The sequence below is a fragment of the Panthera onca genome, chromosome B4 (assembly GCF_046562875.1).
Source record: "Panthera onca isolate mPanOnc1 chromosome B4, mPanOnc1 haplotype 2, whole genome shotgun sequence".
Taxonomy (NCBI): domain Eukaryota; kingdom Metazoa; phylum Chordata; class Mammalia; order Carnivora; family Felidae; genus Panthera; species Panthera onca.
This window is the reverse complement of record NC_138345.1, coordinates 99,248,499-99,320,587: the sequence shown is the minus strand read 5'-3', so window position 1 is coordinate 99,320,587 and position 72,089 is coordinate 99,248,499. Positions and strand designations below refer to the sequence as shown.

The following is a 72,089-nucleotide window of genomic DNA, read 5'->3' as shown; positions in this document are numbered from 1 at the left end:
CAAAATCAAAAGTCAGACACCCAACCAACTGAGCCACCCAGGTGCCCCGAGAGAAAATAATTTTAAACTGTATGCTAAATATAACTTTTCCTGTAGTCTAGACTAGAGGCTGGAGAACTTTTTCTGTAAATGGCCGGGTAGTAAGTAGTTTAGGCTTTGAATAGTTTGTTTCTTTTACAACAATTCAACTCTGCTATTTCAAAGAAAACAGCCATAAATGATATGCAAACAAATAGACTTGGCTGTGTTCCAATAAAACTTTATTGACAAAAACAGGCTTTGGGCTGGGTTTGGCCTGTGAGCTAACATTTGCTGACCCCCAGTCTAGTGCAATACTGTCCAATAGAAATGCAATGCAAACCACAAATGGGATTTTAAAGTTTCTAATAGTCACATTTAAAAAAGTAAAAAGAAACAGGAGAAATTAATTTTAATAATGTATTTTATTCAACCCGATATAGCCAAAACATTATCATTTCAACAGATAATTAGCATGAAAAATATTAATAACATATCTTCAATTCTTTCTTCGTGTTGTCTTTGGAATCTGATGTGTATTTTCACATCTACAGCACATCTTAGTTCGGACTAGCCAAATTTTGGTGCTCAGTAACATGTAAATAGTAGCTACTGCATTGGATGGGGCAGTTCTAGACTCTACACGTATCTCTAATTTCTCATCTGATTTCCCTCTTCTGAGCTTTATCTATCTGCATACACATTCCTTTTAATGTTTATTTATTTATTTAGAGAGAGAGAGGGAGAGAGAGAACGAGCGGGAAGGGTAGAGAGAAAGGGAGAGAGAGAATCCCAAGCAGGCTCTGTGCTATCGGTGCAGAGCCTGACTCAGGGCTCGATCCCATGAACCAGGAGATCATGACCTGAGCCAAGATCAAGAGTCCAAGCTCGACGGTTCAACTGACTGCCCCACCCCCACCCCACCGCCCAAGTGCCCCACTGCATACTCATTCTTTATCCACACAGCCTGCCCCAGGGTTATCCTTTAATCCTTCTCCTGAGTCATTTGAGTTATTTACTATAGAGTAGCATTTGCCAATGGTAAATTTGCTCACTGCAAGTCCCACAGAACTGTTGTATGTCTGTAGGGCGAGGTTGGTGTCTGTCTTAGTCTGTTTAGGCTACTATGACAAAAATATCATATGCCATGGGACCTAAGTAGCAAACAGTCATGTCTCACAGTTCTGGAGACTGAGAAGTCCAAGACAAGGTGCCAACAGATTTAATGCCTGATGAGGACTAGCTTCCTGATTGATAGACTGCCATTTTGCTTCTGTGTTCTAACAGGGCAGAGGGGGTGAGGGATCTCTCTGAGGTCTCTTTTCTAAGGGCATTAATCTCCTTCTTGAGAGCTCCACCCTCATGACCTAATCACCTCCCAAAAGCCCCACCTCCAAACATCATCACAGTAGGGGTTAGGTTTCAACACCTAAATTTCAGAGGGACGCAAACAGCCTTCAGTGGTATCCCCAGAGAATCACCCAGCAATCCAAGTTCTGTAGGACAGCCAGAATATGTGTGTATGCTTCAAATCTGATACCTTGTGAGGTTTCCCACCGGAATGAGTTCTAGATCCTCCTCTTTACTTTTTTGTCTAATAATCTAGAAAGTAACTATTGGATCCGGAGTCCCTCTGTCTCTCTGTCTCTCCTCTCTTTTTCTATCTTTTTTTTCTCCCTCTCTTTCTGTCTTGGTCTTACTGTGTCTCTGTGCCTCTGTGTTTCTGTTTCTGTCTGTCTCTCTCATATACATGTGCATGCACAAACACACGCAAATCACAAATACTGCTGCCCTGCCCCCGTATATACACACAAATACACGAAGGGAATATATTAGCAAATTAGTTACCAGACTGTAACATCCGATAAATTTGTAAGGAGGAATAGAAACATTTTTTTCTTAATTGTCCCATAATTTGCAATGCTGCCTTCCTTACTTTGGAATGAATGCTTCATGATAGCTTAAAGAGTTGTATTAATTTCTTTGGGGCATCCTTTTACCTCTCAGCTTCCCATTTTATCTGCTTAGGCCTGCCAGAAATAAGAAGCAGATTCAATACTGAGCCATTTACTTCTTATGGCCGTACTCTTAGTTATACAAAAACACATCTGAGAATTTCTAGGGGCTCAGCTGTAACCTTAGACCAGGTTGTACTGGTTCAGATGATGCCAAACTGCGGTGATAGAGACCCCATGCTGCAGCAGCTTGGAGAACGAGTTTATTTCTTTGTCACATGACCCTTGTGAAGAGGGTGGTCCAAGTCAGCAAGGTGGCTGTTAGGTTTTTCCATCGCCCCCTGGGGCAAGTCCTCAGCTACATTCTTGAAGACCCTTAGCCACCAAACCAGGCTCTCTAACCGGAAGTACCATGTGAACCCAGAGAAGGCATATCATTCACAGCCCAGTCGTAGCACGTTAGTCTTGCTTATGTGCTACTGACAAGAACTTAGTAACACAGTCACACCTCAAGGTGCAGAAGGCTAAGGAATTTAGTCTAGGAAGGCAGCCATCTACCTCGGAAGGAAAGAAGAATGGATTTTAGTGGGTAAATAATAGTCTCCACCAAGGGATATTCTCCTTCCCAGGCTGACTGGGCTGTGAATGTGGGGATCACTCTTCTAATTTCAACTTATATAATGATTTTAACAGTCCTGTGGGATCAAAATTGTTATTTCTGTTCTACAGATTAGAAAATTAAGGCATGAGGTTATATAACTTTCATGGGTTATTGTTCCTTGTTATACTACATTCTTCCTTTTATTATGTTTATTTGGGATATATCCTGAACTACTCCAACTAGATCACAAAATCATGTTCCCAACATTACAAAATTTGACATCTAGATCCAGCAATTGCTTAACAGAACTTTGCTAATTGAGTGACTAAATTAATGATGAACATTATATTTATGTGCTGATGCTAGAAAGTAACAGAAGCAGACTTCTTAATACGCAAATTATTTTGGTAAGAGCTAGTGTTTTAGGGGTGCCTGGGGACTCAGTCAGTTAAGCATCTGACTTTGGCTCAGGTCATGATCTCATGGTTCTTGGGTTCAACCCCCACATGGGCTCGGTGCTGACACCTCAGAGCTTGCAGCCTGCTTCAGATTCTGTGTCTCCCTCTTCTTTCCGCCCCTCCCCACTCATGCTCTGTCTTTCTCTCTCTCAAAAATAAATAAACAGTAAAAAAATAAAAAAAAAAACTAGTGTTTTAAAATTCGGGTACTAAGGACAGCTACTAAGGGGTATCAACGATGGTCGCTAATTTCTTCGACAAGGCTGAGTCATGGAATCGTGTTTATTTAATTAGTCATCAGTCCAACAATAAAAAAAAGGCTACTCAAAAAACTACCTTTTTAATGGTTCAGTTAAATGGTTTATACACATAAAATTCACTCGATAAAAAGGCAAATTCTGTTGTAGATAAGGTCAATCTTAGAGTAGAACAAGAAAAAGGAAGAAAACTGACACTTATTGAGAAAATTGTGTGACAGGCCCTTTATATAATCTGCACAAAACCCTATTAGGTAAAAAAGATATAAGCATTCACATATTCAGAAGAAGAGGAAAAACTTTTGTTGGGGATGAAAAACTTTTCCTCTGCTCTCGTAGATTCAGTGCATGATGGCCTGTGAATTAAACTAACAAAAGACAGATTAACAGGTGAAAGGCAGACAATTTTTATTAATACTACATGCACAGGAGCTTACAGAAAACAAGCAAAACTCAAACAGTTATACTCAGGAACTTTTATACCCTTCTTAACTAAGGAAAGAGAATTTGGACTTCAAGGGATGACAAACTGCGGGGAAGTGACCAGGGAATATATGGGGGAAATAATGGAGATAGAGGCTATTTTAGGAAGGTCTGTTTATGCAAGCTCATCTTGGTATTGACTCCCCATCTCTGATACCTTTGATGGTAGGAGTCACTCCTCTTTCCTTGGTACAGGAGGGGGACCTTCCTCAAAGGGAAAGTTATGTCCTGGTATATGAGGCAACAAGGGAAGGGCAGATAGTTCTTCTGATATCTGTTGGCTTTCAGTTGTCTTTGGTTCAAAATAATCCTTATGCCAAAGTGGAATATGATGGGGTAATATATTCTGATCCCCTTCAAGATTCAGAAAGATTAAATTAGTTCTCCAGGTTACTCAGATAGCATATGGAGGACTCTGGCATTTAAATCTACTGCTGCCTGACTCTATAGCATCTGCTTTTCATTTTTTTATGATTTATTTATTTATTTATTTATTTATTAAAGGTTATTTATTTAATGGCGGAAAGAGGGAAAGAGAGAGAGGGAGACAGAGAATCCCGAGGCCGGGCTTGCTCCCACAACCTTGAGATCATGACCTGAGCTAAAATCAAGAGTCAGATGCTTAACCAACTGAGCCACCCAGGTGCCCCTAGCATTTGCTTTTTAAATGTAAACATTCAGAAAAAGAGTCTGGTTTCCTATTTTACTTAATATTATTGAAATAGTAGCTTTATCCGAAGCAACTACTGTATCTTTTAATATAGCATGATGCTGTTCAAAGGACTCTTATGAAATATCTTATTTGCTCCTCTACATTGGTAGAAAGGCAGGACTTGCCGAACTGGTTTTACAGATGAAAAATCTAGGCTATAAAGAACTTAAGTGACTTGACCATGGCCAAGCAACCAGTTGGTAACTTTGTTGCAATCATATTCCAGGTCTCCTGGATCCCCATACACTGCCTTTTTTGGCTATTTCATTATTGCCTCTTTCCTAACTGCCCATTCAATGAATTTAAATGGGATTATTAAATGGAATAATATTTAACCACAGACCCTGGGGACATAGTCTCCCAAGGGTATATGAAGGTCACTGTTCTGAAATCATACGATCTGGGTCTGAGTTCAGGTTTAGTCATTTGCTAGCTATGTGAGAATAGGAGATGCCTTGTAGGCTGAACTTGAAAGGACATAAGGCAGTAAGGAGTATTACAAGGGCCTCCATTTCTCTGGCCTCAGGCTTCAGTGTGGAAGAACCTCCACCAGGAAAACCTGCTTTACTCTTTCTTTTGGGTTGTTTATCCCAGGGCAGAAGGAGTGATGTATCTGACTGAGGAGTTTGGGAGGAAGAACTGGGCAAGCAGAGCCCAGTCTCCTCTCGGGCTCCCTGTTCTTCAGACCTTGTCTGTCCAGGTCTGAGTTCTGCCTCGCTAAGGGTACAGAGGGCCTTCAAGGCCAGTGAGGCCTGTGGGAGTCACAGGTGAAGTGTGAGCAAAGCCTGTCCACTGCAGGTAGAAAACTATGTTCTCCAGCCTACCTTCTCGTAAGAAGGGAACTATTTTCATCCCACTTGCATGCCTCCTCCATTTCTCTTTCAGTTGGTTCTAACTCAGGCAGGGAAAATAGGTTTTATTTATTGGCTCCCTGGAAACCCAACAGGTCGATAGGTTCCTTTACTTTCCTTGTTCATAGACAAAGCGGTCCTAAATTCACTGTAAAATCATGCCTGAGCAAAGTTATAAATAATTCGTGACGTGTGAACCAAGTTTTAACTTGTAGGTGTGAAAAATGCTTTTATGTAATTGTTGAATCTAAATGGGTGTCGCTTTCCCACAAAAATCACAGTTTTTTGTTATTGGTGGTTCCGGTGAAATTTGGTAAGCATTTCAGAAGTCTCCGAATGTCTTAAGAGCAAACCAGATAAAGGAAAGAACCCCTGAAGACACGGAACTGTAATGATTGCTCTAATAAAATATCACAGAAATTGGAGAACATGAAAGCAAAATACTTCTGCCTTTTAAATTAGAGTTTTTTTAAAGTTATGCTTTGACCTTGGTAATCATATCTCTTCTGACCGGTGTCTGAGATCCCTCTCCCCAGGGAAATCAGTACACGGACCCTTAACAAGATTAGACTGGGAGATATTGCCTGATTCACCTTCTTCTCTTCCTTTGGCATCTCAGATACTAGTCTCCTCTGCCTCATCTTCTGCCAACTTTTTTAAATGCTGGAGTTCCTGGCTCCCTTATTTTCTTCCTACCTTTTCCACGGCCATCCTCATCTGCACTTTGTGTTGAAGATTTCTAAATCCATACTTGCCCCCGAAATTGTTCTCCTGAACTGCACATTCAGGGCTCTGGCTGCTGGAGTCATCTCACAACCATCTCAAAGACAGCACGTCCAGAACTGAACTCACTTCATGCCGTGCTCCACCCAAATTGGAAGATTTCATGTAAAGTCAGTTTCTCTTGAAAAACTGGAAAATCTGATAATACCGAAGTCACGTGACAACAACTGGCTAGAGCTGAGGAGTAGCTGCCTGCTTTAAACAAAGCCTACGGTCTCCTGTTGTCCACAGTCCCTACCACTCCTTTCTGTCCTGCACCTGGCTGACTTCACACAATCCACTCCTGGCCTGGCAGCGGGGTTGAAGACCATTTGTTGAATCGAGAAATGAATTACAGAAATAGCATCACTCTTTTCTGTTCAGGTTGGGATTACCTGAGTTTATTGAATGCTGGCTCCACCAGTTACTAAACTAATTGCAACTTTGTGTAAGTTACTTAACCTCTCTGTATCTCAGTGACCTCATCTATAAAATAGTGATAATAAGTAGCCACTTCACAGGGTTGTCGTGAGAGGTAAATGAGCTGAAACATGGAGGCAACTGAGAACAATGCCCAACACATATAAGTCATAGTGCTTGCTGCCTCAGCCCCTACTGTTTGTTACTCTCTCTTGGATTTTTGTGACATATTTTTTTGAAATTGTTTAAAAAAATAGGTTGTTGTTTTTTTTTACATTTATTTATTTTTTAAATTTTTTTTTCAACGTTTTTTATTTATTTTTGGGACAGAGAGAGACAGAGCATGAACGGGGGAGGGGCAGAGAGAGAGGGAGACACAGAATCGGAAACAGGCTCCAGGCTCCGAGCCATCAGCCCAGAGCCTGACGCGGGGCTCGAACTCACGGACCGCGAGATCGTGACCTGGCTGAAGTCGGACGCTCAACCGACTGCGCCACCCAGGCGCCCCTACATTTATTTATTTTTGAGAGAAAGAGTGAGACAGAGCACGAGCAGGGGAGGGGCAGAGAGAGAAGGAGACACAGACTCTGAAGCAGGCTCCAGGCTCTGAGCTGTCAACACAGAGCCCGATGCAGGGCTTAAACCCAAGAACCATGAGATCATGATCTGAGCCAAAGTCGGATGCTCAACTGACTGAGTCACCCAGGTGTCCCTTTTTGAAATTGTTTTTAAAAGAGATTGTTTGATAAGATTTTGGAAAATAGATTTAATCTGGCTCATGACCAATAAAGAATACAATCTTGGGGTGCCTGCGTGGCTCAATCAGTTGAGCATCGGACTCTTGTTTTTGGCTCAGGTCGTGATCTCACAATCCATAGGTTTGAGCCCCATGTTGGGCTCTGTGCTGGCATGGAGCCCACTTGGGATTCTCTCTCTCTCTCTCTCTCTCTCTCTCCCTTTCTCTCTGTTCCTCCCCTGCTCACGCTCTTTCTCTTTCCCTCTTCAAATAGATAAATAAACATTAAAAAAAAAAAAAGAATACAACCTTGATCATGTGAAACTATGTAAATGTACCTTCTTCATTACTAAGATGTCATGTTTCTGGAATAATAGAGGTTTGGTTTGACGCCTGACATATGTGAGAGTGATACACCCAAACTGAACTGACAAATACTTGGTACCAACACATGACAAGATTTGGCTAGAATTTTTCTGTATATGAAACCCATGCTCAAAGGTGGAAGTCATTGAGTGGTTTTGTATTCCCCACTGTATTTCTCACATGACCTTGAACAACTAGACCAAAACTTTTTCGATATATTTTTTCTCTAGCCAGAAATGCTGTCCTGCTCTTATCACACAGCAAATCCTTACTCCTCTTCAAGATTTGGTTTCAGTGTCACTTCTGTGATGTCTTCTCTAATACCTACTTCTCCATTATTAGCACTTACATTGAGTTGTAACTGCTTGTTTACATGTCTGTTTCTCTTGGAGTGAATTCCTTGAATTCTGGGACATCTTATTCATTTAACTAGAAAAGAGATCGTTACAGGCTCAGCTTTGGTGCCAGGTTCCACAAATGTAAATCCAGACTCTGCCATTGATGGGCTGTGTGGGCTAGGGGCAGGACCCAGATCTCTCTGGACCTCAATTTCCTCACCTACAATGTGGGGATAATCATAGTAGTATCTCATAGTGTTGTTGTGACGATTAAGTGAGCTAGTATTTGTAAAACGTTATAGGACAGTGTGTGACACAAAGAAGGTATTTAATAAATATTAGTGATTACTATTATTGTTACTGTTGACTTTAAATTTATTTCAATACTTTATCTCTAGTATCCTGTAATTGCTCAAATTTACTCTGCTACAACTGACGACAAATCTAATTTCACTGCTCGTTGCTTCTTCTAGCTTTAAGAACTAACTTTTCAAAATATGAATCACAATCTGATTTTGCAGAGATAGAATATTGAGAAATGAAAGATGCTGAATGTCCAGTATTGGCAAAAGATGCATAACCACATTCCACTTCTTCTTTTCTTCTTTTTTAAACTTATCTTGCAACTCCTCCTAAGTCCCTGATACGACCTTTCTAGATCAAGAAATTGATCCCCTTTTACTTCTATACTTCATTCTCATTCCCTTCTACCCCTCCCCCACCCCACCCCCTACAATGTGTTTAATACTAATTCCTGCTTCATCCCATCAGGGAGTTCTTGATATTAACACGACTTATAACTGATGATGTTAACCTTGATCGTTTTAGTTAAGGTGATATTTGTCATGTTTCTCTACTATAAAGTTAAAATTTTTCCCTTTCTTTATTCTTCTTTGGAAGTGAGTCATTAAATCCAATCCATAACCAAGGGGGAGAGAATTAATCTTCACCTCCTGGAGTGGGAAGTATCTACATGGATTCTTTGGAATTCTTCTGTAAGGAAGATTTGTCCCTTCTCCACTATTTACTTTTCTTTCATTCAATAGTTTCTGTATCATTATGGACTCATGGATGTTTATTTTATTCTTTGAGTTATAATCCAATACTATCATTAATTTGGTGCTGAATTGTTCCAGCTAGGCCATTGGGAACTCTTTCAAATTGACTCCTGTGTCCTTCTGATATGCCCCCATCACTTTTATTTTATGTTTATTCAAACTTATAATGGTGTAAGGATGTTCCAGACTTATCTTGTATTTTCCCTCCCTGGTCCTAGAATCAGCTATATCTCCTTCTCTTGGAAAAATGGTATTTAGAAATCAAAATCTGGGTGATGGGCATGTTTATTGTTACTAGAATGCTTCTAGGCCCTCTAAATGGACAGAGCTAGGAAATACATGCATATATACTAAACCTATTATGCACATGTCTTTTTGTCTGTCTATGTATGTATGTATGTATGTATGTATCTGTCTATAAACATGAACTCATACTGATATCTCTGGCCCCAGTCCACCACCACAGGGCTCATATTAGCCTTCTGTACTTGCTTATTTATGATCTTTTTCTCTGATAATGACAGACCTAACTGCCATCATCTACGATTATTTACATATTTGTTTGACCCTAATAAGTACAAGTTGAGTTGTGTCCTCCTAAAGTTTATATGTTGAAGTCCTAGCCCCCAGTACCTCACGCTGGGAGGTAATCTTTATAGAGGTTAAGAGAAGGCAAGGTAAAATGAGGTCATTAGGATGAGCCCTAATCCAATATGACTGGCGTCCTTATAAAAAAGGGGGAATTTGGACCCAAACATATGCATAGAGGGAACACAATGTGGAGCTCCTGGTAGAAAAAGGCCATCTATGAGCCAAAGAGAAAGGCCTGGAACAGATCAGATCCTTCCCTCACGGCACTCAGAAGGGACCAACTCTGTCAAACCCTTGGTTTCAGACGTCTAGTCTCCAAAACTGTAAGACAGTAAAATTTCTGTTGCTTTGGCACCCGGTTTTGTACTTGGTTACCGCACCCCTGGCAAATGAATACAAACACCTCATATACAGATAAATTAGTTTTGCAATTTCTAATAATTAGCTCTATAAGAAACACATTTATCAAACAGAATACAGTGTTTATGTACAGCTGTTTTTGCCTTTATTTAGCCTTATTTAGTCAAAATTCTGTTTTTTCAAAGTCAGTTCCTTTTTTACCTGTACTGTTAATGGTACTATATTATGTATTTGTAATACAGTTAGATTTAGTCAGTCTGAATACCATCCTAGGATTCATCACCCTCAACATCTTGGTTGATTTTTTAAAATTTGAACCCAGTAAATAGATTTTGAGAAATGTGTAAAGTCTGTAAGTATTCACGACTAAAAGAGTACCGAGCAGTTCCATTCCCGTAAAAAAATCTCCTCCTGCGTGGCACCTTCGGAATCAATTCTTCATGCCTCCTCAACCCCCGGCAACCACTTATATGTTTTCGATCCCTGTAATGTCACCTCTCCCGTGTGTCATATAAATGGAATCATATCCTATGTAACCTTTTAAATATGGCTTCTTTCACTTAGCAAAAATGTATTTGAGATTCATCCATGTTGTCGAGTAAATTACTAGCTTGTTCCTTCTTATTTCTGAGTGGTATTCCATTGTACATTGTTTGTTTATTTGTTCATCTGTGGAAAATACCTTCATTGCTTCCAGTTTTGGGCAGTTAGGAATAAAGTTGCTATAAATATTCACCTCCATGTGCGTGTGTGTGTGTGTGTGTGTGTGTACATAAGTTTTCAATTCACTTGGGTAAATCCCCAGGAGTGAAATTGCTGGATCAAATGGTAACTGTATATCTAACTTTATACGGAATTTCCAACCTGTCTTCCAAGATGACTGTACCATTTCTTTTTAATGTTTATTTATTTTTGAGAGAGAGAGAGAGAGAGAGAGAGAGAGAGAGAACATGAGCAGGAGAGGAGCAGAGAGAAAGGGAGACACAGAATCCGAAGGTTCTGAGCTGTCAGCACAGAGCCCAAAACGGGACTGGAACCCATGAGCTGTGAGATCATGACCTGAGCTGAATCTAGACATTTAACTGACTGAGCCATGCTGGTACCCTTGCCTGTACCATTTTGTATGCACCCCAGCAATGATTGAGAGTTTTTATTATTCCACATCTTTACTGGCATTTTGTACCATTTGTTTTAATTTGAGCAATTCTAAGAGGTGTGTAATAGTACCTAATTGTAGTTTCATTCTGCAAGCGCTGCATTTCACAGATCTATCCCTGTTGCCATATTACATTTGACATTTTGCTGCCTAATATTCTATGATATGCATCCACCACATTTCACTAGTCTCCCAATAATGGACACCACCATTATCTCCAAACAATACCGTATAATTTATTTTCTTTATTCATTATGATCTCAAAAATTTCAATATTTCCTATTTTTACTAACAAGTTGTTTTATAGATAAGGAAAAATAGTATCTCAACAAATATCCACACAACACCTAAACCATATCCAAAAATCTTCTTGCATAGACTAGATTCAAATTTTCTTACATGGACCCTATCATAAATGTAGAATTGATACAATTTTCTTCAAAAAAAGATCACTTAATAAAGTATTATGATTTCCAGTTTGATTTCAATGACTTTTTTCTTTCCTTTCTCCCTCCTTCACGTGCTTTCTTCTTTGCTTCTTTCCTTTCTTTCACTTCATTCTATCAAACAAATATTTATTGAAGGCCTTTGTCCTTCTAGTCATTATACACAAACAAGGACACTGCCCTATAGAAACTAATTATCTAGTATAGTGTGTGTTGGGGAAGAAGGTAACATGGGAACATACATACAAAAAAGCTGTCTGAAAACAAACGAGAATGTGCAACCAGATCTGCCTTGGTGAGTTAGGGAAGGTTCCCCAAGATAAACACTTGGGCTTGATTTTGAAAGAAAAGTTGAAGAGAAGAGCAGAAGGTATAAAAACACTTGGCATGTTGAGGGTCTTGTGAGTAGTTCAAAGTCATCATGTATGGAGTTCATGACAGTGGGTAGTGGGAGGTATGGCTAGAAAAATAGGATGGATTCAGATTAAGTTGGGCTTTGTTGGCATTATTTTGTCATGTAGACATCAAAGAGCCATTGCAGGGTTTATGACAAAGTAGATTAGATTGGACTTGTATTTGGAACCATAACTTGGGCAATGTGAATCAGAGAAGAATGAGAGGTCAGTATTAGGGAGCCCAATTGCAAAGCTATTGCAAATAGTTAAGGTAAAAACTATTGAAGACCCACACAAAGGAATGGCCTATTTTCTGCCTAATTTGTCTATTTGTGAAGCAGGTGGGGGAAAAAAGTAAAATCTGGGAAGGTAGAACCATATTTGTCACATAAATTAGGAAAAAAACTATCATCAAAGGGCAACATAAGAGATCCATGTTTGTGGTGACTGAGCTATTCTGTATCTTGCCTGTGATAATAGATACACATACTTACACACTGTAACATTGTATAGAGCTAAGGGCAGAAACACACACAAGTGGATCCAGGTGAAACTGGGGAAATCTGAGTAAGATTGTGAATTGTTGTTACCATTGTGGTAAACGGGATGAAATTTACATAAATCTTTCTGTGTTATTTTGTACAATTGCATGTGAATTTACAGTCATTTTTATACAATCTTCAATTAGAAATGATAGCAAAATACATTTTCAAATGAAAATTTATTCATCTTTTTTTGGAAGGAGATAGAAAAATTTAAAACAACTTGTCCAAAATTCTCCACTGGAATTTTGATCGATTTTATGTTGCATTTACAGAATAATTTGGGGGAAAAAATGAAAAACGACCCAGATTCAAAACTAAAATAAGTTATTTATATATATCTTGTGCAGTTTTTACATGCTAATTATTATTGGTGCCATTAGACACTTTACATACTGATTAATTGGTGACAATAAATGTTCATTGAGTACTTAAAGTACAAGTTGTTGCTCTGGGGACTTACATATATTTCTCTATCTCATGCTAATGAAGAGGCTGATTTTGTTAGAATTATTATTTTTTTAAATATTTATTTTTGAGAGAGAGAGAGAGAGAGAGACAAAGCATGAGCAGGGGAGGGGCAGAAAGAGAGAGACACACAGCATCTGACGCAGGCTCCAGGCTCTGAGCTGGCAGCACAGAGCCTGATGTGGGGCTTGAACTCATGGACCGTGACATCATGACCCGAGCCAACGTTAGACGCTTAACTGACTGAGCCACCCAGACGCCCCTGATTTTATTAGAATTATTATTGCACTTTATGGGGTGTCTGGATGGCTTAGTCGGTTAAGCATCTGACTATTGATTTCAGCTCAGGTCATGATCTCACAGTTTGTGAGTTCTAGCCCTGCATCGGGCTCTGCACTGGAGGTACAGAGCCTGTTTGGGATTCTCTGCCTCTGTCTCTGCCCTTCCTCTGCTTGTTCTCTCTCTCTCTCAAAAATAAATAAACTTAAAAAAATAGAATTATTAATGCATTTTACAGACGGAGAAGCCTAGGGGTCAGAAAGTGTAAATACTTTTGCAAGGTCACAGAATGTTGGGTTGAACCTATGCCTGTCTTTCAAGCTTGTGCACTTTTCCATTATTTAGGGTTGAAATACAGACATAAGCACATTTAAGAAATTATCTCTGTCATCTGTTTTTCAGGTTGATTTCTATAGTGTCTGTATCCAGTATTTTAAAATGTGGAGTATAGTACTTTTGTGGTAATTCGTGTGGACTATTTCAGTTCAGGAAAACATGTTTTAAGATTTGTGACAAGATAGCTTTTGATAAAATATTTCACAGAAATAGTGTCAGATATTATTAGAGGGAGCTTCAGGGGAGTTCTCTCAACCTTTAAATAAAATAAAAACAAAACAAAAGCTCAGTAAGAAGTTTATGATGGTTAACTTTTATTGGGTGTTAACTCTGTCAAATATCATGTTAAGCAACTTACATGTTGTTTCAACTTTCACAACAAAATCGAGATGAAAATTGGGCTATTTGACTCCAAAGCCGCACTTCTTCTAAACCACTGGGCTACAATGATGTAAAAATCTACCAAATGAGAATAATGAGGGATAAAGCAAAAAGGAACTTTATTATTTTTTTAAATGTTTATTTATTTTTGACAGAGAGAGACAGAGCATGAGTGGGGGAGGGGCAGAGAGAGAGGGACCACACAACCTGAAGCAAGCTCCAGGTTCTGAGCTGTCAGCACAGAGCCCGAAGTGGGGCTCGAACTCACAGACTGCAAGACCATGACCCAATCCAAAGTTAAATGCTCAACCAAATGAGCCACCCAGGCACCCCATAACAAGGAACTTTAAATGAAAGATTAAGCATGGTTCAAGATCAGTGACCAGGGCCACCATTTATTGTGATTAAATTAGATGAGTTAACTGCATTATGTGTTTTGGGAGTCTAAGAGGAGTCAATGTGAAAAGTTCAACGGTATCTATAAGTCAGTCACCTTGTACCCCTTTGTCTCATTTTATTTTCTTCATAGCTCTTTTACTTACTTATATCAAAAATTATTTCATTTCTTGTCTGTTACTTGCCCTACCTCACTCGAACATAAGTTCAGTAAAACCAAGAACCTTGTCTTTCTTCTGCAATGCTGTATTTCCAGTCTCAAGTTGTTTCTAACATATTTGTTGAATGAATGTATAAATGATTGACCTTCACTTGACTTAAATGGTAGAGTTTTAGATTTACAAACGATGGTGCAAAAGATCATGTTAAAAGGCATGCATTATTAGCAATATAATAGTGTTTCATTTCTTAGGCTAAGATACACTGGAAGAAGGGAAGGAAAAAGCTGGAGGAAGAGCTGGAGGAGGTGGCTGGAGAAAAGGGGAAAGAATATAAAGTGGGGTGAGAAGTGAAGCATCATAAATTAGGAGCCTTAGACCAGTGATAGAAATTGGTGGGGCTTCCTGGAGCAGGATGGAAAACCAGCTAACTTCTCAATTTGGTCTCAGAAGTTCTACCACCACAAAGATTTAAGGAACGGAGGTGAAAGTTATCTAGTTCATTTTCAATAAGCTAATTACCTTGCATCGTGCATAGCTTCAATTGGAATGCAATGCTCTTGAGGCTTCCATTAAAATTAGAGCCAAGTATATGTACATATTAGGCCCTGGTCTACCTAGTTTATGTATTGTGGATTCTTCATGAGGAGTCATTACTGATATTGTTATAATACTTGTTAACCTTACATCATTGTTGAATAGGATCTTTATGAAGAAAGAAGATCGAGAAAAAACAAAAAGGATCGCATATGAAGAACCAAAATGAAAGGGTAAACCGAGGCATGTGTAGCACAGAGTGAGAAAGGCAAGTAATTTTAATGAGGCTGGGGATGCCAAGAAGAAAAACTGTACCCTCTAAAATGGAATAGACACAGTTGCTAAACGTAAACATTACAATAGATGACTCCAGGCAGTTTGAAATGTAAAGGAATGAAGCATTTGAGGTTCCCAAACTTTTTCATCTCATGACCCCTTTATAGGCTAAAACCTGGGGACCCCGAATAACTATTCTGTGCATCCTAGATACTGATATTTATCATATCAGAAATTAAGAAACTTTAAAAGTATTCATTATTTCATCTAAAAACAATAAACCAGTTAAATATTAACATGAAAGAACATTTTATATATAAAGTAACTACGTTACAAAACAAAAAAATGGAGGGGCATTGTTTTCGGTTTTTTGCAAACCTCCTTAATGTCTGATTTAACTGCAGGTGACTGGATTTTATTATCTGCTTCCTTTTTCAATGTTTCCATGTCACATGTCATGTAGTTTCTGGAAAACTCCACTGGACACTTATGAGAGAATGAGAACGCAAAAGGAAAATAACGTTTTCGCATTATTATGGAAATACTTTTGACTTCCCCCCTCGAAAGGGTCTGGGGACCACACTTTTGAGAACCACTGGTTTAAGAGTTAACGTTAGTCAATCCAGCACCAACTGAAAAACAGCCATGATGTTTCACAGGCCTGAGGATTTACATCAAATTTACTTTTTTCAGCAAGATGAAACAACAGTGTCCTCATTATAAAGCATACGGACACGGACACTAAACAAATAATCCATTTTCATCCGTCACAAGAACGAGCTACCTAACGCGCCGCACGTTAGGGAAAAGGATGGAGGGGTAGGGATGAGGAGGCAGCCTCGGAAGCCACTGAGACCCACCGACTTAGGAGAAGCAAAACCGGCAGAAGAGGCCGCCAAGGTGGTCAGGAGGAAAGAACTCTTGTTCTTAGAGGGGGAAAAAAAAAAAAAAAAAAAAGAGCGGGGAGAGAAAATGGTTGCCGGGGACCGGGGAGGTGCGAGAATCAGGCCGGGCCAGGGGCGGGCGGCAGCTGGTCCCGCAACGGGCCGAGGAAAGCGAGGTGCGCCAGGGGCTAGCGTGCGGGTCACGGCCCTTCCCAGCAGCCGAAGGCGTTGCGGGTTCTTTCCCAGCGCAGCGGGGAGAAAAGAGATGGCGCGGCGCGCGGCAGGGGGCGGAGGCGGGCAGCCGGGGACCCCAAGCGAGCCGCGGAGGGTGCGGAGGTCGTCGGGGAAGAAGGACAGCTCTGTTGCTAGGCAACCCGTCCTGGGCCCGCCTCCCGCCCGCGTTGCTAAGAGACGGCGAGGCCTGGGGGGGCGGCGGAGCGGGCCCTACGTGCTGACGCTAATTGTATATGAGCGCGAGCGGCGGGCTCTCGGGTCTTTTTTAGCGCCATCTGCTCGCGGCGCCGCCTCCTGCTCCTCCCGCTGCCGCCCTGAGTCACTGCCTGCGCAGCTCCGGCCGCCTGGCTCCCCGTGCTAACCACCGGTAACGGATGGGGGCCTGAAAGGGAAAGGGGGGGCGCAGAAGTGGTCCGGCGGCCCGCGCGGAGGGGAGGGACGCGGAGCCGACAGCGGGGGGCCGCTGGCCTCTGGGGCCTCCCGGGTCGTCCCGTGAGGCCGGAGCCCGAGCGGTCCGCAGAGTTTGGTGCCCGTAGCCCGCGAGGGCCTCCGGGGCGGCCGGCGCTACGCTCGGGAGCGGCCGGGGAGGCGCGGGGGTCGGTGCGGCCTGGGAAGCCCGCGGGCCGTGCTGGGCTGCGCCGCGGCCCCCTCAGCCCCACCGGCTTCTCCGCGCGGACGCGAGCGAGGCCGCGGTTTCGCTCAGGCGCTCCGAGCGGCGGCCGTGCCGCTGGGGGCCGGGCGACGGCCGGCGGGCCGGCCGGGTTCGAGTGCTGAGCCCACCGCCTCCTCGACTCCCCCGCTTCCTCAAAAATAATCCCCGGAGGGAGGCCGCTGGGGGATGGAAAGAACGGCGGAGGCTGCGAATTCCGATGGGAGGGAGGGGATGTGAAGGGACGAGGCCCGGAGGGGGCGGGGAGGCTGCGAGGCTGCTGGGCTCTCCGCCCACTGGAGGCGGCGACAGTGCTGGGAGGGAAAACCCCGGGCGGCTTCCCTCGACACGTGGCCGCCGCCTGGGCTCGACTGGAGACCCCCGGGTGGCTTGTCCTTGCTTTCCGGAGAGCTGTCGGGAGATGGTGGGATGTGGGAACTAGTAGTGAGTAAATAAGTCCGGCAGCCCTTGGCTTTCAAACTTCTACCTGCTGATCCTTGGTCTTTATCTTTTTATTGGTGTGGTAGGTGATGGATGATGAAGTAGGGCCTCCACTGCTAGGATCTTAAAGAATTAACGCATGTAGAGGGTTCATGGTAGCTGTTATTATCAAAAAATTTGTGTGTGTGTGTGTACCTCCAGTACAGTTAGAATTTGGATGGGTGTCTTGACCACGGTTTCATATTAGGGGAGAATTTATCCTAATTAATCTAATCCTGTAAACGGTTCTAAGATGGAAATAAACGATTTGGCCTGCACTCTTCTTAATTCTGTTAGGACTTCTTTTGCATTCTTACAAATTAGTTCCTTTATTGAAGTTCCCAAAATAGGTTACTTATCTAGCTGTGTTGTTTTTAAGGTGTATGGGGGCCGGGTGGAGGAAGTATGGGGTGGAAAGGAGGCATTAATGTAAACTTAAATGGGCCAAGTTAGTAGCTTGCTGTCTTGTCTATGCCTCTATTTCCCATAAATGGAGGCAGTGAAAGGAGGCGGGGAATGCGGTCTGTCTGGGAGGTCTAGGCTTTCAGAGTACATAAAGAATGAATCCGGCTCAAGAAGCCCCTAGTTTAGATCATCACTGCCTGATAAATGATTAGTAACTAGTTCTGTAATGACTGCACTTTAAAAGCTCGTAACACTTTGCCTGGTTTCAGAAGAGCTACAAAACAAAATTTGCTGTTTTTTGAAAATAGTTAGCATCAAAATACCTTTTAATATTTAAGGGGCGCCCGGGTGGCTTGGTTGGTTAAGCGTCGGACTTCAGCCCAGGTCATGATCTCACAGTCCGTGAGTTCGAGCCCCGCGTCGGGCTCTGTGCTGACAGCTCAGAGCCTGGAGCCTGTTTCAGATTCTGTGTCTCCCTCTCTCTCTGCCCCTCCCCTGTTCATGCTCTGTCTCTGTCTCAAAAATAAATAAACGTTAAAAAAAAAAAAAAGATTAATATTTAAGTCCTGTTCTCTTGTCAGGTTACATTAACACTCTTGTACTTATTTTACTTAGGAAGTAGTAACATTGTACCTTTGGGTAAGGGGGAAAACCTTACCTATAGAGTAACTTGTTTCAAACTATTGGGAGGTAAATAAGCTTTCCAGTTACCATCTGGGACTAAGTCTCATGCTTGTTTGAAGTTATTCAAATTCATAAAATAACAATTTTTTAAAATTAAGAGTTCAAATTAATGGTCAAAATCTAAAATGGGCAATTTACTTCTAGTAAGACTGGTCCTTTGGAGGATAGATGGAACTAAACATTTGTTATGAAAGCTTGACTTTATGGATTATCATATCAGGTCAACATTGTGTTAATTTGATAAATGTAATTTTAAATTCGTATCAGTTTGAAAAATATGTAATTTTATCTGTTGCAGAATACTTATATTTGATATTGGGCTTATTGACAATATTAAGCTAATGCTAAATGTGGCACATGACTGTTCTTGTTCTCTAGAGATTAAAAAAACAACTCAAACCCAACACTTGTCCAGAATTAATTTAATCCAAAATGCTATTGCTCATTATTGTGTCCAGGTAACTGATTGGATTCTCAACTCCCCAGATTACATTAAAAACAGCCCTTTGGGGGGCACCTGGGTGGCTCAGTCGGTTAATTGTCTGACTTTGGCTCAGGTCTCATGATCTCGTGGTTCATGAGTTCAAGCCCTGCGTCGGGCTCTATACTGACCGCTCAGAGCCTGGAGCCTGCTTTGGATTCTGTGTCTCCATCTCTCTGCGCCTCCCCTGCTCGCACGCTGTCTCCCCCCCCCCCAAAATAAACATTAAAAAAATGTAAAAAACAGATCTTTTGTAGGAAAAGGGGCTAAAAGAGGCAAAATCTATTTGACTTTAAGGTATGAAGAAGTCAAAATGAACTACGACTTTGTTCATTTTTTGGTTATAAATTTGAAATGTTAATGAAAATAAGATTAGGAAGAATCCTGATCAGTTGTGAAAACTGATCAGTCTATTCAGATTCTCAAGTCTGATCAAAGCTGTAATTGTTTTTATTTGATTCCTAGAGTAAATATTTTAGCATCTATGTGGGCATAATATCTTAACACATGAGAAAAAGAATCCTAGATATACAATGTTGAATTGTGATGAAGGCTACAAAGAAAAAGTGGGGGACGGTATTTATAACATTCTTTTTATGGAAGACCTGTTTAATAGTAATATTAAGCGCCATTTCATACTAATTTCATCTGAATAAAAAGTTCTCCTTGTTGGGCAGAGTAGGGGTTAGAAGGTGAACGTTGTTGCTTTTGCCCGTCCTTGTAAGTTATTTAGTACATTGATATGAGACCACTAGATCACATTATTGCACTTGCCGTAGAAAGTGGTCCCTGTACTTTTGGTTACCAACACTGCACTTTTACTGCTACACACTTTGATACATTTTTACTTGTTCAGAAATTTTGTACATTTTGACTTTTATTGGGGAAGGGGGCTGTAATTTTGAAGAGCTTATTAATTACATTTAATTACCTATTACATTTAATTAATTACGTTTAATTTTCTAAGGTAAAGAGGGTACAGAAAAACACAACAGGGATAAATAATGTAACAGCACAAATTACTGTGTATTATTAACTAATTTAATGATCCTAGAGGTAGGTAGTATCAACATTTTAATGTGGAAACTGAAGTACAGAGCAGTCAAAGATCGTATCCAAGGTTACATAACTGAGCAGTGATGACTTATGAGGCTTTTGTATTGGTTTTTAAAGTGGGTTCCCTTGATTTAAACTGTTAGCTATATATCAGCTTGGAATTCATAAAGCACACTTGCTTGAGTTCCACTCTGCTCCAGTAGAAAAGCTACAGTATTTATGGTCATGGAATCATCCAACATGAAATTTGTTTTCATATAGTAAAGTGATGGCTCCTAAGCTTTTTGTCTGCCGTGTGTGTGTGTGTGTGTATTTCCCCCCACCATGTAAATAAGTTGGTTTTATTAATAATGCTGGGTGAATTTTTAGCAAGTTTTTAGTCCAGCCCAGGTATGTTTCTCTGCTGTTGGATCAGATGATACTCTAGATAATGAGCTCCCTTGGACAGAAGGTATGCAGTGTTCTCAAATAGAAGTCCTTTTTGCTTGGGTCTCAAAGACAAGTCCGTTCTAAGTCGGCTGTTGACCTCCCAGAATTGAAAAACTGAGCCTAAAGAATATGGTATTCAAACTATAAGATTGTGTTGGAGTCAAATAAAGTTATTGAGCCTCGGGACCACTAAAAATAGTATTAATAGGACAACAGTGTCTTAAATATAGATTTGTTTAAAGTGTATTTGGAGGGAGATGTGAGGTCTCAGGTAAAGGGAAATCTTCTCTTTGGGATATTACCAGTTCCCTTCAACTCTTGCTTTCAGACATTTGTAATCTTTAGTGATTGGCTGTTTCCACATGAAATAGTCATTTTCTGTAAAGGAATAACAACTAGTATATTACTGTATAATCTATGTAACGTAGGCTTTGATAGAGCAGGCACTTTGGTTTTTGGAATAGTGGACTGGGCACGGGTTTCGGGAGTCACATTTGTTGCTGAGCAAGTTGCTTAGTACTCTACCTGCAGGTAAAGGGAAGCCTGTAATAATCCCTTACAGAGTAGGCTTCATAAAGGTTAGCTCTCTTACTGAAAGTAAAGAGGACTTAATTCAGAATTCAGATTTCTGGAATGGTGAGAAGTTATTTGATAACACGTCTCTGGACGTCTAGCTACTACAAGACCACAAAATAATCAGTGGTCTAATTCACTCACTTGTTTTCCCTCTTTGTTCAGTGGAATATTTTCTTTGTGTACAAGTTCTCAGGTTAAGATTTGCCTTCAGTCACGATATCATGAGCTATGTCTTTCAATTGAGATCTTCCAAATACTACATATATTGGGTAGTGAATTCATTCAATCTTTTGTTAGAGTGACCTTTTCATTTCTAGTAATGCTATTCCTTGAAGTTTATTTTTCTTGATGTTAATGCAGTGATACCAGCTTCCTTTTGGTTAGGATTATATTTCACTTGGCAACTCTATATCCTATGTTATAGATGTGTTTCTTATAAATGGGATGTAGTTGGATTTTCTTAAATCCTCCCTGACAATTTTTAATGGGAGTTTTAGTTGATTTACATTGAACATTATTATGATGTTTAGGTTTAAATATTTTTTATGTGCTTTCTGTTTGTCCAGACTATCTTTTTTTTCTTTTAGGTTGGTATAAAAATACACTTATAAATTTAAATTATTTTTCTTCTACTTTGGAAATTGCATGTTTGGTTTCTAATTTTTTGTAAGTCATCCCGGAAATTATAGCATGCCTGCTGAGGGATGTAAGAATACTTTAATCCATTACCCCCACCCTCTCCCCACCCCAACTTAGTGTTGTGATAGTTTTCATTTTTAACACACTAGGCAGTGGTGGTATTTGAAAATGTTTATTTAGATAAATGCAATCATCCTTTTTACTCCTTATTTCTTGCAAATTACATCTGTTTGGGATCACTTGCCTTCTGCCTGAAGAATATACTTAACAGAGTGTTATTAGTGAAAGTGCTAGAGGTGTTTTTTCCAGAAAGTATCTGTTTCACTTTCATTCTTAGAGGATGTTTTAGTTGGGTATAATATTCTAAGATCCTTGGCTGTTTTCAGCAAATTGAGGATTCTGTTGTCTTTTGGTGTCTATTGAAGAGAAGACAGCTGTCTTTTTGTGGGTTTAAAATTAATCTGAATGTTTTCTCTTTGTGCTTTTGAGGTGACTAAAAGACTCCTTTGTCTTTAATGTCTTGCTTTTTCACATATCTAAGTGTGGGTTTCTTTTTTATGTATCCTGATTGGGATTTGTAGGGCTGTCTTTGATCAGTTCTGGAAAATTCTTGCCTATTAATTTTTTCAAATATTTTCTGCATTCTCTTCTCTACTCCTAGAGCTTGTATTAAATATTTGTTAGACTTTATTGTATTCTCAAATATCATTTAACATCAGTATTTTGTATCCTTTAGTGTCTGCCATATTTTGGAAGATTGCTTCTAAGCTTGCTTCCCTCAATTATCTTTCTAGCTTGGTTTTGTCTACTGATAAACCTGTTCCCCCCCCTCCCCCCCATTTTTTTCCCCAAGATTTTATTTAAATTCAAGTTAACATATCGTGTAGTGTAGTAGTATTCAGGGGTAGAATTTAGTGATTCATCAGTTATATGTAACACACAGTGCTCCTCACAAGTACCCTCCTTAATGTCTATCACCCATTTAGTTCACTCTCCCTCCAGCAATCCTCAGTTTGTTCCCTATAGTTAAGAGTCTCTTATGGTTTGCCTCCCTCTCTGTTTTTATCTTGTTTTATTTTTTCCTTCCCTTCCCCTATGTTTATACTTCTTATTTCTTAAATTCCACATATGAATGAAATCATAATAGTATTTTTCTCTGACTGATTTATTTTCCTTAGCATAGTACACTCTAGCTCCATCCATATTGCAAATTGCAAGATTTCATTCTTTTTGATGGCTGAGTAATATTCCTGTGTGTGTGTGTGTGTGTGTGTGTGTGTGTACACACACCTTCTTTATCCATTTATCAGTCGATGGACATATGGGCTCTTTCCATAATTTGGCTGTTGATAGTGCTGCTGTAAACACTGGGGTGCATGTACCCCTTCAAATCAGTATTTATCCTTTGGATAAATACCTAGTAGTGCAGTTGCTAGGTGGTAGGGTAGTTCTATTTTTTAACTTTTTGAGGATCCTCCATACTGGTTTCCAAAGTGGCTGTGCCAGTTTGCATTCCCACTAACAGTGCAAGAGGGTTTCCCTTTCTCCTCATCATTACCAGCAATTATTTCCTGAGTTGTTAATTTTAGCCATACCGACAGGTGTGAGGTGGTATCTCATTGTGGTTTTGATTTGTATTTCTCTGATGATAAGTGATGATAAACCTGTTCGTTTAGTTTGATTTCCATTATTTCTATTTCTAGAAGTTCTATTTAGTTCTTTGCCAAATTTGCCATATCATGTTTAATAGATGGCCGTTCTTTGCAGATACTGAGCCTAGTTATTTGTCTATGATAGTTATAAGTTTGTTTACCGTCCTTTTGACAACATTTAGGTCTTTATAAGGACAGATTTCTGTTGTATTCTTTTCTCTTGCCCTTACTGCTCTTGAAAACTTGTATGAATTATTTGAGGTCTAGGATGAAGGTGCCTTTCACTTAACATTTGGATATGTGGGTGCTTAGGAACACTATCAGGCAGAGACCGCTTTAAGCTCAGGGCTTGAGGTTTTGGGACCACACTGATAAAGTGAATCTGGGCTTTTGTCCAAGAGAACTGGTTTATTATCCCTGATAATACAGCACTTTTTGGCACCTGCTTGTTATGGAGGGTTGGTATAAAGATTTCTTCCCATCTTGAATAGGTCTAGGGCTTTTGATTTCACCTGTCAGTAGTTAAAACTGAAATTCAGATTTGAGATTGGCATTTGTTCTCAGTGTCTTTTTCTGATTATCATTTTGCTTTTAGTTTGGGGTTAGTAATTCCTTGCTGTTTTATTGGAATTTTCCTTGGTTTTAAGATTTCAATAGATACTTATTCTGTACTTTCAATTATTTTTTATTGGTAGAGTTGGTGTGCAAAATATAGCTTGTCACTACTAGAGATGGAAATTCTTCAGATCTTTTAGAGAGCAATTTTATGTCTGATAAATAAAATTCTCATTGATTATTTAATATTGAGTGCAGTGAAAAAACTAATGTAGGTATTGACTGAAACCTGTGTTCTTTTTTTTTTTTATTAAATTTTTTTTTTTTTTAATGTTTATTTATTTTTGAGACAGAGAGAGACAGAGCATGAACGGGGGAGGGTCAGAGAGAGGGAGACACAGAATCTGAAACAGGCTTCAGGCTCTGAGCTGTCAGCACAGAGCCCGACACGGGGCTCGAACTCACGGACCGCGAGATCATGACCTGAGCTGAAGTTGGTCACTTAGCCCACTGAGCCACCCAGGCGCCCCGAAACCTGTGTTCTTCAATGTGATCTGATTATCTGAGAACCACCTGCCTCAGAAGCTGGGTTTCTTGTTTATAATGCAGATTTTTGGGTCCACGGTCTCAGACCTGTTGGTTCAGAATCTGGGCATGGGAATCAATCTTTTTTCTTTTAAATGAACTTATTTGTAATTTTAGATTTACAAAAAAGTTGTAGAGATACTCCCGAGAGTTCCTATATGCCCCTTACCCAGTTTTCCTTAATGTTAACATCTTACGTTACCACGGTGCATTCACTGGTCAGTCTGTACATTTTAACAATCATCTCCGCAGTTAATTTTGCAGAATACTGACCCTGTGCTAAGATAATTAAAACTGGACAGAATTCAAAAGTAGCTTGTGTTTATTGAGTGTTTAGTGGATACCAAACACAAGTCATTTATGAATTTGCATCTTTATAAGAGCAGTTCAGTGAAGGAACAATTTTTTTTTCCTATTTTTTTGTAGATGGTGAATAAGACCAGAAGTTGTTTGCCTGAGCTAGATTTTCACGAAGCTGGTGTCAACCCAAATGGTCTGAGTACAAAATTAGGCCTGCTTTAAAAAACAAGAATGTGTACAACCAAGAAATCTAATTTAGCTAGAGTGGGCAGATTGGAGAAGGCCTCTCCGAAGAAGTAAATGCCATCCTGTTCTGTCTTGAATCATCTTTAATAAAGAATCAAAAGAATTTCATTTTAAGAGTTACAATTCTAAATCTAACTCCACAAAGCAGTGTAGCCATTCTTCTGAGTACATGTTAAAATGTTACACAAATTTGAATTTAGAAGTTTTGAGGAGTTTCATATTCTTGATAATTGCTGGATTTATTAGGCTATATATTCAACCCAGCAAGTTCGAAAATTTTAGCAAAATGTATTTGTATATAGGAAAAGCAAGTAATGGAGAATGAAACATAAGTTCTCATTTTCTCCTGGTCTTAATAGGTAACTACTCTTAGGTTTCTGGTAGATCTTTACAGAAATGTTTTATTCATAAACTATGTGCAAGAGTATGCATATTCATATAAATACATGTGCGGGCGCACACACACACACACACACACACACACACACACACACACACATATATATATATATTCCCGTCCAGGTTGGATTTTGCCATAGACCCTATGCTCTTTCCATATCAGCTCATATCTGCTTCAATTTGGCTGCAGAGCATTTCATTGTATGCACATTCCATGCTAATACTAAGTTTATTTTTGATGAGGTAAGTGATTGCAACTGCTGTGCCTGTAAGCTGTATGTGCTTGCTGTCTTGAAGGATGAAGTGATTGGCAAAAGCACATATAATCCCTTAAATACGAATCTTGTGCTCTGGTTAGTTGGGAGAGATAGACGTTAGTCAAATAATAACACTAATCTGTAATTACAAACTTGAGACATTTTATTTAAAAAAAATTATTTTTTAAGGTTTATTATTGAGAAACTGAGGGAGACAGAGCATGAGCATGGGAGGGGCAGAGAGAAGGGAGACATAGAATCTGAAGCAAGCTCCAGGCTCTGAGCTGTCAGCACAGACACGGGGCTCGAACTCACAAACCGTGAGATCATAACCTGAGCCAAAGTTGGATGCCACCCAGGCGCTCCAAGGCATTTTATGATGGAAAGAAATAGAGCTTTATAGGAGTCTGTACAACCAAGAAATTATTTAACCAGAATGTACAGGTTGGAGAAGTCTCTCTGAAGCATAAAACTTTGAGCTAAGAGCCAAAAGATGTGTTAACCGAAGTTGTGAAAGAACTTTCTAGGCCAGCATGAAAAGCACAGGCCCTTAGGTTCATAAGGTTTTTTTCATGTTAGGGTCTCAAATTAAGGCTGGAGATGGATATTTTAAGGTTTTTTATATTCCTATGGCCACATTACTCTCCAGAAAGAAAATAGTTCATGGTAACACTAGCCACATTTAAGAATGCATATTCACCGGGCTCCTGAGTGGCTCAGTTGGTTAAGCCTCCAGTTCAGGTCATGAACTTGTGGTTCATGAGTTTGAGCCTGGTGTCTCTCTCGCTCGCTTGCTCGTTTGCTCTCTCAAAAATAAACATAAAAAAAATGCATATATTCGCCACCATTTTCCCTGCATTAAAAGAAAATCCTTGCTGATTTGATAGACAAACTAGAATCCCACTTGTATTTCTTTGACTGATATTCTATATTTTTCTTTTTGAATTATTATTTCTTCCTTACTGTTTGCTAAGTATTTTGTTAATGTTGGCTAATTACCCAGCATCACTAGAGAAATATATTAATGCTAGTAGAAATTATTTAAAACAAAAAATAGAGTAGGATACATTATTAGGAAGAAATATTTTCTTCATAATTTGTCTAAAGTCTGAATATTAGATCAGTAATAATACTCCAAATATTAACACTTGACTGCTAAAATCAATAACTCTTCTTAACTCTGTAAGTAATAGGCATATAAAACATGCTGATATGAGGAATCACGTCTTGTAGCATTTTGAGAGTTAAAGTCTGTGGTTTGATTTTTAAAAGATTAAAAACTTGATTTTAATGTGGGATCCTAAGCTTGGTTTAGATTATTTTTTTTGTAATTTGTGCATTACCTCTGGCATTCAGCCATTTTTCTGCCTGAATATAACACATTTTACCTTAAGTTTTATTTTTCTAAAACCCATATTCTCTAAGTTAATACAGTACTTATCTATAGTAAGAAACAATTTAGGATATGCCCTGATTAGTTCTAACAGTGTTGACATCAGGTAACCAAGAGTTTGTTGACAATATGCCAGCATATCCAGGATAGCCTTGGGGGTATGGTGGTTATCAGTGATAAGACATGAGGTGCATTTGAAGGGATGGGGAAGGTTTACTTGATATAGGTTGGGACTCAGGGCTTTATAACTGCCATTAAGTTGTTTAAAGGGCTGACATTTGATACAAGAATTATTAAACTTTTAAAAGAGATCTCCAGGAGGGCATAATGAGTACAATAGGTGGCAGATTTTGGCATATGTGTATATATATATATATATATATATATATATTTTGTTGTTGGTATTATTAACATTGACCTTTCTCTCCTTAGATACTTGGAGTTCTTACAACATGGCAGACATTGACAAGTAAGTGCCAGATAATTGGTTTTTTGTTGTTTTTTTTCTCCTTTTCCAGAGATAGGCTTCACTTTGTACTGTGGTATGGTTAACAGCAGTATTAATAACATTATGCAAATGTATGGTAATATCTGCTATTATAAAAGTTGGGTATGGCATATCTAAGACAAAAGAGTGTATATAATCATTGTCATAAATACGGTAAACCATTTGCTCGTGTTTATTCTTAGGAAAGTGCTGAGCACAATAATCATAAATACTTACGAAATTCATTTTTACCATGGATGTATTTCCCAGAGATTTTACTTTACAGTGTAATGTATCATACATACAAGATAAAAAGTTTATAAAATGTATGCGTAGAGTTTAAGAATAATAGGATATTTACATTCAAGTTTTTAAAAGTACAGCATTACTATTAGAGGAAACCCAGTATCCATCTTCTCAATTGCATCCTCCCACCTTTCCAGACACGTAAATACTGTCTTGGCTTTTGTCTAATTCATTTCTTTGTTTTTCTTTAGATTTTCAACACCTATGCAATCTTAACCAGTTTAATTTTTAACACCTACACATTCTTAATCAGTGTTTAATTTTGAAAATCTGAAAAGCGGTCACAAACTTAGCTGCATAAAGAGAAAAGCAATATTACTACTATTAGTTGAAGTTTCCAAGGTAGGAAAACAAAAAGCAAAAAGATTATCTGGGTCATACTCTGGCTTCAAGTTTCCTCAAGACTTCATTGGGCAAGGCCATGCACTCTAGAAACAGGTTTAATGAAGTTGGCTTCTGGCAGGGTTCTAGTGTGGATGGGTATCTTGAAGAAATATGGTAAGGGAGAATGGGTGAACTGCACCGTTTGTTGCTTATGATTTCCCATAACTTAGCAATGGATTAAAACTGTACACTTCTGGATGGAGGACATATGCTATGACGATATATCCACAAGGTGCAGGCAGCAGATCATGGAGGTAGGAAGGCAGAAAATTTAGCACAAGGGCATCAAATTCAAGTACATTTAAGAATCTGGCCAGTCCTTCCACACATAAAAAGAATGGCAGCAGGTATTTTAGTGATAATGGCTTTCAAAGTGATTGCCCTCCTGTATTGCCCTGCTCCAATTTGAATTGCTTAACCTTGGTTATACAGTTGTCATTGTGGATCTATTTTATTATCTTCCTGGGGTTTTGTTCCTTTCCTTTGGTTCCTTCTCTCAGGTTTGCTGTTTGCTGTATCCCATGTTGTTTTCTTTTGGTTCTTTAGTACTTTCTTGGACAAGTACAAAGGAAGTAAATTATTTTGAGATCTGACATGACTGAAAATAACTATTTTATCCTTACGTTTGATAGTTTGAGTATAGAATTCTGATTCGAGAATCCTGTTTCTTCAGAAATTTGAAGGCATTGCTCCATTGTTACTTTGCTTCCAGTATTGCTGTGTTGAAGTTCAAAGTCAATTCTTGATCATTGTAATGTGACACTTTTTGTCTTAAATATATACATATATATTTATTTCTGGAAGCTACGCTGGCTTCAGAGTTCTGAAATTTTCACATTGTTATATCTATTTTTTTAATTTCTCGTGTTAGGCATTCACTGGTGGACCCTTTCAGTCTGGCAACTTGATGGCTTTCAGTTCTGGGGAATATTCTCGACTTACTTTGTTGATTGTCTTGTTTCTGTTTTCTCTTTCTGGAGCTTCTATTATGTTGTATTGTTGAACTGCTTCTTCTAATTATCTTTTGTCTTATTTTCCATCTTTATCTCTTTGCTCTTCTTTCTGGGCAAAGCTGAAGAAACTTTATCTTTCAACTCTTGAATTGAGTTTCTAAATTTCTGTTATTTTAGTTTTCAGGAGTGTCTTTGCTCTCTGTTCCTGTTTTTATAGTATCTTGTTCCTATTTCATTCATTGTAATATCTTTTTTCTGGATTGTCATATCTTTTCTCTGGATGTTTTTCCTCTTTATAGTATGTTTACTCTTAAATTTTTCTTTCCCCTATTTGTTTTTGTCTCCACGTTAGAGCCTTTCTCAAATAGGAGGTAATACTTGATTGTCTGCTAAGATTGGGGTGGGGAGAACATGCAATTGAGGGAGGTTTAAAAAAAAGTTGTTTGGAAAATTTGACTTGGAGTGGGGGAGGCTTTTAATTTAGATTGTAATGTAAGGTCATCAGGGTAGGCGTTTGTTGTAAGAATCCGCATTATCAGAATGATGGGGTTTTTTTTTTGTTTTTTGTTTTTTTGTTGTTTTTTTTTTTTTTTTTTCTGGGCTGGTCAGATACCCCAGTGAAGAGTGTCTGGGTAAAGATCTGGCTTTCAGTGTTGTGGAACCCAAATTAGGGAAAGGTTGCTAGGGAAGGGTTGCTACATTCAGCATTCTAGAGTGATACAGTCCTATATCTGAGATACTCTTAGCTGTACCTGTGGTTTTGGAGGCTGAGCTCTCAGTTTAACCCTTTCCAGAGAAGAAACTGCCATGCTTCTGCTAGATAGAAGGGGAGGATCTGGGGATTTAACTACTTACCTGTTTTTGTTTAGTTCTCCCTATTTTCTCCACTGTCAGTCCCCCAGCTCTAGTTCTAGAAGTGTCCTTTTTAAGATTCTGTGTTTGGGCTGGTTTTCAGCTTTGCCTATTGCTAACTTAAGGATTTCATTTCTCAGTGAAGTTGCTGCTCTTGTCTCCTTGTCCTTCAATGTTTTTTTGTTTTAAAACCCCTTTATCATAATTGTAGTAGGGATTTGGGGAGGATTAAGATCAGAGGAGTATGTGCAATCTGCCATCTTAACCTTGCAACCCTCATTCTGTTTTAAACTTAAAAAAAAAAAAGAAATTGGTTGTGACAGCTTGATACCCCACCGTCCCCTTATTTAATTTTGGATGCCTGTGAGCCCTAGGAGGATGGGAGGAAAGGAGAATTAAAGCAGGCGTCAGCAAACTTTCTCTGTAAAGGACCTGATTTATAAATATTTAGGCCCCTTGGGCCATATGGTCTAGTTGTAGTTACTCAACTCTGCTGTTGTAGCGTGAAAGCAGCCATAGACCATGCATAAACGAATTAATGTGGTTGTGTTCTGGTAACGTTTTATTTACAAAGATAATGGGCTGTATTTGACCCATGTTTGTGGACCCCTGTTTTAAAGCCTTAAAATGTAGATGTTCAGTAAATTAATAAAATCACACTGGAGGAATAGTTTTGTGGTTTACTGACCTTAAGTCTGAGTATGTTTAAGTTTATAATAAAAGATAATTTCGGAATAATCTGTATAATTTCAGAATAATCTGTATATTTGATGAGAAGGCTGGAATTTTTTCCTTAGTTACAGGAACATAAATCTTGCTGGCAGAACACAGTTGACCTTTTCTATATTTGTCTCTATATGAAAATTAATTTTCCAAATGCTCTTTCTAAACATGAAAGTAACTAAATCTCTAAACCAGATATTAAAATGTAAAATCACACAAGGAATTATATGAAGACCTATACATTAACTTAGATATCCTTATTTCCCTTTTTAATTCCTGTTGAAATTGCATGTTCAAAAACTAGATTTTTAAGATGAAGTGGGGAGAATTTTATCTTCCTACTTTTTCCTTTTCTTTCAATGGTGCCATCCTCCTGGCTTTGCTCCAAGCATGCAGTAGACTCGGGTCTTCTCTTTAACTTTTTGCCCATCTCTATTGTGAAGTAAAGAAAAAGGAGGAAAGTCCAAAGATAATGAGCACAGGCTGATGTGATTGCTCCATAGCCGTCAAGGATCCAGTTCCTTATTCTTCTAAATTCCCTTATTCTGTTGACTTTTATTCTCTCTCTAGGATGCCTCATGGTCCAACATGGCTGTTGGAACTCTAATCATCACATCCCTATTCTAGGGAGGCAGCAAGATGAGGCCTCCCAGCTGTCTACCATCCTATGTAGGAGGCTTACTTAAAGTTCTATACGACTTTTTAACCCATTGCCCAAACAGAGCCACATAACCCACCTAGCTAAGAGGTAGGCTGAGAAATGTAGGATTTTAAAGCTTGGTGTATTGCATCTCCTATAAAATAAGGGTGCTGTTACTCAGTGATATCAGTGGATATTGGGTAGAGAGCACATACTTCCTGACCTCTCATTGCCTGTACCAAAACCTACCAAACCACATTTTTAAAGCTTGAAATAGAGGGATGCCTCGCTGGCCCAGTTGGTAGAGCATGCGACTTTTGATCTCAGGTTGTGAGTTCGAACCCCAGGATGGGTGTAGAGATTACTTAAAAGTAAAATCTTAAAAAAAAAAGTGTGAAATACAAACTTTATATTTGACCATGTGCTTTTAAATGAAATTTTATGTACTTCCAGTTTGTGCTTGTTTACATATGAAGTTAGAGAACTGAATTACCTTTTGAATTTCCTATTTTATATTTTTGAAAGAGGCATATTAACCTAGAAAATAAATTGAAGTTTTTCTATAATTTTTTATTTATTTTTTGGTAATTGGTACATTTGAACCTTGGTGTGATACTATGATATTGTAGCAAAGAACAGTCTGAACTTGATCAAGATTTGGATGATGTTGAAGAAGTAGAAGAAGAAGAAACTGGTGAAGAAACAAAAATCAAAGGTATTATTTTAAATTACTTCAGGAGCCAGTGATTGCTGGCACATGTCTTCTAGAGGGTACTAACAAATACTGTTCCCTTTTGAATCCTTGTTTGCCTTACCCACATAGCCCATACCTCTAGTTCACACAGTTTGTATGTGTATATTCGGGTGGGGAAGAAAGGAGGGGAAGAGAGGGGTTGAGATGGAATGGTAGTAAGGGAGGGGAAGGTATAGATACAGTTAGTGACCCATCAGAAGTCACTCTGTACCCTCTTGCTGCTGCAGTGACATGGCCTAACTGTCAGACAGCTGCCCAGGAGTTTTGTCTGAATTTAGAAATGTTACAGGTTGTTTTTGGTGGTACTTCTAAACAAACAACACTAGCTTAGAGTGATTTGAAAATGTTCAGTATTTAATGGTAGAAAACCTATAGTTGTATGTCAGTCTTTTTTAAACCCATTTCAACCAAACAACCAAAAAAGAGATAAGTATTAAATGTAAACAAAAATCAATCACAGTTTTCTTGAGCAAGTAATTCGAGAAGGAAGAGGAGTAGCAATGGTAGTGGAGGTTATGCCTGCAGGTTATGCCTGCATACCATATGTGGGTATGGGCCAAGAATATTGAAGTACCAGATGACTCAACTTTTCATTGTTAAGCCAGATGGAGGTTAATTGTGAAAAGACCACTGCAGGTTAGTTTCAGCTTTCATCTTACAACGTTTTCTTGAAAGATATATAGGTCTGTATCCTTAGTGACCCGTATTAACATTTCTAAAGGCATGTTGGTTATCACAACTGGACATCATCCAATAATCAAATTAGTATTAGGAATTGACCTTTAAAAACACAACTGGGAAGGCTAATATCAATTTTGTGTAATGTCTGTTTATGAAGAAGAGAGGATATAGCAAAATAACTTGTTTCACCTAAATCTGGTATTTTTGGTTTAAGTATGATTTTAGACACCATTAATGAATCATGTTTTGTTTGGCTTTAGTTACAACCTTGATTGTTTCAACTGTTAACATTCTCTATTCAGACATACACAAGCACACTATACTATTAAGCATCAAACAAAACATTTAGGTTACTCGCTCCACAGTCTTTGTCCCAGGATTGAAACTGTATTTGCAGTTTTCTAATAGTTTGTGTTGTCTGCTTCAAAGCATTATCTACAGTTAGATAGGCATCCGGATGAAGCTTTGAGCTTCTCAAAAATGGAAGGTGTGTGAAACACAATGTAGTAGGAAGAGAAAGGATATTATTCACAGGAGTTGTAGCAATGGCCTTGAGAGATGGTGATGTATTAGATCATTAGGAATCTGAACTTTTCCTAGAGTGGATTTTCCTCCGCTTGCTGCCCGTCTCTGTTCAGACCAATGATTTATGGGCTAGTCAGGAAAATTTCATGATTGGATTGTCCTATTAAAATAGCATAATACATTTTCATAAAATCCTTCTTTCGATGCCCTTTTTTTTTTTTTTTTTTTTTTTTTAAAGCGCGTCAGCTGACTGTTCAGATGATGCAAAATCCTCAGATTCTTGCAGCCCTTCAAGAAAGACTTGATGGTCTGGTAGAAACACCAACAGGATACATTGAAAGGTACAAGTTCTTCTTTTCCATAGTCCTTATTTGTCCTTCTATAATCAACATTGCAAGTGTACCTATTTTTAAGACCATCTAGGACTTACATTAGTAATAGTGGAAAGCTAATGTCTGTTAGTATCTATTATAGGATTATTGGGAGTTTAAAATTTTGCCGAGTACCACCAATTTAGAGTTGGTCTTTTCAAAGTTTGACTCTTCTCCACAGGAAATACACTGACCTTAACCATTTCTGAGATTTGTTTGGAGGTTTGCTAGAAGTGCACAGGATTACAAGAAATAATGATTTCTTATTTATTTCACTGGTCCTATAAATCATTAACAATAGCACATATATCTTATTTTGCTTATAATTGTTTTTTTATACTTGGCTTTATGGTTTTAGGATCCATCCACATTGCTTTCTGTATGTAATCTCTAGTCAGTAGTTTCTAGCTTCTAAATGTTGTCACTTGCGGTGATTTGTGTCCACCATGTTCTATTATAAGCTTATTCTTTGATGGATATCTAGATTGCCTCCAAGCTCCATCAACACAAATTCCATTGTAATGGTCATCTTTGTGCATGCCCTCCTAAAGAACTGTGTAAGAATTATTTTGGGTTATGTACTTACCTCATAGGGATTGTTATATGAGGTATGCAAACTTTAAATACTTCCAGCTTGCTTTCTAGAGCCGGTGCATGAAGGTTGCTCTATCCTTGTGTCCCTGCCAGCAGTTGGTATCATTCACCTTTATGGGTGTTTTGTTTTTTACCAATCGAAGAGGTACAGGCATATTTTGTTTTGTTTGTATTTTCTGTTGTCTACTGAGTTTTGAGCTTTTTTTCATGATTGTGAGCTTTTTAGGTTGCTCATTTGTTGTTCCCTCTGTCCATTTTCCTATTGGGGTTTACTGTCTTTTGCAGGAGTTTCTGTGTATTCTAGGTGTTCATCTGTCATCAGTTTTAGACTTGTAAATCTTTCATGTCATTTCTATTAACTTTATCCATAGCATTCTCCATTAAACAGAAATCCTTAATTTTTATATTTTAAGGTTTTGACCTGTGTGGCTCATTCTTTTCAAGTTTTAACAAGTCCTTCCTAGTTCCTTCTGTAGTTCCTATTGACTAGTTTTACCTTTCATCTTTAGGTCTTTAATAATCCCTCTAGAGTTCACCTTTGTATTTAGCTAGGCATTCAGATTTTTTTGTTTTTTTGTTTTGTTTTGATGAGCTTGTTTTTATCACACTTCACCATGAACAGATGATTATTGGCCCATTTATTTGTGATACCACCTTTATTACATACCAGTTTCTTATAAACATCTGTGTTTGTCTTTGAACAGCACTCTTCTGTTTTAATACCGGTTTTAATTAATATGGCTTTTTAGTATGTTTTAATATCTAGCAGGGTGATGATTTAATCTTTCTCCCTGTAGTATCTTCTTCCACCCTTTCCCCTCCCCCTCATTCCCTGTGGAACACGCTCTTAAGATTGGCTTAACGGTAGGTAGACCTTCATCCCACATATGGTTGCTAGTAAGTTTCTAGGGATTTTCATAAAACAAAACAGAAAACAGCCCCTCTCAACACACTAAAGTTTTTGATAGGAGTTACATTGAGTGTACATATTAACATGGTAGGGAATTATCCTTTTAATGTTACGTTGTCTCATCCACATCTTTGTATTTATTGAGATCATATTCTCTTACTCTAAATTTTTTTTTCAAAGTCTATTCTTGGTTAATTCCTGTGTACTTTAGTTGTGTTGCTTTTGTGAATATAGTATCTTTTATTGTATCTCCATGTTAGCTGTTGATGTCAAGAAGAGTGCTATTGATTTATTTTTATTTATTTTTTTGCTGTTGATCTTGTATCCAGAAATCTTGCTACACTTTGGTAGTAATTTGTTCTTTGTTCTTTGTTCTCCTCCCATAGGCAAAAGATCTTGTCTGCAAGTAATGGCAGTTTTAGCTCTAATCTTTATGTTATGTCACACCACGTTTATTTTTCTTTCATTACAGTATTGGCCAGGACTTGCAGTACTGTGTTAAATGTTAGCATTAAACATGAGCATCTTTGTCTTATTTCCAGTCTGGAATGGATATAAAATCTCTCCATTACATTTGGTGTCTACGTAGGATTTTTTGTGACCTTTTTTTCTGTATTCAGATGGTCTTTTGACTTTTTCTTTGAATCTATTAAGTACATATTAAATACAGTTTGGAAATATATTTCAGATACTGAACTCACCTTACTTTCTTGGAATAAACCTACACTGTTGAGTTTAGTTTAATAATTTTATGTAAGGTCGTTATTCATTAGTGAATTGAACTTGTGTGTGTATGTACATATGTATGTATGTACAATACAGAAACTTTCAATGGGATGGTAATTCCAAGCCCTGGTTTTAGAGTGAAGATTTCGATTGCTTAATGAAATAGACACGGCTGCTTTTACTTTTTTCCCTGTTTTCAAAGCAATTTGAATAAGATAGGAATTAACTGTTCGTTGAACAGTTGGTAGAACTCTTCTAAAAATGGACTTTGGCCTTAGGGGTTTGAGAACCCTTCTTACTTGAGTTTGCTCTTTTCCTCTTTCCAGTTTCTTGAATTGAATGCTTGAATTGATTTTTTTTTTTTTTAATCTATCTTTTATGGTCTTAATACTTTGTTTTAATAAATGTTCTATGAATGTAGAGTGAAGATCTATATGCTGGAATTAGTAGTGCAAATTTATTAATTGTGTTGTTCAAGTTCTCTTTATTTCTGCTTATTGATTATCTGCCTGAACTAACAGTTTCTGGGAAGGATGTGTTAAAATTTTCTATTTAATCTCTATTGGTTGTGGATTAGTATATTTTGAAGCTGTATTATTAGCTATATGTTTGTGACGTATACATCTTGTCCTTATGTTCTAGTTTACAAGACTAAAATGTCCTCTTTTGTATTTTGTGATATTTTTGTTGTTGTTGTTGTTATGAATTCAGTTTTGTCTGATATTAAGATAGCTATTCCAGCTTGCTTTCTTTCTTTCTTTCTTTCTTCCTTCCTTCCTTCCTTCCTTCCTTTGCCTGGCATGTCTTTTTCCATCCTTGTATCTTATCTCTGGTAAGAAAGTTTGCTCGCTTCATTATTAGTGGTTTCAAACTCTTTGCATTTCTTGAAGGTGGTATTGTTTTTGGACTGAATTGCTATTATTTTATTTTATAATTTATCGTACTTTCTTTTTTCCTCCTTTTTTCTGCTTTCCATTAAATAATTCCGGTTGTCTTCTGCTGGCTTCAAAGTTACTGCATTCTACTTTTTGTTATTATGGTAAAGAGGCTCAAAACCTAATACCCCTATTGATTTCTTAAATTTACCAATGTCTGTATTGTTTATAAATATACATCTTCTAGTCCTCTTTTTGTTCATCAAAACATCAGTAAAATATACCAAGATATTTGGCTGCCCATATCTTATATAGTGTTCCCGAGTTGTTGTTTTTTTTTTTTAACTTTTTCAAAAATTACTTTTAATGAATGTAATGAGTATCTGTGGCATATTTCCTGAAGCCTGATAAGCCTCATAAAAAGTTTTTATTTTGTTTTATATCTGAATAATAGTTTGGTTTATAAAATTGTAAGTTCAGAATTCTTAAATATCTTAAAAATGCATTTCTTGCATATGGTGTTTTCTTTTGAAGCCTGATGGTCTGATTCCTTTTTCTTCATATGTTATTTGCTTTTTCATTGAATACATTTAGAATTTTCTTTGGTCTTTGATATTCATAAATTTCATTAGCCTGTTTAGGGGTGAGAGTGAGGATTTCCATATTACTTTGACTCTGAGAAATTTATTATTCATTTCTTGAGCTGTCCACCTCCCTTCTGTCTTTTAGCTGTTGTTACTTTTGTTGTCCAAATCATAACTGTATGTCTTTCCTGCTGCCTTCTGGAGACCTTTTCAACTTTAATGGACTTCTTTCACTTGAACCTATCCAGTTTATCCTATTTGTTGGTTATATAATTTAGCCACTATATTTTTCATACTTAATATTTCCACTTTTAGATTTCTTGGTCTTGTTTCTTCCCTCATTTCCTTAAATACATTTACATTGTTCTGTCTAATAATACGGCTTCAGATGATAAATATTTCATTCTTTCATTAGAGATTGTACTCCTCAAGTGTTTAGTTATTTGGACTTAGAGCTTAGGCTCGTTGGCTGATAACAGTTACTCCTCGGTAATGATTATTAAAGATCAAGCTTTGGTTTGTGATAGTCCCGTGGAGTTTGAGGTGAGGGGATGGGATGAACCTAAGGAGAGCTCCAGTTAACTTAGACTCAAAAGTTGGCTGTCAATTCTAGGCAATTGTTTTTGGCTGCTTTGGGAAGAGTACCTGGAGTGGAGGGGTGGAGGAATGAGTGCTTGTAGGCTTTCAGCCAGTCCAGCTTTTATCACCTCCTAAAAATGTTGGCACTGGGCTCTGTGAAGGGTGAAGGGGACAGGCACTGACTGTTGTAAGGAAAGTGCAGAATTTAAAAAGCTTTCTTCTAGCCTGTCCTCACTGCTACCCATTCTGGCCATTTCCTCCTTTTTCGAGGTTGCAGTTCACCCTGTGCAGTTGTTAGTCTCAGAAGTTGCCCATGGTGTGTGTGTGTGCAAGTGCCTGAAATAGTTGTTTCCTTCTTAGTTCTAAAGTTTCTAGGGTTGAATTTTTTTTTTTTAATTTTTTATTTCTTTAAGATAGGCTGTGGGGGTGGGCAGCACACCATGCTGTTTCACTACCTTGACTAAACGTTAAGCTTTTTACTTTTAATTGTAAGAAATAAAAAAATGGTATCTGTAGATAATTTGTTTTCTACTTCTGATTATCATAACTAAAATAGTGGTTAAGTAAGAGAATTGTTTGATTTACAACAATCTGCCTATGGCAGGAAATTCTAATCTGGATTCTGGATCTTTTGTACAGATTCCCTGAAGTTAGATAAATTTTGAGTGAAATGTTTTGGGTGGTAGGGGATTCCTAAGTTTAATCATACTTCGGGAGGCTTATACCCACCCCATAGTAAATTGTATGATATATGAATTATATCTTACTAAAGTCCCTTCATGGAACATAACAGTCATATTTTTAATAAAATTTCAAATTCCAAATTAAATACACTAAAATAAGAAATAATAGTGTAGGATACCATCCGTTTTTCTAATATACATATGTTCTCCTTTTCCCTAAAAATAGCTGGTATGGGTGAGATACACATACTTTTTTTTTTCTTTTTAAAATCAAGGTTACTGTCCTTATTCTCAGAGTTAAGATGATCAGTCCATGACTTTTGAACTTAAAAAATAGTCTGTTTTACAGCGTAGATGCCAGCATTGACAAGTCTACTGCTAAACTTGATTAGAATGAAAGATTTAGGGTTGATACGATTTACATTCTCTTATCAACTTACTGTATCTATTTAAATGTTCGTTTTTGAAATATTTCAGTCAAGAAGTCCATGTATTTATTTTAGTTACTTTGAGTATACCTTTTGCTTCAAATAGGAAACTATCATTCACTGACTTTTATGCTTTATTTTCAATATGATAGAAGTATGACTTGTATTTTACTATGATGCTGTGTAACTGGTGCATTCCAACCTTTCAGCTTGCCTAGGGTAGTTAAGAGACGAGTGAATGCTCTCAAAAACCTTCAAGTTAAATGTGCACAGATAGAAGCCAAATTCTATGAGGAAGTTCATGATCTTGAAAGAAAGTATGCTGTTCTCTATCAGCCTCTATTTGATAAGGTAATGCTTTCTATTATTTATCTAAAATATGACATTATAATAAAGCTCTGGAAATATAAACAAACTTACAGGTGGTTAAGTCTTTAGGCCTCTCAGCCAGATGGTTATTAAGAGGTATTTGGGAAATCAATTATAACAATTCAGGTTGTGGTATGCATTCATTAAAACTATAAGCGTCTTTAACGAGAAACAGCTAGTTTCTGTCTTGGATATCAGTGTTTTTATGTAAGCTTTTCTTTTTAAATCATTTTAGCGATTTGAGATCATTAATGCAATTTATGAACCTACAGAAGAGGAATGTGAATGGAAACCAGATGAGGAGGATGAAATTTCGGTTGGTACCAACTTTGTGTTTTTATCCCTTGAAAATATTTTATTGTAAAATGGATAGTGAGTGCAGATGAGCCACTGTTAGACCTGGCACCATCTGTACCCAAATTCATCTGAATACAAAATTCATTTTTCCCTTACATTTTTATAGTATTTAAGTTTTATAGATTCATATAAAATTTTCCTTTGAACTTCATGATGACATGCAAAGGATGTTCTTTTCAAGTGATGAAATGGAGGCTTTTTTTTTTTTAAGTTTATATGTTTATTTTGAGAGAGAGCGTGTGCACGCATGTGCGGGGAGGGGAAGGGGGGGGTGGGGAGAGAGAGAATTCCCAGGCAGGCTCCACACAGGGCTTATCCCATGACCGCGAGATCATGGCCTGAGCTGAAATCAAGAGGAACTTCCCAGGCACCCCTGAAATGGAAGCTTCTAAGTGACCTGCCTACAGCTAATAAATGGCAGGGTTGTGACACAAATGCAGAGTTCTGTTACATGACCCTGTTTCTCCAACATTGCTGTTTTAATGTTGGTTGATAAAGCAAATACAGTGTTTTGATCAAGAACACCAAGGGGTGAGGCATTGGGTAAGGTATTTATTTATTTACTTATCCCCTGAAGCTTTAAAATTTTTTTCTCTAAAACTATTTCCCTATGGTTTATAATAAGGTTCTCTTCTAGTGGTTCTCTTTTTTTGGAGGAGTATGGTAATTAGCAATATTTATGGAAGTAAGGTTTGGTATGGTAAACAGCAGTGTTTATACAATTGGACCAGAACTTATAATTTGATTGAAAGTTACAATTGGTGATTGAAGATTTTTTGGTTTCTGTACTTCACCACTGGATGTAAGTTAAGGGGATGGGTAATATTTTATCAGAGGTCTGATCTAGGTATTCAGTAATGTATGCTGTCATTTATCAAGGAGGAGCTGAAAGAAAAAGCCAAGATCGAAGATGAGAAAAAAGATGAAGAAAAAGAAGACCCCAAGGGAATTCCTGAATTCTGGTTGACTGTTTTTAAGAATGTTGACTTGCTCAGTGATATGGTTCAGGTAATTTTATTTATAATAACACCAGTTTACTTTTGAAGTGTAAATGGCTGTGATGACACTAGTCTCTCTGTTATTGATCTTTATGGAATGGTTGTGGTCTTCTGTGTTATCTGTAGAAGGGAAATGTGTCTTTGATGAATGTAATCAAATAAATTTTAATTCATTTTCAAAAATTAGATAATGAAATGGTCCCTTTGACAATTGTTTATCATTGAGCAATGTTTTGTTACAGTCTTGTGCCTTCTGTGTTTAGGTGCTTGGTATTGGAGATAGGAAGGAGGAGACTTAAAATTCCGTTTGTCTTACCCAAAATGACTTTCTCAGTCTGAAACAAATATTCTAAGGAACACTTGCATTTTAAAAGAATAACATACAGATCTTTAACTCTTACAATTGTCACTTTTTCTGGGAAACCAACCTAAATGTCTCCTTCTCTGGGAAACTTTTCCTGTCTTAATCAGAAGCGTTTCTTGAGCCACTACCACCTGCGTGGTAGTATTTGTTGCCATGTAGTGTGATTGTTGGAAGTTAATGTCAAGAAAAAGAAATCTTGGAACAATGACTACTTCATTTCTACTTTGGCGAAGTAGAAAAGGACCCAGCAGAATGAAAGGAAAAAGAAGCTGCTGGAAAAGGAAGCGTTTTTAAAGCAAACATGCCTAAGACTTGGTTTTGTATTCTTTAGCCCATTCAGTCTGATGATGATGATGATGTAGTTTTCTGTTGAGTCACTTTTTTTCTACCAGTGGCAGTAGAAATAAGTAGAGCTTGTAAGTAAACTAGCTTTAGTATAAGCCATAATCTGGAGAGTAGGTCTTATGGTTCACAATTGTTATGTAAAACCTCCCTATAAATGTCTTAGTTAGCTAAGTGTTTTTGTCCAGTAACAACACTAATCCTAAAATGCCATGTTAGATATTCACTTTAATATTTTCCTAATTTGCAGGAACATGATGAACCTATTCTGAAGCACTTAAAAGATATTAAAGTGAAGTTCTCAGATGCTGGCCAGCCCATGGTAAAAGAACTTTGAAATAGTTTCAGTCTTGTAACATTAGATGTTTATAGGTAGATATACGGAAGTTTCTGAAAAGAGGTGGTACTCAAAGCTTGGAGATGGGGGTGAGAAAGAAGCTAAAACTTATACTTGGTACTCTTAATTGTTGGTAGGAAATAAATGTTTGGATGTTGATAATTGAAATGCAGTGTTTATTTCTTTTCCTCCCTCTGATCACAAAACTATTGTTGAAATCTCGTAAATCTTTGATATTAGATTAAAAGTAGGTAAGAAATAATAGCAAGGTAACAGAATTTAAAAAAATACTTCACATTAAAAGGCATGTGTCTGGGGGACATCTGGGTGGTTCAGTTAGTTGAGCATCTGACTCTTGATTTTGGCTCAGGTCATGATCCCAGGGTTGTAGGATTGAGCGCCACGTTGGGCTCTGAGCTGAGCATGGATCCTGTTTGGGATTATTTCTATCTCCCCCTCTACCCCATTCTCCTTCTCTTCTGTCTCTCTTTCTCTCTTTCTCTCTTTCTCTCTTTCTCTCCCTCCCTCCCTCCCTCCCTTCCTCTCTCTGCTTCTCTTTTCCACTTGGTCTCATGTGCATGGTTTCTTTCTCTCTCTCTCTCTCTCTCTCTGTCTCAAATAATAAATGAATGAAGATAAATGGCATGTGTTTGAGAATTACATAAAACAGAAGATGTTAAAGGGCCCTCACTTCCCCCAAAACCAACAGGATTATGTGAAGTATGGGCAGAGCTACTACAGGCTATAGATTTCTTTTATTGTGTGTGGTACAGTTGGGCTTTTTCGTCTGTCAAATTCAGGTTAGAGTAAGATTTAAAGTCCACTTCGTGGGGATGGAAGGAGGGAGTATTTGGTCAGTTTATTCAGCTGTTTTAACCTGTTTTGTAAACATGTTACTAAATAGAAGTTATAAGCTGAACTTTATCCAGTTTTATTTTGTACCTTGTTTTGCTTTTTAAACAGAATTTGGGGTTTATCTGACCCTTTCCCAGAGTGGGAAAAGCATTATCACCTAGAAGTTTATATGTTTATACAAATCAATCAACAGATTAAGTTTTATTTACTAAAGCACTGATATTTATGATGTAGGAATTTCATTAGTTTTTATTTTTTTATTTTTTTTAAGAGTTTTGTCTTAGAATTTCACTTTGAACCCAATGAATATTTCACAAATGAAGTGTTGACAAAGACATACAGGATGAGGTCAGAACCAGATGACTCTGATCCCTTTTCTTTTGATGGACCAGAAATTATGGGTTGTACAGGGTGAGTTTAATTTTACTACTTTCACAGAATTTATCTATTTTACTTAGAATTTGTGATGCTTGGTATTTCCTAGTGTGTGTGTGATACATAGAGACATACATAGTTTATCACTAAACATTTCAGTAAATTGTTTTCTGAGAAGAGCTTACCTATTTTCCTAGAATTCTCCTTGGCTTTTGGTATTGCAGATAGTTGTCCAAAGGAGTGCATGTTTAAATTTATTGTACTGTGAATTTGTGCTAATTGTCAATATCTTATTGAAAAAATTTGTTGAAATAAAATTTTCTCTTTATATGCTACTAAAAACATTTGAGCCAATTTTTCCCCTCTAAAATTTGTAATTAAATATAATATTTAATTAGATAAATCATAGCTCTTCTATCAATTAAATGTAATATGTTAATTGTGATAGATTTTTTTTTTCTCCTTTGTTTTGCAAGGTGCCAGATAGATTGGAAAAAAGGAAAGAATGTCACTTTGAAAACCATTAAGAAGAAGCAGAAACACAAGGGACGTGGGACAGTTCGTACTGTGACCAAAACAGTTTCCAACGACTCTTTCTTTAATTTTTTTGCCCCTCCTGAAGGTAAACAGTGTTTTAGTTTGGGTATTGATGGTTGTTTTATTACAAGCTTTCTTTAATTTCTTACTCACTTGAATTTCTTTTCTCAATTTTGCAGTTCCCGAGAGTGGAGACCTGGTAAGTTAAATTGTTATTTATTTATTGAATTGTTAATTACATATGAAATTAGAGAATTGGTTCTCAAACGTGGGGAGTTGGATAGTTGCTACTTGAATTTTGTTCTGAGGCTTGCAGTGCATGGAAAAGACCATTATGCATCTGAAATTATTTCATTCAAAATGCTTATTGTGCTTCCACTGAAAAATGGAAAGGCTAAAGGCTTTCTTTTCTTTGGAGACTTGCAAATATTGTGTAGGGGATTCAAGTTGTTAAGATTGTAGTTTTCTTACTGAAACTAGAAGGTATTAAACCATTTGTACTGTTTACTAAACTCCTAACCATTCTGGTCAGAACTCTTTCTGTGTTATTCCAGTGGAAATATGGTTTCTTATTGTGGCCATGTATTATGTGACCATATGCCAAGAGCTGTGATTGTGCCTGTGTATGGCCTAGAAAGAGGAACAACCTCTGAGAGGTCTATACAGGCAGGGTAGGCTAAGTATGTTGTGAATTTGCTCTTCTGTTGGCCACATCTTTGAACTTAAATTAACTCAGGTAGTTTAAATAGATTTATACATATGGAATTAGAAAGTATGTTTTATTTTGAATACTTTCAAATTAGAATGGTTTTAGCCAGGGTTTGGACCAGATGTGTAAAAGGCAAGTATTTCTGCCTGAAAAGAGTAGTAAGTGGCTTGGCTCAAAATACCTTTTATAGGACAAAAAAGGGGGCTATAAAGCAGCACCCGAATTTTAGGTTGAAAGACCTACCTGTGAGCATTGAGATAGTTTCATGTTATTTTCATGTCAGCAAATGGGTTGGAGTTTGTGTTGAAGTGATTTTTTTTTTTTTTTTTTTTTAATTTCTATTTCCAAATATTGATGGTAACAAAACAATCTTGTGTAGTTACAGACAGACTACCACCTGTGATTAGAAGTCTTTCCTTCAAAGTCCACTGGCCCTTTTGTGTGTTTTTGGATGTTCATTATAGTGGATTATGTTGATGAATCAAAATGAACATTCATGGAATGTTTACTCATTGTTTGGTATCGTAGAATAATGGAATTATTTTAATTTTGAAGAATGTCAGCACCAATTTTGTGTTGTGCTTTGTCATTAAATAGAAATCCTGGATTGACTTTGTATTTATTAAGTAGGATTCTTTCTCATTTGGCATTATGTACCTGCTAGGGTACTACTTTTAGGAAATGTGTAGTGATTCTCCATGTTGTTTCATTATGTGTCATACACCTACTGTTATAAATCCTTAGATTCTTAGTATCTTAGTATTATTCCGTTGGGTGTTTTCAGTAATTAATATTTTAAAAGGAAAATTACAGTCCCATAACAAAGTTGCTTTTGTATTTTAATTTTAAGCCAGAAAAAAAACTAAACAATAACCAATTCTAATTTTTATTTCCCAAATTTCTCTGAGTATGTACACTGCATTGCTTACTTTTCTTTTTATTAAAAATCTGTAGACCTAAGGTATATGTAGATGACTACTGAATCACACACAGAAGCTAATTTTAAAATGACGAAAAGTGAAGTTGAGTGTTGCTTCGTAGGATTTAAACCCAAGAGTCTTGCATGTGCCTAATTAAATAGCAGTTATTAAATTTTGTGCTTGTTTTTGTTTTGTTTTTAAAGGATGATGATGCTGAAGCTATCCTTGCCGCAGACTTTGAAATTGGTCACTTTTTACGTGAGCGTATAATCCCAAGATCAGTGTTATACTTTACTGGAGAAGCTATTGAAGACGATGATGATGATGTGAGTGAATCTGAATCCTGCAGTGAAATAATTTGGTGAGGGTGTGATTGTCACAATTGATGAGAGGTTTAATGAATAGTTGTGATTTTTTAAAAGACAGAATAATTCAAAGGCTAATTACTGATGTCCTGTAGATAACTTTCCTGAATTGCTTTAAATATGTCCTCCTAGGATCTTAGACTTCTCCAAATTAGTAAAACTTTATTGTGTTTGGTTATTGTTGGAGGTCTATAATGCCCTTGTCTTTGACCAAACAAAAAACATGCCTAAGATGTTCTTTATTACTTAACATAAAAATATTAGGAAACATAGAATTTTTATCCAAAGGAGTATTAAACAACAATTAAGGTAAAATTAGGCTCCCCTCAAATATTTTGGATATCTTTATTGCTAAATGACAATCATTCCATTAGGCTTTAGGTCCTTTTTGTTTAATGTGTTCACATAAGTACAGGCAGGTAATATTTATAGTAATAGTTGTCTGACCACACCCACGATTGTACTGTGTTCTTTTTTTAGATTGTCAGATTTAGATAATGGCACTGAACTGATTCCTACAGCTATGTAATTTGTAATTAGTCACCTTAGGGAAAGTATTTTCCTCTTTTTAGATCTTAGTGGAGACAGTGATGGCTGTAAGTAATGCTACTCTCAAATGGTTGTTAGCTACATTCACACTTCATCCTTTTTTCCCTTTTTAGTATGATGAAGAAGGTGAAGAAGCGGATGAGGTAATGTTTACCAAATGAGCAAATAATTCTGTTTAACACATTGAGAAGCGAATTGAGTGACTTATGTATTCCTTTGCTATAATCATTATTCTGTGATACGGGATAAACACTTTTTGGAAAAAAAATACGGTTTTAGAATTCTACAGCCAAACAATGTATGTATAAGGTTTCAATAAATAAATTGCAAAACTCAGAACATTTTTTTTATTTCAAATAATTCTGTTCTGCTGCAGGGTTATCAGCTCTTTGAAGAAGTCAAAAGCTGCAGTAAACTTTTTCAACGTTGGCTGCAGTAAATCTTTTCAATAAAAGCTGTCTGGATGTCTCAAGTTGTGTTGGGAAATTTTTCATATTAGAAGCTTTCAAATTAAATTGCATTGTCACCAAACTCTGTAATCATGAAAATCTTTTGACCTATAGAGTAACTTGTATTAAAATTTCTCCATACATTATGAGCCATTTCTTCCTACTGTGTACCTACTTCATGGATGCATTTTGAACTTTAATATAGGAAGGGGAAGAAGAAGGAGATGAGGAAAATGATCCAGACTATGACTCAAAGGTGAGCAAAATTAGTGCTGCTTTCTATTAAATTTAAGGCAAGTTACATAAGAGTTGATGTTTCTTAATATAAAGTTTATTTTGTAAGTCTTACTGACTGGAGATATATATATATATACATACATACATACATACATACATACATTTTTTTTTTTAATCTTCACTGGTATTTCAATAGTACATGATATGCCAGTGTACCTTTCCTAAGAAACTTTTATTTTTGGTTCTGACTTTGTATTTTTCATAGTTTCGGGCTAAATAAACCCTAAGATTCTACTTCTAATGCACTTTATGTTGGGCTTTTTTTTTTTCTTCTTCTTCTTCACAATTTTAAAGCATTTAAAATTACTTATTAGTGTTCTTAGGTTGTTTTTCCTCCAAAGGATAGGTTATAAACAAAGGTCAGTTTTTAAGTAACCTGAATGCAAAAGTGCTTGGGAATAGGGAAGCAATACTGTGTTAGATTCTCCCAACCACCTTTTTTCTGAGAGTCCCAATCTGTTATTGAGAGTTTGTCATATCAGGGCTAGTAAAGCCCATTGTCTCCCCCAAAATACAAAGTACCTTATCAGGATTCATTTGAAACTTAAGGTTTCTGTTAAATGTATTCATTCATTTGCTAAATTCTGTAAAATATCCAGAAGATACTTTAGTGAGCAGGTAAGAGAGGGGGTAGTTAAAAATAATCTTAAATATTCTAATAGGTATGAATTACCCTTGAAAGTTAATATTAATGGAATTAGGATTTATCAATAATTGATCTATAAGAAGGAAAATATTGATAATATGGCTAACATAAATTGCATGGTTATTTTATTTTTTAAGATTATGGCTTAGTGTGTTTTATTTTATGGAATTCATTCTACAATGTAAAATTTGGGCTTTATTTTAGCATTTTTGTGACTTGCTGATATTTGAATAAATAACTTTCCATCATTGCTATATACTATTTCTTTAATTTGGCACAAGTTTTGGTAGAACAGTGAGATAATATAATTAAGATAGTTTAATTACTGTTGAAAATTAACTGAAGCAGGTAGAAAAAGATAGATTGACTTGTTGTTTTCCTTTAACAGAAGGATCAAAACCCAGCAGAGTGCAAGCAGCAGTGAAGCAGGATGTATGTGGCCTTGAGGATAACCTGCACTGTAATAGCCTAAACACAACTATTATTTTCTTACAGCCTTATGTTTTTGTATTTTCTTGGTAGACTCAGTACTTTTTTTTAAAGGAAAGGAACTGATAATTTTAAAGACCAATTTGTTCTACTTAGCATTTTAACTGTAGTTTTTCTGCCAGCTCTATCTATTGCATAAATTCTTTCATGCATGTTCATTCATCACTACATGGTTTGGTTCTTCTGGAGTAATTTTTATCATGTAACAAAGAATTTAGATTATAGCTGTGAAAGTGAACAGCCCTGTTAAAAGAACAGTTTTTTTTGATTCGCTTATTTTTTTTCCCTGAAGAACCAAAATATTTTTTCAGCTGGTAATTGAATTGGGTTTAAGTTTGCTTGCACTAGCTGTGCCTTTCATTACTTTGTTGCAGAAATGCAGTGACTTAGACTAAGACAATTCATCATTTAAAAAACAAAAAACAGAACTTGTCAAGACAAATATGGTTAAGAATTTCCAGTAAGACCACAACTGATAACTTAGATTATTAATGGATTTTGTATTCTAGGTGACATAGCTAGAGATACCTAGTAAGGAAACCACAGTAAAGAAACCTAACTCATAGTGTGGTTATTGGTTACTATAGGGAGGTGAATAAAACCTATTTTCAAAAGTTAAGCCTCATTATTTTAACTGTACTTTTAAATTTAACCTCCATTAACTCAGCATCTTTTCTTTATGGTAGGGTCTACCTTCCGCTTCCCTGGAAAGGATGAATTTACATCATTTGACAAGCCTATTTCAAGTTTTTTTGTTGTTATTTGTTTGTTTGCTTGTTTTTGGTTTTGCAGCCTAAAATAAAAATGTCATATAATTTTAGTTCTCACAAGATAATGTCTTAATTTTGTACTAATTCAGGTAGAAACAGAGGCCTAGCTTGAATTAATAAGCATTGTACCCAGCTTACCATATTATGGAAGAAGAGAGTGTCAACTTTGGGAGAGATACTACATCTGCTAATATGAGAGGATAGAAAAGAAAGAGAAAATCTTAAATGATGTAATGTTTTTTTTAAAAAAAAGATTAAAAGATTAAAATTTTATTTCATTTGGTTAGAACTAGAGAGAAGGTCCCACGCCTCTATAGTTAATTCCAATTCTTACTGCTTAAAGTATGAGTATGTCATTTACCCATGCTTCTGTTTACTGTGTATTAAAATGGGTAGTACTGTTTACCTAACTACCTCACAGATATGTTAAGGCATATTAAGTTAAGTTTTATGAAATGTTTCTCAATCTCATTAAAAGCTCAAAAATATGAACCTATTTGTACCACAAGTATAATATTCAGCGTTTTATTCATACCAGGGTTTGATAATTCAACTGGAAAACAAAGGTTTAAGTACCTCTATTTTGGATCTGGTCAGGCAACAAACACTCTTATAGATCTTTGTGTGGCTCCTGTCTTAATATAAGTGGATGGATGAACAACTCTTTCAAAAGGTCCAACGATTGCTTTTAGGTAGTTTAGTTTATGACCATATTGTAGTGAAATACTACAGAGATCATGGGACTGAAGTAGAAAGAAGACCATTTTTAGGGAGGAAAATGCCGTTAAATTTGAGACTTACGGAGCCACATTTAAAATACCTCAGGCTAATTACTGTTAATTTTTTGTGACAAGCTTAAAAGCTTTGACATGAGGGTGGATTAAATGGATTATGACTAGAGGATGGCCTAGAGTTCCTGCTCTTAATAAAACTATATTGAGTTTGTTTTTAGAGGTGACAGAGCTTCCTTTTTGAAAATCTAGTATTAAGATCTTGGAATGTGAATACATTTTGTTATTTGTATAATACTGTTCATTCCTCTCCTGAGAATTTAATTAACTACTGGAAATCCTTAACCAGTTGCAATAGTTTGTAGGAGAAAAAAATGCCATGAAAACATCCTGTGTTTTTCCTCTTTATTTTCAAAATGCTTTTGGTTGCTTTAATTAGACATTCTTTGCTGAATTTTTTTTTGTACCCATAGCTCATCTGATCACAGCCTTTTCTGAACTCAGCCAATTTTAATCTAAAGATAGAATCCCATTTTTAATGAACTTAAGTAGCAAAACCACTATTTTTTTTTTCTTTCACTCTTTTAGGTAATAGCTATTGCCAAAGTGAAGGGGCAGATATGATTTCATCTTGTTATATAAAGGGGATGTGGTTTGCAGAGGAATTGTTTTCTCATTAAAGTTGGCATTGCAAGGGGTATCAGTGTTCATCTATGCCATCTCTCCAGTTCCAAAAGGGTTCTATTCCATTCTAGAAATTTGAAATATGTAATTTGAAATCCTTAATAAAATTTGCATTTAATTTTATAAAATGTACTGGTGATATTTTGGGTGGTTTTTAAAAATATGAATATATTTATATATACTTTTTTTGGAAGAGCAGAGAGTAGAGATGTTTAGAGTATGCTATTCTGTGCTTAGGCCAGGATGACCTGTGAATTTGTTTATTTCAAGAGCAACCTCCCAAACCTTGCTAAATGGAGTTTGTTATTTGACGACTAGAAAGATTTTTACCCTTAGTTAACTACAGACATTTTTGAGACACTTTGAATTTTGTCCTTACAGTTTCAGTTTATAGTTCCCCCTGGCTCAGGCACTGATTACCAAGAAGTTCTATTTTTCCTGTCTAGAAATGGCAAAATCTTATATATATATATATAATACTTTGAAAAATTTTTTTCTGTCATTTTGTGGTCATTCAAAATATGGTAAGTAAACAACAGTTTCATAAATCACTTAGTTTTTTAGTTTAACACGGATGTCCGAAAGTTAAATTTATGTAATTTTCCAGAATTCTTTTCTCTAGTTCACTGAAGCAGTTATTAGTATTTCTTAATAGTGTGGAACTGGCTTACAGAGTAATACTTAAGAAAAATGGGATTCTACCTCTATTTCCTTTTTAGCTCATTTAATAACAAACCTGAAAGGGGGGAGATACTAGCTTTGATAGAAACATTTTCATTATTCTGTGAATAGGTTAATGATACTGATTGGTATATGATAAGGCCCCTACGATAATTGAATTAACTGTTCTTATTGCTGCTGCTTGTCAGACAGTATGAATTGGTGGGTTTATCTGAGTTGTAGGCCATTTCCATTATTAAAAATAAAAATAAAACTTTGAATTATTGTTTAAAAACCTTATACAATGCAGAAATATTAAGCTAATATTCAGATATCCTTTGAATGCTTGATTTCAGGGCTTGGTTTAGAATTTGAGTCCATTTTTATGGGTTAGTCTTATAAAAATTTTAGTCTATATTTTTGACTAAGTCAAGCCAAATGTTAATTTTAAATGTATAGAGTAAGTGGATAGGTTAGAAGAAGCATATGTTCTTAATAGGAACCTTAGGAAAGAGAAATCATAAGCTACTTTAGTTGTTTTTTTTAATCTTCTGCACTGTGTGTGTGTGTGTGTATATATATACATACATACATATATACACACACACACACTAAGTAATTGTGAACTGGATTTTGTTTTGAAAATATGTGTTCATAATTTAGGTAATTTACTACTTAAAGCACTAAGTCTCATAGCTGAAAAGTAAATGTAAATGATAATGGTGAAATTAACTAACTTATAGATGTATAGTGGTGATTTTGTATACTGGTTTAAAAATCCAGGTATCAGAATATAACTTGGGAAAAGCCAAGTTCTTGGACTAATTTAGGGATCACTTATGTGACTTGTGAGAAATGGAAACATCTTTGGAGTGTGAAATTACTTTAAGGATGAGTGTTTATCCATGAGAAATTTTTAATTGATGTATTAATTATATTTAAAAAAAACAATACACTTTGTATCTTGTGTTTCTTCCATTTGACATTCTGTACTTTTAGGTTTTTCCGTTAAAAAATTAAGGTATTGACTAAGTGTAAAATAGATGAGAAATGGAGCATAACAATTTAGAAATAATAAATTGCCAGCAGGAAATAAGTCATTAATCCAGTTGCTTAATTTTCATTTTGGAAATTGAAAATTTGTAGCTTTTGTAGATTTCTTAACTGCTTGTTTTATTATTTTGAAATTCAGGAGAAGATGTTAAAAGTAGTTTTTAGTTCTTCGTGTATTTTAAACTTAAGCCAAGAAGAAGGAAATGGAGATAAATGACCAAAAATGGAAGTGCCAGAAGTTGACAGACCTCATATCAAGAGTTTAATGGTATTGCTATTCATAATGAAGTTAAGCAATTGTGGCTCTTACACATTTTTCATGGAGTGGTAAAGTTTCTACCAGAAGACCAAAACTTAACGTGACAGCTTTTAGCTGGGATTTCATTTGTGTAGTGAGACAAGGAGCCTTTGAGCAGAGCAGTTCAGGGGAAGGTACTGGAGGAAATACACTGAAGGTCCTGAAATAGGACAACCTAGGGCACATTCAAGGTGTTGAAAGAATGGATGGAGATAGAAGGGGCCAAGCCATGGAAGACTGGGCCATAGAAGTCCTTGTAAGCGATTTAAAAACACTAAAAACCACCTGTTGAGTACTTCCAAGTGAGGATGACCTTTCCATGAAGGTAGTGTTTAAACTAAGACATGATAGATCATGCAACTCTTACTCTGAAAATATAGTTGAAAGAATTCTTGTGTATTCTTACATCACCATTTATTGATTTTGCTCCATAGCTCCATATTCTTACGCACACGTATACACATTTTTTCCTAAACTATTTGACAGAGTTTGTAGACATCCTGTCCTTTACATCCTCCAAATGCTGTATCTTCTTAGTATGAAGACATTCTTGCAGAATCACAGTACAAGTAATCAAAATCAGGAAATGTTACTGTGCAGTAAAATTTGTTTTGGCCAGTGAAAATAGAGTTAAAAACTGCACACTGAATACTTGTAAGGTATTCCAACACAGTATTTTTTCCTACCCTTTCTCCAGTCCATATTTGTAATTACCGTCATCAAATAGGTGGACCTAGGAATGAGAATTGTAGGTGAGGTTGCTTTGTAGGAATAAGAAACTATGGATAAAAATGGAAAAGGTCTAACTTTAGAGTAAAGCCTTATAAGCCCCTAATCTAGTGACTCATTTTTAAATAAATGTAGGAATAAAATAGTTTTAAATTGGGTAGTAGAATGGTTAAATACAGGCTTTGAGGTTCATCTATCACTGTTCAGCCAGCTTCATTGTTTTGATTTGTGAAGATTGTGGTGAGCACTAATAACGTGTTTGTGCTTGGAGTGCTCGATGTCTATCTACATATACATACGTATGTAATAAGCATTTAGTAAATTTTCTTCCTAAACAAGAAAATCTAGGACTTACAGTTGGGATCACCTTTTACATTGATTTTTGGCATTTAATTTTAGAAATAGTTGATGTGTTTTTGTTTTTCTAAAGGCAAAATGGCTCTTGGCTAAGAAGTGCCCTACTTGGTATACAAAAGAACAGGGAGGCTAAGACTGGATGATAGATAATAAACCTATTCCCCCGTTTTAAAATTTTCGATGTAAAAATTAAAATAGAAAATTTGTTTTCTGAAATCAGCTAGGTTTAAAAAAAATCTCATTACCTATATTTTGTTTTCATATGCTGATTTTTTTGCCTTGGCCTGCATCCAGGAAACTAGGGTAAAATTTATGAAGTCTGATAGTATTTAGATAATGCTCTAAAACACCCAAGTTGTCACTGTTCAGCCCTGACTTTTACCTGGGACTCTGGACATTGCAACAGAGGACTTAAAGGTGGACAATGAGACAGGTGTCTGTTTTGAAATCAGATGTGATTTTAGACTTCAGTTAAGCTAGTCAATATAAGTTTCAAAACTAAAAGCAAAAACTCCTTGCTATTCACTTGGCTTGGTGAGTGGGCCTACAACCTTTAGGATAACTTAGATATCAACAGCCCAGCCTATGTAACCTGCATTTGCACAGTCTTGTCAGCCCTGCTTGGCTACCTTTTCTTTCACCTTTTTCCTGGCATTAGTCTTGTGCATGTATCTTACTCAACATAGAGTCTCTTTGCATTGATTTAATACCTACTGTGGTTGTCCTTCAGTTCTGAATTGGTTCTCCCGGTTTAAGAAATTTAGGGATGCATGCTCACTGTTGAATTTCCTAACTTGTAGTACTGGGCCTGGAAGATGGTAGGTGTACAGTAAGTTTTTGTACATGTAGATCAAGTAGGATTTATCAGGATGCTTTTCCATTATACCAAGCCATTCTATTGTATGAGGTCATATAGCAAGATAATGATGGGTTCTCATTAGTTCAGTCTCCCTAAGTCAATCAAGATACTCCCAAGTTCCTTTTTAGTGAAATTCCTACATGCTAGGTGGCTTATATTGAGAAAACAGACAAAGTTGGGTTGTATATATTGTTTTAGGAGATCCTGGAGAGTATCGGTAGTTGCAGTTATCTAGTACTGCATAACAAACCACTCTCAAAACTTTAAACATTGAGATTTATTTTGTTGACTCTGCTTGATAGTTCACGTCTGCTGTACTGAGCAACATTAGGGGCAGCTTTTGAAGGATAGCGACTGGAATCATCTGAAGGCTCTTCATGCACAGGTGCAGGTGGTTGATGCTGGATGAGCCCTCAGCTGGGATGTGGCTGGATCAGTGCTTTCTAGTACCATATCTGGGTTCCAAGAGTTGCATCTTTTTTATGATCTACTCTGGGAGGTCATCACTTCTGTACGCTATTGGTTATAGAATCAGTCACAAATCCACCCAGGTTTAATTCTGGAGGGGGACTCTACACCTTGCTGAAAGAATGATAAAATTTTGAGTAAATGAACAAATCTTTTAATGGCCATTTTTTTTTTTTTTTAATGTTTTGAAAATAGAGTTGGCTACAACAGTTTTCCAAAATGACCAGAAACCTAGAAAGTGTAAATTACATACTGTATGCCTGTTAATGGAGAAAGAATGTTTTATTCTATCATATTAGAATCTTTTATCATTTGACTTTATTCTTGATAATTGAGGTTCCCAAACACACATAATTAGCTCTTTTAAAAAGAAAAAAAATTTTTTTTTTTAAATTTTTGAGAGAGGGACAGGGTGTGAGTGGGGGAGGCGTAGAGGGAGGGGAGACCTAGAACTCGCAGCCTCCAGGCTTGGACCTGGAGCACACAGCCCAATACGGGGCTCAAACTCACGAGCTGTGAGATCATGACTTGAGCCAAAGTCGGATGCTTAACCGACTGAGCCACCCAGGTGCCCCATAATTAGCTTATTCTTAATTATAAAATTGTCAAGGTTGATTAGTAAAGAAACCTTAAATGGCAAGTATAAGGTGACTATTAAGTATAGATTTCTAAAGGTTAGGTGTAATATATTGTGAGGAGTTCAGAGAAGAACATTGCTATACTGTTTTAAAACTAGGTGCGACTGTTTTTATAGCATCAATCTTAATCATTTTTGAAAGATCCAAAACCAAGATAATAGAAATAATGCTTTATTTGCTCTTTATACTTGATCGAGGATGGTTGAGTAACTTTAACAAGTTCTCACCATTGGGCTATTTTGGAGCCAGTAATTGATGTCCACTTGTTTGGCCTCTGTCTATGCTCCTACCCACACTGAGAAGCCTTCACTGGCTTCCTTGCAGATATTATGTGTGCACTAGTGGTTATGTAGCACTTTAATTAAGCTGGAGATTTCAGGATAGGTACTTTAGAGATTAATCCAGACTTAATTTTAAACAGCATTCAGATATGTACCTGGTTTGCATAGACATGTTGGCCAAACAACAAACCAAATGCGATGAGAGTTAAAAAGCGTTTTCTCCTAGGTGTAAACATAGACGCTGGGGCTGGTTTGGGAGCTTCATAGCTCTCAGGCTTCTGCTTTCCTGTCCTTGGCATATGGCTTCCATCTTTTTTGTTTGTTTTATTGTTTTATTGGCTGAAGTGGCTGCTGAGGCTCTTATCCATCATGTCCAGGTTTCAGGCAAAAGTGGGGCTAAAGTAGGCAAAAGATTTTCGGCAGTTATCTTCAAAGAAGAGCCTGTGATTCCTGGTTTAGAGCTCCAGAGGGAGACTGGTAAATAGGGTAGACCTGGACATCTAGAGCCAAAGCTGAGTTTGTGAGGAATTGGGAGGAGGGAGGTTAAGATAGCCACATTGGTCACATACACTAAAGAGTTTCAGGTTTAAAAAAGGATTGTTTGATCATGTATATCCTGAGCACATGAGGCAAGTGACTACTACATAGGTAAATGGGCCCTGGTAAGGTTAAAATTTAGGAATACAGTCCAAAGAATTGAGTTCTGACCAGAGTCCTATACTTAATCTGAGGCTTTTCACTTGATCTCACATGATGCTTTCCTTGGAACTGGGTACACAAATGAGGTTGAGACAATGACTTTAGCAGAAGTGTAAATGGGATCTCATTAAAAAAAAACTTGACGATCTAGATTCTGACCTGTTAAAAACTCAAATGTAGTTTCTCATGTAGTTAGGAGTTGGGTAGCAATTTTGTTTTCCTCTAACAATGAGGTTTGCTTTTAGGTTTAATGGTAATGTGAAAGCTTGCCATAAAAAGATTTCTTGGGTTCTGTCTGGTAAAAGCACCTCCATTTTGGGGGGCTTGGCTACCCCACAGAATTCATTTCATCCCTTTCACTCACCTGTCTTCCATCGGTTATCCTGTCAATCCTGTCATCTGTGACACAACCTCTGCCCTCCAAGTCTTGGCCTATAGCCTGAGTTCCTCTTCTAAAGTAACCCTGCCATTTACAGCACTCAAGTTTATCATATCAGTTTTCCTTCATCCTTCCAATTTTTGGAAAGCATTATCTATACTGTTCTTTTCCTCTAATGCCCAACAAAGGCCTTTGCTCATTTACTAAATGTGTTTTTTTAATGGATAATCGATAATGGTCAAATTGAATATTCTCTCAGACTATGTGCTGTGTTGTAATAGAAGACTGCAAAAGAAGGAGTCATCTTCGGAATCTAGTCCAAGTGACTATGAGATAAATATTTGAGTTGCGAACAAGAGCGTTTACCTCCTTTGAATAGAAGCAGACTTCGGAAAGGATATTAGGTGCTAATGGAGGGCAGAGACTTGAATGCTATTCAGCTAGGGCAATGCTTAAAGTAAATTTAAAACAAGTTCACCAGAGCTCTCACTGTCAATCATTAGAGTACCCGATGCTTCCCTACTACCACCCTAAAGGCTAGAGTATCAATACTTTTGAGTAGTAGCAGTTTTCTGACAGTATTTACAGTACCCAAGCAAGTTTATCATATCCTCTTAGACTTCATTGGGCTACTTCCCTCTCTGCTCAGATTTAATATCTCCTACATTCTGGATTCAGCATAAAAAGGAGAGCTGGATCCCTGGTCCATGTCATCCACTCATATTTTCATTTGTCGCTTCAAAGCTAAAATTAATAGGTAAATTAGTCCTGAACTCAGTTATTTGTTGGACCTCGTCAATAGTGTCTTCAGCCTGCTTTCTCTATTTTGAATAATATATTTTCCACCAGATCTAACGTTTAGAGTCCTTTGGTGCCAGTGCTGTCAATCAGCACCATCACCAACCTCTAGCATGATCCATTGTGCTACTAGGTCCAATTAAAAAACACTCATTTGAGATGTTAGCTACTGATTAGAAGTAGAGGGGTCTGATTAGGAAGGAATCAACTCAGCCTAAAGAAATCTAAGATGTGGGATTTGAATTGGGCTTTGGAGAACAAAGGACTTGACAAGGTTGGAAAAGATTTGGTGAAGTAAGACGGCACGAGTAAGTGACGACCTAATGTAGGGTTGATTGGAAGGAAACTAAATTGTAAAGGCAGGTAGGACTTAGTCTGAGAAAGCCTGGCTTTCCATGCCAGGGTAAGGAGTTGGAATGTTCTATACAGTGGGAGGCGATTAAAAGTTTTCTATCATTCTAGGAATGGAACTAGTAGCAATGTAACATCAGGAATGGTATAGATTCAAGTGGTTAGGCTATTACGAGAGTAGATGAGAGGAAAAACCTGAATTGGGCTATTGGCAGAAAGGACAGAGACAGCTGATTGGCAATGTTTTAACCACAAATGGGTTGTAATAGTTTTTAAAACCCTTGTGTATAGGGCACCAAACACCCTTTTCAAATTCCCACTTGTCCTAAGCTGTGTTATACAAATTGATCACTAGGAGGCATCAGTTCATCAACTAAGAAGCTTTTTGAAAAAGGCAGGTAGGCAGATGCACCCATGAAGTCTGGATAGTCCTGTATCTAATTGAGAATACTTAACATTTCCAACTGCATTTTGGAGATTAGAGTCTTCAATAAAGGATTTCTGCTGAGTAGTATCTTAAAATGAACTGAATGGCTAAAAAGTGTTAAATTACAGACAGTGTAAGACCTTCAGGTGTTAGAGTGACCAGACATTTTCATAGATCATTGAACTTTTAGCTATTTTTTGAAAGATACTTGAACTTTGCTGTATCCAAATCTTTAATCATTGCTGAGAGTCTACTGTGTGTTGCAAATTAGGAAGTTCATAGATTTTATAACCTTCTAATCACGTTGTAAGTGAAAGTAAGTAGTTTTTGTTATTAAATTACCAAGTTCTGTTAAATGGCTTTAAGTCAATATTGATTAATGGACTTTTTAAAAAAAATTTTTTAAATGTTTATGTTTGAGAGATAGAGACAGAGTGTGAGCAGGGAAGGGGCAGAGAGAGAGGAAGACACAGTATCTGAAGCAGGCTCCAGGCTCCAAGCTGTCAGCACAGAGCCCAATGCGGGGCTTGAACCCACGAACTGTGAGATCATGACCTGAGCGAAGTCGGACACTTAACCAACTGAGCCACCCTGGTGCCCCTAATAGACTTTTAAACAAGTAGTTGGCTATATGCCAAATAGGAGAAACTGCTACAACTCAGTTCCATTATTTTTCCCTCTTTTTGATTACTCTTATTAGAAACCAGTAGGATGACAGTTTGTATAAATACCTCTCATAATGTTAAATTGCATGTTGCTCAGAAAAGTTTGTAGGACTTCTAGATAGCGCCTATAGAATATAAAAGCATGTAAGATCTAGAGAGAGGCCCAGTGTGTGTAGTAGTTATCCATTTTAAAAGATTATACCAAGTACATATTGGTATGGAAAGTTTTGGAAATTTTTCCATAAAGTCTTTTACAGTTTGAAAGCTTTTGAAGGGATGCATTATGAAAAATCCGTTACAAGCCTTTGAAGAGCTTGGTTTTCCTTTTATATTTCTTTTTTAATGTTTTATTTATTTATTTATTTATTTATTTATTTATTTATTTATTTAAGAGAGAGGGAGACAGAATCCAAAGCAGGCTCCAGGTTCTGAGCTATCAGCACAGAGCCCGATGCGGGGCTGGAACCCACGAACCATGAGATCACAACCTCAGCCAAAGTCAGACACTTAACCGACTGAGCTACCCAGGCACCCCTGATTTTCTTTTTAGGACAGATAGGGGCTTCTGATTCAGTTTAAATTGTACATATACTGAGCTCCTATTTGCCAAGAATTGTATGAGGTGATTGAGACACATTAAAACAATGATCCTTACTCTATTGAAGAACTTACATTCTATAGGAAGGGGAACTGAAGTTACAGGCATAATAAATTATTCAGTAGATGTTAGGAGGTAATACATACTGTGGAGAAAATTAAGAGGAATGGGGTGGTGGCAATTTTAGAGTGATAGATAGGCCTCATTGAGATGATACTTGAGCAGACTTGGAGGAAGTGAGATGACCCTGACTGCTTTGTTGAAAACTATAAGACAGTAATGAAAGAAGTGGAGAGATACGGACAGAGTATATAGTTTGAAAGCCTAGTTGATGGAATTTCCTGACTGAATTTGTGGATTGAGTATCAATCCACATGAGTGAAGGATATACTACAAGGGAGGCACGCTTCTATATATTTGCAGTCCTGGGGCGAGACTGCAGTGGAGACACAAATGGTTAAATACTTAAAAGCTTCATTGAATGAAAATATATTCAATGCACATATCTTGACAATTATATCTACATAAGCACCTGAAAAGCCAGGTCTGATTTATTAAAGTCCAGTGCCACAACATTACTTGAGAGTAGAGCGGATCCCCAGTCCTTCCTTCTCTTCCTATCCCTGTCTCTGAATTGTGTGGCAAGGGGCCTCCTACACATCTGTTTGGATATACTAGCCTGCATGTTCAAAATCTGTCCACCCCTTTTACACACCAGTGCACACACTGGTGATGTAATGCATTCTCCGCAATAGTTGAGGCCATTTAGGAAGGGTATTTGGGATCCTAAGTACCTAGAGTTGGTCTAAAATGAGTATGAACTCCAGATACGCATGTCATTTTGACTCGTCTAAAGCTCAGGGCTCTGGATAAGGGCCTCTCAACTTTTAAGGGCAATACTGCTTCAAGGGTTTCGGCCTGAGCCACTGTACTGGTGGAATTGCCATCAGCTGAGAAAAGGGCTGCAGGTAGAGCAGATCAGGGTGAGGAGACAAGTTTGGGAGGACATATATTTGAGTCCTTTACTAGACATCCAAATGATACTGTACAGAAGAGTAAAAACAAAAAAATTTCAATTTACAGTAGCCATGGCCTGAACATATCAAAACTGAAGGCTGTTAAAAATGAAACAAAACAGGGGCGCCTAGGTGGCTCAGTTGGTTGAGCGTCTGACTTCAGCCCAGGTCATGATCTCACGGTTCGAGAGTTTGAGCCCCGCATTGGGCTCTGTGCTGACAGCTCAGAGCCTGGAGCCTGCTTCTGATTCTGGGTCTCCCTCCCTCTCTGCCCCATCCCCACTCATGCTCTGTCTCTGTCTGTCTTAAAACATTAAAAAATTTTAAGTGAAACAAAACAAACTATTAAACACACCATGGCTTTAACCCCAGATCCTTGCTGAATCAGTTCCATCCAGGAATTTGTTTTAACCAGTTGTATATAAACCTATGGTGGACTCCATCCTACCCAGAGATTTTTCTATTTTTTTTTTTATTAGCAAAAGCTCTGTGAACCCTACTTTCTATGGCCTAAAAATCCCCTTAGACTCTTCCTTCTAGTGAACTCTCGTGAATGTGTTCACCAGTATTTGTTCTCTTGCCTGGCATGTTAGTATTATTATTATTTTTTTAAGTGTGGTGGCCTTTGTTTTATTCTTTAGCAACAAGTAGTTGGATACAGATTGGGGAGTCTGGCATGTCACCGAAAATGATGAGACTGGTCAAGACCAATAAGTGAGTAGAGATAAGGAGAAGCAAGGACTGTGCTCTGGAGCATTCCAAGACTAAAAGATGGGGGAAGAGGAGGAAGCTGCAGAGGATCCGGAGACAGTGACCAGGGAGGTAGAAGGGAAACTAGAGCAATGTCCTGGAAGCCAGGTGAAGAGCTATCCAAGAGGGGAAAACCATCAACTGGGTCAGGTGTTGCTGATGTACAACCTGATGTAGACAGTTTAAATCCGCCATTTCAAATTGGTTACCAAAGCAATGATTTCATTAGTGTGCTTTCTCAACTTTAGTAACTTGTAAGTGACAGTTGTAGAGTCTCATTATATCTATGGCTAAAGTTGCGGTATTTGGGTTACAGTTATTTCCTGTAATTTATTTTTGTATGTGTGTGTGAATTTATTTCATGGTCTTTTTAAAAAATGGCCAAGGGGGCCATTTTTGTGAATTGGTAGTGACTTTTGAAGTAAACTAAGAGCAAAGTTGTCACTGAGCTCCAAGATTCCTACACACTTGCGACTTCCAGTAATCGATGCACTGTGGTCAGAGAAGGCACATTGTACACTGACTAAATCATTGTGAAATACCCAGCTGGAAATGGAGTGGTAAAGTATCTGGTTAAAGTAAGTGCTTTTGAAAACCATGCTGGTTTTCAGACATTTTGAAGTAATTTAGAATGCATCTGCCCCATCCCGATTAGCTGCGTAAGGTTAGATAACACCAAACATCCCTTCTCCTAAGAAAATGGCTTGCCACTTCAAGATTACATCTTAGTTTTTTACCCAAGGTTTGTATTGTATCATTTCTCCACATGAAACGTCTTCCTCAACTACACCTTCTCTCAGAGACTCTAAATTGCACACTATCCTTCCCAAATGAGCAGAAGAATGGCATTCTGTTAAAAAGATGAACAGCTGGTCATGTAGAAATTCCCTGGAATGTTCACTTGTCCTGCGAAGGCAGGCAGAGAAGCGAGCTGTGAGGTGCAGGGTTTGTCACTGATACACGGAATTGTTCATTTTTAAACAATGTTACTAGAAATCTTTATATGATTCAAATACTTGCCTTTCTCCATTAACAATTGGAAGGCGCTGAGAACCTGCCAAATGCAATTCAGTGGGACTAAGGACGGTGCTGGAATTGTCTCATTTGCTAAGACACTGTTTCTTACGTTAAGATTCAGGACCCTCCCGTGTTTAAAAGTTATCCTGTGTTTTCAATTACCTTGGGATTCAGTTGGAAATTTTTCGCATGACATAAAGGATTTGACTCTTCCTCCCACAAGCTCATCTCTCATTTCTTCCCTTGTTGAATTCTTTGTTTCAGCCGTAGGAAACTAGCTGATGAGCTAACTCCTCCCGTCTTTCTTGGGCACAAGGAGCAGTCTTTCCTCTTACTTTGGCCAACTCGGGTTTGTCCATTCTTCATTTCTTCGTGTGTTTCTTCTTTGTATCCTCAGGGTCGATTCACAGTTGGGTCTGTTTACTTAATGGATGAATTTCCCCACCAAGAGGTTTGGTTTCGGTTTGTGCTCTATTTTGTTTTGTTTTCCAGAATTTCTATAGAATTTTTAAAAAATGAGTGTAGTGGGAGGGAGCTACGGGCGAGTACAGCATTACCTCCCCCAGGTCACAGATAAGTGAGATTGCAAAAACAGATCTGGCCCGTTAGGCGTTCCCAAAGAGAGACCCGTGGAAGCCAACCGGCTGTTTGGAGGGCTAAGCTGTGCCTTAAAGTGTGAGGTGTCTCAGCCCTGGACAGTGCCCGGATTTGTAACTGGAGTTGAGTTAATGTTGTGAGATGTTGCAGGCCCGTACGGATGGGTCAAGAAGGAATCCGGAGAGCTTGTGTCCCGGTTAAAGATTGGCTAGTGCCGGAGGTCCCGGGTCGAGAAAAGGAAGGCCAGACGTCCTGTGAAGTGAGTCCCCCTTCTCTAACCCTTCCAAACCGGACATACGTAGCGCTATGGCCTTGATCGCCCTCTCTGCTCCAAGAAGAGCTAGTTAATGACTGTGAGCAAATAGGAGTGTGAAGACAGCGTGTCCTCTGGGGCCTTTGTGCCCTGAGCTGTTTACGTAGGGTCCGGGGGACTCACACTTCCGCGGGACTCCGCGGCTCGCGAGACTTACCCCCAGCCTCCTCCCTCGGACACTGGCTTTGCGAGATCTCCGGGCTCATCGCGAATGCCTGGGTTTGGTCCCCGAGGGCGGCGAGACAGCTCGGCATTCCAGGCACTGTCTGGTAGCCGTACCCACCCTCGCAGCCCTATGCTCATTTTCTGAGGCTGTTAGCACAGAGCCCCGCCGGCCGGGATAGGCGGGACGGTAGGATGGCCTCTCGGCGCCCTCTGGGTGTCGGCACTCGTCGCCGGGCAGCTGGGGCGCCCAGGGCCGTCGCCCTACGCACAGACGAGGAGTTTCCGGGGCTGGAGTCCCTGCAGCCAGAGCAGGGAACGAGCGCGGAAGAGAGTGGGCGGCGGGAGGCGGAGCAAGAGATGCGGGGGGCGTGGACGCGGCCCGCTTTGGAAAGGCCCCAAGTTAATGAGGCGTGCGCCGGCAGCAGAGCGTCTTTCCGAGCTGGGCTTTCCCCCGCGGTGCGGGCGCCAGGAGCCGCCTTTTCCGCTGGGTGTCACTCGGGGGTGGGGGGGATGGCCCATTCAAAAGCGCCGCGAGGGGGCCCGGCCAGTGCCTTTCAGTGAGCGCTCGCAAGAGGACGGCAGAGGCCCGGAGGCTCGCTGCTCCGGGACCTTGTGGCGCATCAGGACGCGGCTGCCCTCCTGCCCGGACCCCGAGCCGCCTCCGCCGCCGTCGCTCTGCTTCCTGCGCGTTAGCCTTCTCTGCGCGCTCCGGGCAGGCGGCCGCGGGAGCCGCTGGGGCGAGGACGGCGCGCGGCTGCTGCTGCTGCCCCCGGCCCGGGCGGCTGGAAGTAGAGAGGCCGAGCCGATCGGCGCCCCTCCCTATGCCGGGAGGATGTTGGAGAGCAGCGGCTGCAAAGCGCTGAAGGAGGGTGTGTTGGAGAAGCGCAGCGACGGGTTGCTGCAGCTCTGGAAGAAAAAGTGCTGCATCCTCACTGAGGAGGGGCTGCTGCTCATCCCGCCCAAGCAGCTCCAACACCAGCAGCAGCAGCAGCAGCAGCAACAGCCCGGGCAGGGGCCGGCCGAACCGTCCCAACCCGGAGGGCCCGCCGTGGCCAGCCTCGAGCCGCCGGTCAAGCTCAAGGAATTGCACTTTTCCAACATGAAGACCGTGGACTGCGTGGAGCGCAAGGGCAAGTATATGTACTTCACTGTGGTGATGGCCGAGGGCAAGGAGATCGACTTTCGGTGCCCGCAGGACCAGGGCTGGAACGCCGAGATCACGCTGCAGATGGTGCAGTACAAGAACCGTCAGGCTATCCTGGCGGTCAAGTCCACGCGGCAGAAGCAGCAGCACCTGGTCCAGCAGCAGCCCCCGCAGCCGCAGCCCCAACCCCAACCCCAGCCCCAGCCCCAGCCCCAGCCTCAGCCTCAGCCCCAGCCTCAGCCTCAGCCCCAGACACAATCTCAGCCGCAGCCCCAACCCAAGCCCCAGCCGCTCCACCCATATCCGCATCCGCACCCTCACCCGCACCCGCACCAACTACCGCACTCGCACCAACAACCGCTCTCACAACCGCTCTCGCAGCCGCACGGCCACCGGCTCCTCCGCAGCACCTCCAACTCTGCCTGAAGGGGGCAGCACCCGGGCCAGACAAGGTAAGGTCCCGGCAACGCGGGCTACTCAGGGCCTTTCCGAGGAGTAGGTCTCGGGGCGGGCGGGGGGAGTAGGTCTTATGCGGAGGAGTAGGAAGCCTAAGTCACGGGTTTGGCGCTTGAAGAGGAAAATGAGAAATTATTACAAGTTTCTGCAGATGTGGAAAGAAGGGAAGCAAGCTGGAGCCTGGAAAGGCCGGGCAGAGAGGGGAGGATGGGGAACTCGGGCCAGGCTGGGAGGCCTCGCGGACCGGCCTCCTCCCGACCCTGGCCCGCGCGGGGGTCCGTGGTGCGCTTCCCAGCCACGCCGCGGGCTCCCTCTGTCGCTTCCCACGTGCCGCTTCGCTGTGTCTGGGCACTCGAGGGATAGACCCCGATGTCTTTCCGAGCACGCTCTGTGCACCGGACTGGCCCGAAGAGAACTGGGTCGTGGAGGATTCTGAGCCACTTACTTCATTGCCTGTCATTTCTTTCCAGGTTTTGAGGACTTGAAGTGGGACGAACACCTGTCTATTGTCTTCACTTGAATCGAAAACAAAAGTCTCCCCGCCCTGCACGAGATCGAGTAGTTTGGACCTCACTCGACTGATAACTTGAGATTCCTCTTAGTTTTTTGCATACTCTTCATCACAATGCAGGAGACGGTTTCAGTCCAGAAGGCTTTATTTATGAACCTTTGAAAGGCTCATCCAGTATGGTGGACCTTCTAGGAGCGATGATGTACTGTAATTTTATTTTAATGTATTTTGATTTATGATTATTTATTAGTTTTTTTTAATGCTTGTTTTAAGACATTTCTGAATGTAGGCCGTTTTCCAAAAGAGAAACTTTTATTTTCAAAAACCTATTCCCTAGTAAGTTCTGATCCTGGAAAAGAAAAAAGTAGAAGGGCGGTGGAGGGGAAAACCATTAAGAACTCATTCGATATTCCTAGGCATTTTCAGAAAGTCTGACACTTTCATTGTTATGCCAGGTGGTTGAAATTAAACTCTGATATTACTTCATTTTTTTTTGAGATTTTTTCTTTAGACATATATTTTCTGTAGAAGTTTAAGAAAGCTAAGTGTTCAAAATTGTGTAATTATGAAAATCTAACCGCTTTTCTAAAAGGAAATTCATAGTAGTGATATCTAATTCCAAATATTTAAACCATAACCCAAGGTGACAGCAGGATGAGCATATCTTGAATGTACGGTAGGGCTGGGTGTAATGTAGGAAAAGCTTTGCTTGTATCATCCGTTTGAAGGGCTTAGTAAGGAGATTTCCATGGTTTCTGAGTATGACTGCCTTAGGTGTTTCCTTTCAAAAAACACAGTGCGGGGGAAAGAAAACCATTCAGCTTGCTTAAGAGAACATTTGTGCTCTTATCCACACGAGAGATTACCCTTCTCCAAGATCTTCGCATGCTCCGCTTGAACCACGTTTTCTGACCCTTTTACCCTAGGGTCTAGAAATACACCCTAGAATCTCATAGCTTAAAATACAGTTTGTAAATATTTCAAAGGACCAGGGGTCATTGCTTTTAGGTATTCATACTGAAAATAACGTTGATCAGAGAAACCCACTGTTTTACTTTTCATGGCTCTGTGAGAAATTTGAGGGTTCTATGTTTTGTAGTTAGGTTAGCTAAACTCAGAAATTGAAAAAGGAAGGACAGGATAAACACTGGATTTTCAGTGAGAAAACAACCCAGTCTTGTTTTAGCAGCCACTTGTTCAGGAGTCTGAGGGGCGGGGTGGAGGGGGGAGGATGTGCTTTTAAAGGTAGAACAAGCCCTCCTCTGTGTCAAATCAAAAGGATGGTCAGAATCCACAAGGGCAGATGCTACTTAAGCTTAAAAAGAGCATAGTTGATACCAAATCTTCCTGGGGCTGAAAATCACTTCCTATCTGCATGGCTTTACTGACAGTCTCTGTTTCCCATTACCTTTTCCGCAAAGTCTTGATCAGTATTTTTCCAGCACTCAAATTGAAATGGTCAGGATTAGGCGATTGCTATGTTATGTGGTCAAGAAATGAAAATAGAATTTTATGCTAGAGATGTCTTTATTCTCCTTCCATCTAGAAAGGAGTCTCAAGATCAGATTACTGTTTAGCGCAATATTGAAATGATGAAACTTTGAGATCACAACCCGAATCTGAAAAGTTGTGGGGCAAGACTACAAGTCAGGCAAATGGCAAGCAGAACTGAATTGGGCTCTCGCTTTCAGTGGCTAAGGCACGGTTGTGAAAATACGCTGTAAAGATTTTATATATACAGGATACAGGCAACTCAGACAGCAAATCTGAAGAGTTCTTAAGTGTGATTTGGCTTCTGAGAAACTACTGCTGTGCATTTTAGAGAATGCCTCTTTTTACTGTCATTTTAATACATGCAGATCATATAACCCCCAATTAAACCGCAGTTTTTTATGTCAAGTTTTGTGCTATAAAAATAGTAAAGTCCATACCAAATATTTTTAAAATTGAGATTCACATGGGCTTTTAAAAGACATTTGTTACGTTGTTAGATTACATATAGGCCAGGTAGTATTGTTGAAAAAAAATCTGCCTGGGCTCCCTCCTGGCTGCTGGAATCCTCTGGCACTCCCTCCCCTCCCCCACCACAATGGCTATGGTTGTTAATGGGGCCACCAGAATCATGGTTCTTTATCTTGTCTTTCCACAGCCCTTATTCCTTGGTCTGCTGTGATATTTACATTGAGTTGGCCCTCTTAGTGGCTCTCTCGTCTGAACCCCTCTTAGCATTTACCTGTGAAACCTCAGAAATTAGGAAGGAGAGGAATAGGATGTTTTTTGTTGTTTGACACTTTGAAATGATTGTGGCTGAATAATTTTTTCAGAATAACAACAACAAAAAAAGCACGCTTACCAAAACAAAACACAAATGCAAATCACCTAATGTGATTTGCAGTGGCAGAATTCTACCATATTCTCTAAGAAAATGATACAAACCACTTAAGGTATTCTGAGGCCTGACAAATCACCTTCATGGGAAAAGGTAAAAATGATTCTTTCAATCCAAGACAAGGAAAGGGGAAGGGGCAGGTCCATAGAAGACGCACCCCTTAAATAAACACAATGTAAAAAGTTGGAAAAACTAAAAGGAATGTCCCCATCTGGAAACTGAACTTTTGTCCTTGAACTTGGGTTGACACCGAGGCCTTGTACACAGCGAGCTCAGTAACTATTTGTGGAGACAAATTAATGAAAGAAGGAAAAAATATGTAACTCCCAGTATCCAGGAGGTGGTTTCTCTTGCCTCACACAGTGCTTCCTTCACTTGCTTTCTTGTCGTTCCCCAAGAACAAGTAATACCAGGCAGGCTAAGCCTCATGACGAAGCTCCTTAGACATACTTTCTTAGCAGAAATGCACGTAGATCTATCTGCGTATGCCCTACAGGGAGTGCTGAGGTCAGGGAGTAAACGGTTATAAAGGACCCTTTCAAAATGAACATTTTCGTCATAGAGGAAGTTGGGATTCTCTCATCATGGCAGAAACCAAACTAACTGTATAATTTCACTTCACATGTTTTTTTTCCAATGGAGGTTTAAACAACAACAAAAAACTCAACCTCAACTCATTGCTTAAAGGAGATCCCTTTCCACGTAAACACGTAAACACCGTGAGGAAATCTGGCTTAAACCCAAAGGCCCGCTTTAACTCCTTCCTGCTCTGGTGTACTAATGCTGTATTTCTCTTACAGACCCCTCACTTTAAATCTGACACTCCGCGAGCGTGTTGCCAGTGTGTGGGTGGGAGCACACTGCTTGTTTTCTGTTCCCCGGGGAAAGCGACTTGGTTTTAGCTTGGCTCCAATCATTTGCAGGCTGAGAAGAGGGTCTGAGGCTTGAGTGAAGCTGGAGCCAGCAATCCCATGGATCCCAGAGCTCTGTAGGTGAAACCAGGCCTGTGAACATCCCTTCTCTCTTCGTTGGGTCAAACTAATTTGCTTTTGCTTTACCAATAAACTGCCTTCAGCAGCAGAATCATATTTAAATTTGGGGATTACAGAGCTTGATATTGAGTATATCAGCGATTCTCCCGAGAGAAATATACCTGTTCACTTAAAGCAACCTAAGATGTATTAATTGTGGAATTCTGGTGAATGGGTTTTAGAGAACTGTTTTCTAAATTCTTGACACAATTCGAAGGGTGACTTTTTCATCTGCGGTGTTGAGCAGCCAATCTAGATTTACAGGAGATTGGATGACAAAGTGGTCTGTGACTTTGTTGGCAGGACATTTGCCGAATGGAGGATAGGAGCCAACAGGGTTTTCCTGCCAGGACATTATTGTCCAGTGAGGGCAGCGGAAGGGCTCTGGAAACATCCGCAGAAAAGCAGAAAAGCTGTGTGACCTTCCCCAGCCTGCTCTTCAGCCGACCTGTCGGTGATCAGTTAGGCTTTGAGGAAGATTTTAATAATAGGTGGTTCTTCGAGATCACTGTATTTATTTTGAGAAGAGGACGCGATGGTCCGTTACATGCCGCTGTCGATCTTAAAGTCTTAGAATATGCAGATGTCAGCTTCTGAAAACCAAGCATCACCAGGTACCAAATGCTTTAGAAAGTATCCCATTTGTGAACTCAATAGTGTGGTCATAGTTTGTATAAATATGTCTCAAATGATTTTGGAGAGATGTGATTTATTTTTCATATTTTCAAAATGCATTCCATTTCAAATAAAGTATCTATGGAGATGACCAATCTGTGCATCTTTTGGCGGCCTTACGTGGTGCATACAGTGTGGTCCCCCTAGGAGAAAAGTTCTAAAGGCCTTGGCTGTTATGAAGGCCATGGCCATTCTGGGAAGGAAAGGACCGTTTTCAAGGTTGGGAATTCTTTTTGAAAAATTACCTGGGAGTTTTTAATAAAGAAGATAGTAATTCCCTAAGATCTTTTGATGAAACAACTAGCTTCCAGAATGCTAATGAATATGTGTTGGATTTTCCATAGCCCCCCAGAGGATGAGAAATGGTACCTAGTGATTAGCTTGAAGGCAATTTTCTCTGAAAATTCTATAGCTCCCTATAGAATTGGTTTTTGGTGTTTATTCTTTTAATGTTTAAAATTTTTTCTTGAGAGAGAGTGTGCAGGAACAGGGTGGGAGGGGCAGAGGGAGAGAGAGAGAGCGAGAGAGGAAAGAGAGAGGGAATGTTAAGCAGGCTCCATTCTCAGCATGGGACTCTATCCCGAGACCCTGGGATCATGACCTGAACTGAAATCAAAAGTTGGACACTCAGCCAACTGAGCCACCTGGGTGCACCCCTATAGAATTGTTGGGGCCTGTCTCAACAGTGAATTTGCACTGCAGTTCAACTCTCCCTCTGCCCAATCTTGTTTCCTTTGTTCCCTCACAGCTGAGGTTCCCAGGAACACTGACCCCCCTCCCCTTCTTCCCCCCAAAATCTCCTGCAATCAAATCTGAGAGTCTCAGAACCTATTTCTCAGGGAACCCCATCTATGACTATGTCTGTGCATGAAGATATATAGGAAGAATGTATGAATACACATATTTATATATGTATGTATATATATATATGTGTATTTATAAATGTATATACATAACATAATGGTTAGGCCTATACTTTAGAGTGGAAGCTCTCAACCTGGGGAGATTTCATTCCCCGGGAGACATTTGACAATATTTGGAGACATTTTTGGTTTTCACAACTGGTGGTTTTCCAGAACTGTTTTCAAAACGCTTTGGTTTTCACAACTGGTTGGGTATCAGTGTTCACAGTGCTCAGGACAGACCTTCACAACAAAGAATTATTTAGCTCAAAATGTCAATAGTGCCAAAGTTGAGAAACCATGCTTTAGAATCAGATCGTCTCGTTCTTATTAGTTGAGTCCCCTTTGGCAAGTAATTTATTTTAGCTTCAGTTTTCATGTGTAAAATGCAGACAATGATAGTACCTGTCTCGCAGAGTTGTGAACCCAATACTAGGTGGTTCACATAAAGGGCTATTGCTATTCCTGTCACAAAGTAAGCATTCAACAAATAAGCATGGTAACTGTCATCCTAATTATTATTATTTAAAGTCATATGGCAACATAGTATCCCATTGTTTTGATATATTATTTCATCAATTTTCCTACTGTCATCTAGTGAGTTCCTGTTTTCCTTTTTAAAGTTTATTTATTTATTTTGAGAAAGAGAGAGAGAGAGAGAGAGTGCACTTGCATGAGAGGGGGAAGAGCAGAGAGAAAGGGAGAAAGAATCCCAAGCAGGTTCCATGCTGTCAGTGCGGAGCCCGACTTGGGCCTCAACCCACGAACCATGAGATCATGACCTGAGCCATAATCAAGAGTCAGATGCTCAACCGATTGAGCCACCCAGGTGCCCCATTAGTTCCTGTTTGTTTGCTATTATCAATATTGCTGCAATAAATATCTTCACGTGTTCATCATATTGAAAAGAGCAAGGACGTGGATTCTAGTTCTGACTCTGCTCAGTCATGTGACATTAGGCAGCTCATTTCATCTCTCTGAGCCCTAGTCTGCTCATTTTAAGTCGGAATAGTAGCCCTGCCCTTGAGGAGATATTATGGACACACTATGAAGTGTAAGTGAAATCTGCATGCGTTCGAGTCCCAGAGCCATCACTTAACCACTTTACTTACAGCAAAGTTTTATGCAAATGAAAACATTGTTACTATCTGGATACCATTTTAAGAGAGATTAGATACTATATTTATAATTTTGTTATACCTATAGATATTAAATATATATATATATAATACACATATGTGTTTTCCAATCCAAATAATTTGGATTTAAGAAGTAGAAGGTTATTGCAACTAAAAACAAATAGCATCAAGTAATTCTTAGGTTTCTTTTTGTAGAATTTGAGCCAAATTTATACTTACATTAGAGTCAAAAGAATCATGTGAACATAATACTGAGACTATCCAGAATTATTGACAGAGGAAAACC

The 72,089-nt window shown here is 38.5% G+C and overlaps 2 protein-coding genes across 6 annotated transcripts; both read left to right on the top strand.

The window, feature by feature from the left end:
* Positions 1–16,706: 16,706 nt before the first annotated feature.
* On the top strand, positions 16,707–49,073 carry NAP1L1 (nucleosome assembly protein 1 like 1). Of its 5 annotated transcripts, none has more exons than XM_060656931.3 (16): positions 16,707–16,821; positions 27,673–27,709; positions 32,215–32,300; positions 33,784–33,886; positions 39,505–39,646; positions 39,900–39,980; positions 40,904–41,029; positions 41,976–42,047; positions 43,189–43,328; positions 43,769–43,914; positions 44,009–44,028; positions 45,662–45,784; positions 46,486–46,515; positions 47,027–47,077; positions 48,153–48,224; positions 48,940–49,073. In XM_060656931.3, exons 2-15 carry the CDS (start codon positions 27,693–27,695, stop codon positions 48,186–48,188), a joined length of 1,173 nt encoding a protein of 390 aa, XP_060512914.1. In that variant the 5' UTR covers positions 16,707–16,821; positions 27,673–27,692; the 3' UTR covers positions 48,189–48,224; positions 48,940–49,073. The 5 variants fall into 5 exon arrangements, with proteins under 5 accessions (XP_060512914.1, XP_060512912.1, XP_060512911.1 ...); XM_060656929.3 differs by having other exon boundaries at positions 40,901–41,029; positions 48,153–48,196; XM_060656928.3 differs by having other exon boundaries at positions 40,901–41,029.
* Positions 49,074–63,646: 14,573 nt separating this feature from the next.
* Positions 63,647–69,853, top strand: PHLDA1 (pleckstrin homology like domain family A member 1). The gene is made up of 2 exons (XM_060656934.3): positions 63,647–65,152; positions 65,627–69,853. Exon 1 carries the CDS (start codon positions 63,960–63,962, stop codon positions 65,124–65,126), a length of 1,167 nt encoding a protein of 388 aa, XP_060512917.3. The 5' UTR covers positions 63,647–63,959; the 3' UTR covers positions 65,127–65,152; positions 65,627–69,853.
* The last annotated feature ends 2,236 nt before the right edge of the window (positions 69,854–72,089 follow it).

Bases quoted from the DNA above. Each gene is read 5' to 3' on its own strand.
- NAP1L1 (XM_060656929.3), top strand. The intron at 39,981-40,900 runs GTTGGTACCAAC...TCATTTATCAAG, and splicing joins ATGAGGAGGATGAAATTTCG to GAGGAGCTGAAAGAAAAAGC. The intron at 42,048-43,188 runs GTAAAAGAACTT...ATTTTTTTTAAG, and splicing joins CAGATGCTGGCCAGCCCATG to AGTTTTGTCTTAGAATTTCA.
- PHLDA1 (XM_060656934.3), top strand. From the start codon at position 63,960: ATGAGGCGTGCGCCGGCAGCAGAGCGTCTTTCCGAGCTGGGCTTTCCC.